This window comes from Lactuca serriola, chromosome 8 (genome assembly GCF_051521515.1).
Source record: "Lactuca serriola cultivar US96UC23 chromosome 8, Lser_US96UC23_V15, whole genome shotgun sequence".
Classification (NCBI taxonomy): Eukaryota; Viridiplantae; Streptophyta; class Magnoliopsida; order Asterales; family Asteraceae; genus Lactuca; species Lactuca serriola.
Window position 1 is genome coordinate 233,104,645 of NC_136415.1, and position 72,089 is coordinate 233,176,733.

Below are 72,089 nucleotides of genomic sequence, written 5' to 3' on the forward strand. Positions count from 1 at the left end.
CCCATATGAGAGTTTACTCTCCGTAAACCATCACACATGGAGTTTACGGTTGTAAACTCTTGAGTTTACGGCCGTAAACTCCCAAACATGTGTGTTTGGTGTGTTTTGAAGTCCAATATGCTTTCTAGAATTATTCTAACCTAGTGGCTATGTTCTTGGAAGGGTTTAAGGCCTAGAAGTACTCCAAATAGGAGTTTACGGCCTAAAGGACATTTCCCCTTGGAGTTTACGGCCGTAAACTCCCTTGGGGTGATTCCTTGGTTGTTTTCAAGCCTCGTGTACTAGTGGGATGTGTTCTAGACTTTTAATCCTAGCATATGAAGGCATTAGGCACCACTTAGTGCCCTTTATAGGAGTTTATGGCCCAAGAACCATGTCTTGGCCGTAAACTCACTTGTTTAAGTGATTTTGGTGTGGTTTGGTCCTTCCATTTAGTGGGTACAATTTCTTGTAAAGGGCTAGGGCCTTAGGTGTCATGAAAACACCCTTTGTGACCATTTACATGGAGTTTACGGCCTAGGAGAGTTCTGGGCCGTAAACTCACTTTCTTTTGTGTCATTTGAAGTGTTTAAGACCTTAAGCTACTTGGGAAATTAACCTAGATGCAAGCCTTAAAGTCCTTAAGTCCAAAAACCACCATTTAGGCCTTTGAAATGGAGTTTACGGCCTAAGAGAGTTCTGGGCCGTAAACTCCCAATCTTGGGTGGTTTTGTGTGTGATTTCTTGTCCCTAATGTGTTTACCTAATGTCGTAAGGCCTTATCCTAGCACCAATGTCAGTTTTGGCTTTGTTTCGGGAGTTTACCGCCCAAGAACACCTTGGGGAGTAAACTCCTAGATCTCATGTTTTAGCCCACTAAATCATGTTATATGCATCTAATATGTAATCTAACACTACTAGAAAGAGTTACTCACAATCTGGGATAAAAACCCGAAGATCTGTCAGAGAGAAAATGGCTTTTCTCTAGCTGGAATTGTGAATAATGAATTAAATAAATTCAGAAAACTATTTATAGTCCTGAAATATTTTGACAGAAAATATTTTTATTCTTGAACTTGGGCTGTAACTTTATGAAACTTGAAATGTTCAAATTTCACAAACCAAAGAGCATCCACTCTCCTGATATCTCCTAAAGTGTATACCATAATGTACACTAACTTGTTCGGAAAAGTCTGAAAATCACTAAAATTGGACTGACTTCTATTGAATTGATATTGTTCGTACAAATGGAAATTTCGGGTTGTCACATCATCCCCCTGTTAGAAGGAATTTCGTCCCGAAATTAGAATGTAAGCAATTAAGAAATTACAAATAACTAAGCAATAAGGTGAGGGTATTTCAGTTTCATCTGATCCTCACGTTCCCAAGTGAATTCCGGTCCACGCTTTGCGTTCCAGCGCACCTTCACTATCGGGATACGGCTCTGCTTTGTTCGCTTGACCTCTTGGTCCATGATTTCTACTGGTTCCTCCATGAAGTTGAGGCTCTCGTTGATCTCGATCTCGTCGAGTGGAATGACAAGAGGCTCGTCAGATAGACACTTTTTCAAGTTTGACACGTGGAAGGTAGGATGTACGTTACTGAGTTCTTTCGGTAGATTGAGCTTGTAAGCCACAGGGCCGATTCTTGCGAGAATCTCGAAAGGCCCTATGTATCTTGGATTGAGCTTCCCACTCTTTCCAAAGCGTATCAAGCCCTTCCAAGGTGAGACTTTCAGTAGGACTCGGTCGCCCACCTGGAACTCCAATGGTTTCCTACGCTTGTCGGCGTAGCTTTTCTGTCGGTCTCTAGAGGCTTTTAGTCGTTCACGAATTTGAACGATCTTCTCTGTCGTTTCCCGAATGATCTCCAGACCCGTGAGAGTGCTTTCGGGAACTCGTCCCTTAGCTAACTGGGTATCACCCACTTCAGCCCAGCACAGAGGGGATCTGCACTTTCGGCCATAGAGGGCCTCGAATGGGGCTGCCTTGATGCTCGTGTGATAACTGTTGTTGTAGGAAAATTCAACAAGGGGTAAATGAGTATCCCAAGCTTTTCCAAAGTCTATCACACAGGCGCGCAACATATCTTCTAAAGTTTGGATAGTTCTCTCACTTTGCCCGTCGGTCTGTGGATGATAGGTTGTACTCATGTCCAGCCTAGTTCCTAGGGAACTTTGTAATGACTGCCAGAACCTCGAAGTGAATCTACTATCTCGGTCTGAGATGATAGATAAAGGAACACCGTGTAGTCTTACAATCTCCCTAATGTAAGTTCTGGTAAGTTTCTCCATCTTGTCTGTTTCCTTGATCGGTAGGAAGTGTGCAGACTTGGTCAGTCTATCGACGATGACCCATATGAAATCAAGTCCACCCGTCGTCTTGGGCAACTTGGTTATGAAGTCCATAGTGATCCACTCCCACTTCCATTCTGGTATTTCCGGTTGTTGTAGAAGACCGGAGGGCTTCTGGTATTCGACCTTGACCTTTGCGCAAGTAAGGCATTTACTCACGAAGGTAGCAATATCTGCTTTCATGTTAGGCCACCAGTATAGCTTTTTAAGATCCAGATACATCTTATCTGAACCCGGGTGGACGGAATAACGAGTGTTGTGAGCTTCCGTCATGATCAAGTCTCTGAAGCCACCGTGTTTCGGTGTCAAGATCCGATCCATGAGGTATAAGGCTTCGCCACCCTTGACTTCTAAGTTCTTATCCATCCCTCTAAGGGATTCACCCGCCACATTTTCAGGTTTCAAAGCGTCGAGCTGAGCCTCCTTTATTTGTGGACAAGTGCGAATGGATGGTTAGAGTCAAAGATTTGACTCTACGACCAGTATATTCTTTCCGACTTAGGGCGTCGGCTACTACATTGGCTTTACCCGGATGATAACGAATTTCGCATTCGTAATCACTAAGTAGCTCGACCCACCGTCGTTGTCTCATGTTGAGCTCTTTCTGGTCGAAGATGTGCTGTAGACTCTTATGGTCTGTAAAGATCGTGCTTTTGGTATCGTATAGGTAATGTCGCCAGATCTTCAGAGCAAACACAACTGCTCCTAGCTCGATATCGTGGGTTGTGTAGTTAACCTCATGTGTCTTTAGCTGTCTCGAGGCATAGGCTATAACCTTACCTCGCTGCATCAGAACACATCCGAGTCCTTGATTAGATGCATCGCAATAGACAATGAAGTCTTCTATTCCTTCGGGAAGGGATAGTATCGGGGCGGTGCACAAGGCTCGTTTGAGCGTTTGAAACGATCTTTCCTGTTTCTCCTCCCAGTCGAAGGCCACGCCTTTCTGGGTCAGGGTTGTAAGAGGTTTCGCTATGCTGGAGAAGTTCTGAATGAATCTGCGATAGTAGCCATCTATCCCTAGAAATTGAGGAATTTCAGTAGGTGTTTTTGGTGCTGACCAGTTCTCGATGGCCTTAATTTTGGAAGGGTCCATGTGTATACCTTCTTCGCTAACGACATGGCCCAAAAATTCGACTCGCCGAATCCAAAATTCGCACTTCGAGAATTTTGCGTATAGCTTCTCCGCACGCAATGTTTCTAAGATTTTTCGGAGATGTTGACCATGATCCTCCTTACTTCGAGAGTAGATTAGTATGTCATCAATGAAGACGATGACGAACTGATCCAAGTAAGGACGACACACCCTATTCATCAGATCCATGAATACTGCGGGCGCATTAGTTAATCCGAATGGCATCACTACAAATTCGTAGTGCCCATAACGAGTTCGGAAGGCTGTCTTGGGAACATCTGCCTCTAACACTCGTAGTTGGTGGTATCCGGATCGCAGATCTATCTTCGAGAAGTAGTTGGCTCCTTGAACTTGATCAAATAAATCGTCAATGCGGGGCAAGGGATAACGATTTTTAATGGTAAGTTTATTGAGTTCTCTATAGTCGATGCACATGCGAAACGATCCATCTTTCTTCTTGACGAACAAGACCGGTGCTCCCCATGGTGAGACGCTTGGTTGAATGAATCCCTTCTTGAGAAGTTCGTTAAGTTGACTGGAAAGTTCCTGCATTTCAGCTGGTGCAAGACGATAAGGAGATTTGGCTACGGGGGTAGCCCCTGACACTAAGTCGATTCTGAACTCGACTTGGCGTTGTGGTGGTAAACCGGGAAGTTCTTCTGGGAATATGTCGGGAAAGTCGCGTACTTCTGGGATTTTCTGGATGTCTTTCTGTTCTTGGCTGGTATCGACGACGTGTGCGAGAAATGCATGGTACTCCTTCCGCAAACACTTTTGTGCTTGAATGAATGAAATGATGCAAAGGCTAGTACTAGGTTTGTCGCCGTAGATAATTAATGTTTCATTGTTAGGAAGGTTAAGACGGATTGCTTTTTCGAAGCACATAATGTCGGAACGCAGAAGACTCAACCAATCCATACCGATGATAACGTCGAAACATTTAATGGTAACTGGCATAAGATCTATCTTGAAAGTATGGCTATCTAAAGTTAAAGTACAACCTATGTATACGCAGTTTGTACTTTCTGTTTTCCCGTTAGCCATTTCTACCGTGAATGAACTATCTAATGCACATGGTTTTTGTTTAAGCAGGTGTGCAAATTTGTGACTTACAAAACTTTTCTCGGCTCCACTATCGAAAAGTATGCAAGCATAAGAGTTATCGAGGAGGAACGTACCAGTAACTATCGTTGGATCAGCTACTGCTTCCTCGTGGCCTAGAGCCATAACTCTTCCCACTCCTCCAGCCATCCCTGCTTTAGGGCAGTTCCTCTTGTAATGGCCCACTTCGCCACATCCGTAGCAAGCTTGGCCCATACCGGTGTTAGGAACTTGAGCAGCTTGAGCTGTTGGAATTTTGCAGAAGCGTACGCTGTGTCCCTTCTTGTTGCAGTTAGAGCAATGCATCTCCCTGCAAGGTCCGAGGTGATGGAAGTTGCACTTGGTGCACTTCGGGAGGGTTCCAGCATATGCCCTTGCTGGTAAGAGGTTGGCAGGGGCAACAGGAGTAACTGTGGCAGCATTGATTGCCACATATTGTTGTTTCTTGGAGGACCCTTGCGGAGCCCCTCCTTTCCTCTTATTCCACCCCTTCTTGGGGTAGTCGGGGTTGGACTTTTGTGGTACAGGGGTAGGGATTGTTATGTTCTGAGGTTTCCGGTGATCGATAAGAGATTGTGCCAGTTCCTTGGCACTATCAAAAGTAATAGGCCTGGAAGCGATCACACTTGACTGGATCTGGGGTGACAGTCCCCAGATATACCTCTCGATCTTTTTCCTCTGGAGAGCAACCATGTCAGGGCATAAATTTGCCAAATCACAAAACCTATTTGTGTAGGTAGTGATGTCGGATCCAACCATTTGTAGACCCCAAAATTCTTGCTCGAGTTTTTGTACTTCGCCTCGAGGGCAGTATTCTTTCATGAGCATCTCTTTCAACTTCTCCCAGCTGATGGAATACGCCACCACCAGAGTTAGATAGTTAACATGGCTGTTCCACCATGTTAGTGCTCGGTCAGAGAAGGTACAAGCTGCGAACTTGACCTTGCTGCCTTCTTGGCATGCGCAGATCTCGAAGACAGATTCCATCTTCTCGATCCATTGCCTCAACACCATTACACCCCCAGTCCCATTGAAGCTGCGGGGTTTGGCGTTAGTAAAATCCTTGTAGGTGCATTCCCGAGGGTGTCCATGGCTTTCGCCGTGGTTTGAGGGTGGTGCACCTGTTCCTGATCCACTAGGGGCAGGAGCGTTGATTGCTGACACAGCAGCGACAACTGCTGCTGTGAAAGCTGCCTGGAACATAGTGGCATCAAAAGGATTTGGTGGTTGAAGAGGTACAAGTGGTGGTGGAGGTGGTGGTATAGGTGCTTCGTTGTTTGGATTCCTCCTAGGATTCCTGCGTGGCGGCATCTTTAACTATATGTTTAAAAGATGACCACATGGATAAGAATAAATGATAAATGAATGTGTCTCATGGACTAAATCGCCATAGCCCAACAACAGAAAGAATAGCATGACTAAATGAAGAAGATAGCAGTTGGATAATAATTTCCATAGGATTAGATACCTGTCAATAAAACTGGAATTACAGATGTAACAAGTTCGGGAAAAATGGCCTAGAAGTAGGCCTTACATCAACCAAGATGGAAAACTTTGACAGATTTAAAATTAGACAAAGACCTAACAGTTCTAAGATTTATATAGACAGGAAATTAGACCATAGTTTTACATAACTAGGTTATATCCAAAGATGAGATAACGATATTCTATCGGCGACGAGAACTACTAGCATGAGTCCTTGATTCCGACAGTAGACGTTCGATGTCCCTTATACGCCTGTCCGACCTTGCTTGTTGAGCTCGAAGTTCTCTAACTTCAGCTCGGGTTTCAGCAAGTTCCCTTTGCAGATTTGCATTACGGACCAGAGTCCTTTCATGAGCAGACTCTAGCTGGCGAATGTGGACAGTGTTAACACCTGAGTTGGCGTCAACTTCCAAAACTTGATTGATAGTCGCTTGAGCCATTATCGTGTTCCGAGACATCCTACGCACCATGATTGGTAGGACTCTATCAGCAGAACCTCCTTCGGTGAGGTTGTAGAAGCTTCGGTTGCCATTGTAAGGAATGGGCTGACCCTGTTCATGACTCCATGTAATCAAGTTAGTGGCCCACAGAGGTGTGGGTCCTTGAAACACAGGGCGAGGGTTTAGGTTTGGGTTTTGAGCAGTCGGGGGTAGGTTGTTGACTTCTGGCTCCGAGTCGGAACTATCGGAAAATCCCTCAGCATGGTGATCATCCAAAGGAATTGGGTGATCATCTTCTGGCTCTGCCTCTAGCCAACCAGCATTGCCTTGGTTCGGAAAGTATGGATCGCCGTGGTGAAATCCAACCATCTTAATCTACGCGAGAAAAGGGATATAAGAAATAGCTAAAATAGACGAACTAATTAAGATAATTACAGTAAGATCAAATACCCATATGGTATTTCTTTATGGTTGTGTTGGTAAGTTTTTAGACTTGTTGCCACATCACAACCATTCTTGGGCATATGCTAATCACTCCTTGGACCAGCATAGTTGATCAGGCTATCCCATTCCCAAGACTGACTATATATCCCCAGGCTTACCTCCAGAGATGCAGGAGTTGTCCTCGCAGCTTCAGGAGCTGCTGGCGAAGGGATTTATTCGGCCGAGCAGTTCGTCGTGAGCAGCGCCTATCCTTTTCGTCAAGAAAAAAGGATGGTTCACACCGGATGTGCATTGATTATCGAGATTTGAACAAGTTGACGGTCAAGAACCGTTACCCGTTGCCGAGGATTGACGATTTGTTCGATCAGTTGCAGGGAGAATCTTGGTTCTCCACGATCGATTTGAGGTCTGGGTATCATCAGGTAAGGGTGTGAGATGAGGATATTGTTGGGTTTTGAGCAATCTAACACTTCCTAAGTGTGCATGCAACCCTAATAAACCTTGGATCTATGTTTGTCTAAATACATGCAAAATAATAATTTTTCCAAGGTTCATAACCTATCTAACATGGCATGGGGTACTTTTAAACATAAAAGAATTAGATGAGATTACATACCTTTTGATGATGAGTTCAATTCCTAAGGAGTTTGAGGGCCAAGCACCAATAGTGTGAATGCCTCAAATGGAATCACAAATCACCACAAACTCTTGGAAAACTTTGAGAGAGTGTATACACACTTATAAAATCGGTCACACACAAACACACACACACACACTAGTCACTCTAGTCACACTAGTGGCCATTTCATGCAACATAAGCATGCTTATATAGTGTACATGATTAGGGTGAAACCCTAATAACCCATGTCTTTTCCTTTCCAAGGATCCATGGGTTAAAAGCTCCATGGACTTCCATATAAGCCTAGCCCATTAACAAATGAGTATTAGCCCACACTATATAAAACCAATAGCCCACAATCTAATTAGTCTTCCTTTTAATCTCTAAATTAATTCATAATTAATTTAAGACTAAGACTAATTAAATAACATGACTTCATATTAATATATTATAACTTATAATATATTAATAAACATGTCACACCCCAAAACCACGAACGGCAGAAACGTTCAGGGGTGTAGGACGTCATGTACAGTATCACAACAGTGCAATATAATAAACAAGCAACAACATCATCCATTGCATTATAAGTAAAGTTTTATACATGTGTGTTCTTTCATTGTAATAAGACACCAAAAATATACAATCAAAATAAAAGACGAGACTTGACTGCTCCGTCTTCTCAAAACCTGTCCTCCGTACCTGTCTACTGGCGACCTGAGAATACAAGTTATTTTGAAAGCGAGTATCAGCTTTAAAGCTGGTGAGTTCATAAGTATATAAGTGTCATTGCTTTGTTTGTGAGACCTGCTATGAATGCCATGAAAAACCTTTAAGTGAAAATGTTGAGGTAAGTATGAAATCCCTAGAAAAACCCTTATTTTCTATAAGTATGAAGTGTAGTCTTCTACCAAGACTCGAATGTTTTGTATGTATGAAGTGTAGTCTTCTACCAAGACCCGAATGTTTTGTATGTATGAAGTGTAGTCTTCTACCAAGACCCGAATGTTTTGTATGTATGAAGTGCAGTCTTCTACCAAGACTCGAATGTTTTGTATGTATGAAGTGCAGTCTTCTACCAAGACTCAAATGTTTTGTATGTATGAAGTGTTTTTCCTTTGCGTAGACTAGTACTAAAAGTGCTTAGTCTAACTCATCGTTTATGTGAATGTGTCACAGAATAAAGTAAACAGGAAAAATATGATATGGTAAGTGTTGTCACTGGGTACTAGGACCAACACTACATCGCATGAAACGAAAGATAGACCCTAAGGAACATCCGAAGAGTGTCCCCTCATTCTCTGTAGCAGCAGCAGGATGGAAGGAGGGTTAGTCCCTGCATCGATCTCTTGACGTAGATCGTCAACTTAATGATCCTCCGAAGATTCACATCTCGTCCACTGTTGCAACAGCGGGCGGAGGGATAGTTAGTCCCGTCACTAACCACAAATCAAGTGACTACCATAGACATCCGTAGACGTCATCGATCCCTGGTGCTAATCAGTGAGATTCGGAATGGTAAGTCCTGCCGAAAACATCCCTCGAACGGGAATAGGAAAGACAATTTATATAGTAAATACAAATAAATCATCCTCTTAGATCTAGGTTCAAGTATCCAAGGTAAGTAAGTACAGAATAATGTACTTATTAAGAAGTGTCCCTGTCTAGAATTCATGTAAGTGTGTTCATGTAACAGGTAAGTATATGTAAACATATTCATGTATCATAGAATCCTAAGTACGTGTAATCATGTATCATGTAACGCATTAGTATAGACTCATGAATGAACTGACTCTTGTTTGATATTCTCTTACTATCCCTATGATAGTTAACTGGAAAGTATGTTGTTGTTCAGGTAGGTTTCTGCAAGGTATCTAGGAGCTTTGAACAATAATTTAAAGTGACTTGAAGTCATTATACATTTCAAAACTAAAACTTCTGTTGTCCAAGTATTTTAACATAGAAAACCATTTCACGTGACTTCTGTTGAAACATGTGAAATATACTGAGTGAAAACATAGTTATAAAATACATGAAACTAATTTAATAACATGTTTGTTTCTACCTGTATCCCCCCCCCATTAAAGCATTTAAAATCCTTTAAAACATTGATTTCGGGGTATGAACTCACATGTAGTTGGTGATTGGAATGAACTGAACGGTATCGGATTGCTAGGTGTCAAGCGAGAACTTGTGCACACACTACGATCCTAATGAACATATAATCACACATATATGCACTCAATTAGACACAAAAGACTAATTCATAATGTTTAAGACATAGATAACACTTTATGTAAGTGTTTTAAGCCGTAAGGACTTCATCTAAGCTATTGTGGGACAGGGTACTTGAGTTTAGGGTTTCCAAAGGACCCCATATAAGAGTTTACTCTCCGTAAACCATCACACATGGAGTTTACGGTTGTAAAATCTTGAGTTTACGGCCGTAAACTCCCAAACATGTGTGTTTGGTGTGTTTTGAAGTCCAATATGCTTTCTAGAATTATTCTAACCTAGTGGCTATGTTCTTGGAAGGGTTTAAGGCCTAGAAGTACTCCAAATAGGAGTTTACGGCCTAAAGGACATTTCCCCTTGGAGTTTACAGCCGTAAACTCCCTTGGGGTGATTCCTTGGTTGTTTTCAAGCCTCTTGTACTAGTGGGATGTGTTCTAGACTTTTAATCCTAGCATATGAAGGCATTAGGCACCACTTAGTGCCCTTTATAGGAGTTTACGGCCCAAGAACCATGTCTTGGCCGTAAACTCACTTGTTTAAGTGATTTTGGTGTGGTTTGGTCCTTCCATTTAGTGGGTACAATTTCTTGTAAAGGGCTAGGGCCTTAGGTGTCATGAAAACACCCTTTGTGACCATTTACATGGAGTTTACGGCCTAGGAGAGTTCTGGGCCGTAAACTCACTTTCTTTTGTGTCATTTGAAGTGTTTAAGACCTTAAGCTACTTGGGAAATTAACCTAGATGCAAGCCTTAAAGTCCTTAAGTCCAAAAACCACCATTTAGGCCTTTGAAATGGAGTTTACGGCCTAAGAGAGTTCTGGGCCGTAAACTCCCAATCTTGGGTGGTTTTGTGTGTGATTTCTTGTCCCTAATGTGTTTACCTAATGTCCTAAGGCCTTATCCTAGCACCAATGTCGGTTTTGGCTTTGTTTCGGGAGTTTACCGCCCAAGAACACCTTGGGGAGTAAACTCCTAGATCTCATGTTTTAGCACACTAAATCATGTTATATGCATCTAATATGTAATCTAACACTACTAGAAAGAGTTACTCACAATCTGGGATAAAAACCCGAAGATCTGTCAGAGAGAAAATGGCTTTTCTCTAGCTGGAATTGTGAATAATGAATTAAATAAATTCAGAAAACTATTTATAGTCCTGAAATATTTTGACAGAAAATATTTTTATTCTTGAACTTGGGCTGTAACTTTATGAAACTTGAAATGTTTAAATTTCACAAACCCAGGAGCATCCACTCTCCTGATATCTCCTAAAGTGTATACCATAATGTACACTAACTTGTTCGGAAAAGTCTGAAAATCACTGAAATTGGACTGACTTCTATTGAATTGATATTGTTCGTACAAATGGAAATTTCGGGTTGTCACAAAACATATGTGTATAACTCTCATAAAATTATCCATAAATAGTTTGGATGAAATGCAACCCAAATGGACCATGCCGGGTCGGGTCAAGTATATACCAAATAAGTTATGGACTTAGACACCTTATCCAACAGACTCCCACTTGGATAAGTCTAATAACTATATTTGCGTATGTTACTTCAGGAACCAACCAACAATCGTAGCTCTCGAAAACTCTGTTGAACTATGAAGCGCCATTTTAGATAAGTGATCGTATAATCCTCTGTTCTCATGATATCAGCCGGACAAATACATGGAACAACGTCGTACTTATTGTCCAGCAGTTTGTTTCCCGATTTTCGATTTGTTTGACAAAGAACTTAATCGAACACATCAATTTAGTTCTGACCGGCGGGTACATAGGTCACAACAAAATCATCGAGGGGCCAAGATATCGCTTCTATTTCTAGAAGGAATAGATAAACTTCGACTCATATGCTTGTTCTACTACCTGTTGAATTGTACACAAAGGCACGTTTTATAACATCAAGTTACTGATGCGTTTACGTGCAATCAATGCACAACCAAGTCATAGGTAACAACTCATATCTCTAGGTTTGAAGATTTATATGATATTACCGTCTCACGATCACTCGGGATAAATTCCATGAAGTGATACAAGTGAGCGTGGGTTTATTCCAATACTCATAACTTATGAGCACTCATAAATTTTGTACCAACCATTGCTATGACTAAACCCATTTAGCCATCTAGAAACTCGATTCATGACAGTCTTGATTCATACCTACTTCCAACATATGAACGACTGTGGAGTTTTTAAATAACTGAGTCATTCGGAAAGAATAACCTAGCTATTTAGGAAGTCAAAACATGCAAAGTGAAACACAATAATAATTGAATCCAATATGGTCTCAGAACCCTTTTGAATATAAATAGAACCACCTTTTATTTATCACCATATTGATTACACATTATTCATTGTATAATGTTTCAAACAATCAACTTAAGACTTGAATAAAAACAACAGTCGTCCCATGCTCCTAGCATGTACACTTTGTTTTTCTAAACAATAGTTATGCCATACTCCAAGTATGCACACTATGTTTGTCTATGATCCTTACATTGTGATGTAGATCAATTGAACATGATTCCATTGATACTTATTTCACAATCCCAAATCCTTATTGTAAATGTGAGAATCCCCGATTCCTATCATTTACCAAAAAATCTGTTAGATTTCAAACTTTTATGCAATGTTCCTCTTGTAATGATTGTTCACAAATTCACAAAACTTGTCAACAGTCACTACAGAGTATTCCAAAGGAGATCAACTCTATGGAAACGAAGTCTCATATTCAAAGTACATTGCTTTGAACATCCTTCTTGCATTAAGGTTTTCTAATCTTACATAGATTGAATAACTTCCACCTATGGAGACATTTTCATAGTCCCATTTTGACTATCACTTCCGAACAAGAGTTACTTCTTTTCAGAACATGTCAATACGGTCCTTTCCGACAACTTACATCATACTTCCAACTGTCCCTGAGCAACCAATCTTTGGCGAACCTCAGATTTGTCCTCGACAATTGCTTAATCACTTTAGTCATATCCAGTTCTAGACTTTTCCCTTCTCAATGCCTTAAGCATTTGGAAAATTTAGAAAAGATGAATATTATAGCACATGCAATCGATCCTGTATCCGAAGCATATGGGACACGATTCATGATGTTTGACATAAAGACATGATACTAGACCAGTCTTTTGCTACAATATTTTTTTATTTGCCATGTTTTTAAAATTTAACTATGAAGAGGGATGTCGTAATCATAATCGAATTTTGAAAACGCAATATATATAGAATTTCTTCAAGCTGAACCATTCCAACATAAAATTCATACATATATATATTCTTGACTAAAGATGATTAAAATCTCAATCTAAGCTTTAGAATTGAACCGAAGTATAATTTCCTCTCCCTTAATTATAGCAAAACAACTTTTCAACCCCTACAACTTCACGAATTGAAACTTTGTTTTCTATAATTAACATTGCTACCTTGCAACACTAAACGTAATAATCATGCTCCCACTAACATGATGATTATCAGCATAACACTTATGCTCCCACTAGCTCTGACATATTTCCAGATATCTGCTGGACTTCTGAAATTTAGACTCATACACCCTTTCTTAGATAGCTCACATGTGTGTCTAAGCAATTTCAAGAACTATGAAAAGGGATGCTGTAATCATAGTCTCAATTTCTTAGACCTTTGCAATTTCTCACAAGTCCATGTTAGTGTGCCGGTTAACCACACACGCTCCACTAACGACTTTTGAAAATGCAAATAACACAATTGATATCTACGTAAAATCTACTTAGTGAAAGTGTTTCCTCACCATCATTTTCATGAATCGGAGAGAAACCTTATGACACTTAGATTTTATAGTGTATGAGTTCCTATCCATGTGAATTTGTCAAAACCATAATCACAAGATAAGGTTAGTGGCAAATTCAGCCTTACATGGATTAAACTTGTTCAATCTTAGTTTCTTGTCACCTTGGTAGCACGAGGCCCACCAATGCTTCCAAGTTGAACTCTGATAACTCACATACAAATTCAATTTATTTGAAGTAGGTACAGAAATAAGAATTATGTCAACACGATAGGTTGCAAACCTTAAGTTGTGTGCTAGTGATAAGTTATAGGTTTTACTCTTGATTAAATCTTGAAACTCTTTCAGGATCTTTAAGGCTCCCACTGTCCCCTTGACATATAAGTTTCCCCAATCAAGAACCAGTCCTTGACAAAACAAATATTCAAGGGATAGTGCGGATTCTTATCAAGACTAACACTTCACACAATTGGTCTTAGTTGGTCTTTGTCTCATCCAAGACATCACAACTTACCAATCTCAAATGTACAAGGGTAGAAACATTTTACACTACATTTGATAAGTGTTTTAAACCTTACTTTATGTCACTCTAGGTTACAATCTTGGAGTATGACTCTAAGAATTATTTTGGAACGAAGTATGACTCATCTTCTTGATTTTAACCAATCCAACAATTCATGACCTCTCTTCTTAGCCATAACAATGCATTAAGACGTCCTTAGAGTATGAATTTGTGATAGGGTTTCATAATCATTAAGATGATCATGAAATATGATACTAAAGTACTCTCCCATCCTTTCAGATTTGAGAAACTTTTATCTTTCTGCCTAATTTGATTCTTCTCATTTGTTTTGTCATACATTGTAACCTTTCCAATGTTACAGAATTATACTTAACCTCATAAGTATAATCATATTTACTAATCTTTAGTAAATCATGACAAATCAATCTTTGTGGTGGACCTTGACCAACGCACACCCAGTGTACCTAATTCCTTAGTCATTCAATTGGCTCACATATACATGTGATCAAAGAATTAGTCTTAATTTTCAAAGATGAAAATTCTCATTCATCATACAATACAACTTGTATGATTCCAAGTTTCTGTCCAATTGAAACTTGGGTGATGAAAAACTTTCTTCATTCGGTAAATTCAGACACTACCACAAATGAAGGAATCAAATCCACTTTCCAATATCGCTATTACTAGAAACATATAAGCAACAATTTTCCACAGATGCCATTGTAAGGATATTTTTAAAATAAATAAACTTAAAACCCTTTTTTTCTTTTATTTTAAAACTTTGCAGAAAAACTTATCCTTACAATCCACATGAAAACCTTGTTGTTATCTATTCATAAGCAATATATTATAACTCTTAAGCAACAACTCAAAATTCTGTTTACCGAACCATGCGATCGAAACCCACCTTCGCAATCAGAATCAACATATACTTACTTTAAGCTTCCCATATTTTCTCTAATTCTTAAAAACATCAGCATGTGACCCATTCACATTATGTAATAAGAATCTGCAAATAGGAACTTAATAGAGTTAGACAGTGGACTTTTAACCGAAGTAGAGTCAAACCTCTTGACTTGATCAACCTTATGACCTTTCAGGTGAATAGGGCAGCTTCGCAACCAATGCCCCTTCCTTTGGCAACAAAACACATGGACCCTTTGGTAATGGCACATGAGACTATCTCAGAATTTGCCTTTCTCTTTACTATTTGGTCAACCGAGTTGACTATAACCGATCCCTTTCCATTGGGAAGAGAAATCCTTTTCTAGATATCCAATGCTACCATTGTCAATGTCCATGTAGACTTGGGAAGTTGTTCTTTTAATCAAATTTGCTTTACTGGTGTTCCAAATCATTGCTGATTCCACAACACCAAGCAAATAGATAACATCATTAAGGGTCATGTCATAGTCTGTCTCATAGTAGTCCCAAAGAGACTCACTATGTTCCTAAGAAAGTGATTGAACATCCAACTTTCACGAGACTTTGACACCCAACTTACCCGGCTTGTCAATATGTGACTTTATCTCCAAAATGTGAGTACACATAGACTATGCTTGCTAATAGGGATTGAGTGACTTTAAACTTTTCAAGAACTTGTGGGCGAGGGAGAATAATTGGAGGAGGTGGAGGAAGTGAAGCATGATGTTGAGGGACACCATCTTCAAGAAATTTGGGAAGATCATAGTTGTCTAAACCAGACATCTATAATGGGAGAAAATCAAGTTAGCTGATTCAAAGTCCTTAATATAACACCCAATATGAAATATTAAGGCTAGGACCCAACACAATATTTTATAATTTGGAAGAGGGATGCCGTAATCCAAGCTATAAAATATTTGAAGGTAGGCGAATGACGATTCACCAATTTCCACCATGAAAAACGAAATAATTTATTAGGTTTTAATTGGATTTGAAATTCCTAGATCTTTTGAGATTCATTGAACTTTTCAATGGCATGTTTCAATCTCTAGTGTGCCCTCTCAAATTTTGTGACTGGGATGCCGAGGATCACAAAACAAGGTGTGAATAACCATACCAATTCACTTGGTACCCTTAATATTATCACCTAATCAATGTGCCGGTTAACCACACACGCTCCATTGATCTATGACAAACATTAAGTCACCCTTCGTGATCCTTACTAGTCCAAGTTAGTGTGCCGGTTAACCACACACGCTCCACCAACGACTTGGTAAGGTACAAAGTGTGAATTCCATGGGCTAGCACCAAATTCACATTTTTCCTAAAGTAACTAAGATTGGGAATTAAATAAAAAATTTATTTAGTTACTTTATAATAATCATTATACTTTTAATGAGAATTTAAAGTCATTGTCCTACCTGTTCGGCTAACGACCCTCCACCAGTCAAGCAAGCGGTGGGTGAGAGGGGACACCCATTAAGTTGCCATTTTATAGGCAACAACCTTATACCCACCTTATAGACCAGCTTCGTGAATGAGGCCTACTAACGGTAAAACGACTTGTTCTTATACATATATATAATAATTAACCATTAATCTTATAATAGTATAAGGGTAGAATTTTAACTTTTAAAACTTCTAGGGTATGGAATTAAAGTTTGCTAAAGTGTGTGAAACTTTACAAATTCCAAAACTTGAGGGCAAGTTTTGAAACTATTCAAAACTAATTAATTCCATGATTTATGTGCTTAAAGTAGTTTTAATCCAAAAACTCTTCAAGTTCCATAACTTGAGGAGAAGTTATGGAAGACTTTAAACTAATAAAAGAATTACTTTTCTTTATTTTATAACTTATGGAATTAATTAAGGTTACACTTTATTTATATATTTATTAATGAAGTGACTCTTGAACCTCCATAACTTAAGGACAAGACTCTTCATCTTTTGTAACCATCCAAAACTTTTCATTTCATAACTTATGAATTAAAGGTTCATAAAAATGAAGACTCTTCATTTTATGTAACTTATGTGTTTTTAATGTGTGTTAAAGAAAAGTGACCTTTGGATATCCATAACTTGAGGACAAATTATGGACTCCATTAAAACACATAAATGATCAAGAATTAATTCTAAACAATTCAGCAAATAATTCCTATCATGTTCTAAATTCATAAGAACAGGAACATGATCATCAAAATTTCAAGAATTATAAGAACACATAAAAATCATGGAATTTTGATATATGCTATTGTAAATGGATTAGAACAACCATTACACCAACTAAAACAAGTTTTAAAACACCAAAACAGTTTAGGGTAAAGTTTCTAGTCCATTTCCAGCAGCAAAAGTCGAAATTCTGCATTCTAATCATTCTACTCGCCGAGTGCACGAACCTACTCGCCGAGTAGGATGAATTTTGCCTTGAACTCGGCGAGTCCCCCCATGGACTCGGCGAGTCCATCAGCCAGACAACAACAATTTCAACTTTTTTCACTATTTAGCATCAACTATCAAACAAGCAAGCCTAGGCTCTGATACCACTGTTTGGTTTTGAGCAATCTAACACTTCCTAAGTGTGCATGCAACCCTAATAAACCTTGGATCTATGTTTGTCTAAATACATGAAAAATAATAATTTTTCCAAGGTTCATAGCCTATCTAACATGGCATGGGGTACTTTTAAACATAAAAGAATTAGATGAGATTACATACCTTTTGATGATGAGTTCAATTCCTAAGGAGTTTGAGGGCCAAGCACCAATAGTGTGAATGCCTCAAATGGAATCACAAATCACCACAAACTCTTGGAAAACTTTGAGAGAGTGTATACACACTTATAAAATCGGTCACACACAAACACACACACTAGTGACTCTAGTCACACTAGTGGCCATTTCATGCAACATAAGCATGCTTATATAGTGTACATGATTAGGGTGAAACCCTAATAACCCATGTCTTTTCCTCTCCAAGGATCCAAGGGTTAAAAGCTCCATGGATCTTCCATGGACTTCCATATAAGCCTAGCCCATTAACAAATGAGTGTTAGCCCACACTATATAAAACCAATAGCCCACAATCTAATTAGTCTTCCTTTTAATCTCTAAATTAATTCATAATTAATTTAAGACTAAGACTAATTAAATAACATAACTTCATATTAATATATTATAACTTATAATATATTAATAAACATATGTGTATAACTCTCATAAAATTATCCATAAATAGTTTGGATGAAATGCAACCCAAATGGACCATGCCGGGTCGGGTCAAGTATATACCAAATAAGTTATGGACTTAGACACCTTATCCAATAGATATCCAAAAGACAGCGTTCAAGACTCATTACGGGCATTACGAGTTCGTGGTGACGCCTTTTGGGCTCACCAACGCACCATCAGTGTTCATGGATCTCATGAACCGGGTGTGCAGACAGATGTTGGATCGCTCGGTGATCGTATTCATCGATGAATTTTTGGTGTATTCGAGATCTAGAGAGCAGCATGAGGAGCATTTGAGGGAGATCCTCGGGGTTTTGAGATTGGAGAGGCTTTATGCCAAATTTCCAAGTGTGATTTCTGGTTACGAGAAGTCCAGTTCCTGGGGCATCATGTTAAACAGAAAGGGATATTGGTCGACCCGGCCAAGATTGAGGCGGTGATGAGTTGGGAGGTGCCGAGGTCACCAACGGAGATCAGGAGTTTCCTAGGACTGGCAGGCTATTATCGGAGATTCATTAGGGATTTCTCCAAGATCGTCGTGCCACTCACCAAGTTGACCCAGAAGGGTGTAGCTTTCGCTTGGGGTCCAGAGCAGCAGGCCTCCTTCGAGACACTTCGCCAAAGATTATGCAAAGCCCCGGTGTTAGCACTTCCGGAGGGAATGGAAGATTTGGTGGTATATTGTGACGCGTCGATATCAGGGTTGGGAGCAGTGCTTATGCAGAGAGGGCATGTGATAGCATATGCATCGAGGCAGCTGAAGCCTCACGAGGCGAGGTATCCTACCCATGATTTAGAGTTGGGGGCAGTGGTGTTCGCCCTCAAGATCTAGCGTCACTATCTGTATGGGGTCCAGTGTACCATATACACGGATCACAAGAGCCTGAAGTACTTGATGGATCAGCCCAACCTGAATATGCGACAGAGGAGATGGCTGGATGTGGTAAAGGATTATGATTGCGAGATCATGTATCACCTGGGTAAGGCTAACGTGGTGACTCTGGTGTGGACACCATTTGAGGAGCCATTTGAGGAGATGGCGGAGAGTGTTCCGATGCGAGACGTTTGTATGAGATTGACAGTGATGACTCTGGTGTTGGACACCATTTGAGGAGCCCAGGCTGAGGCCGTGAGACCAAAAAATCAGAAGAGAGACCGAGTTATCAGGCAGGTATCGGAGTTCGTTACTGATAGCCGGGGGCTTATGACATTTCAGGGTCGGATTTGGGTGACGTTTGTGGGTGGAACGCATACCATTTTGATGGAAGAGGCACATCGATCGAAGTTCTCAATCCATCTCGGGGCCACTAAGATGTATTTGGATCTAAAAAGGGAGTATTGGTGGCCCTGTATGAAGAGGGACGTCGCATGCTTCGTGGAGAGGTGCCTAACCTTTTGCATGGTTAAGGCCGAGCACCAGAGACCGCACGGCAAGTTGCAGCCGTTAGAGATCCCTGAGTGGAAGTGGGAATAGATTATTATGGACTTTATCACCAAATTGTCGAGGACTGCGAGGGGCGTGGATGCAATTTGGGTGATTGTAGACCGGTTGACGAAGAGCGCTCATTTCCTCGCTATCAGTGAGAGCTCGTCCGCAAGGAAGTTGGCAGAGATATACGTGAAGGAAGTGGTATCACGACATGGAGTGCCGATCTCGATTGTCTCAGATCGAGATGTGCGTTTCACTTCCAGATTCTGGAAGAAATTTCATGAGGAATTAGGTACTAGGCTACATTTTAGTACCACATACCACCCACAGACTGACGGACAGAGTGAGCGGACGATTCAGACGCTCGAGGATATGCTCTGGGAATGTGTGTTGGATTTCGGCGGGAGTTGGGACACGTTTTTGCCCTTGGCAGAGTTTTCCTACAACAACAGCCATCATTCGAGCATTGGTATGCCACCCTTTGAGCTGTTGTATGGGAGGAGGTGTCGGACCCCCATTTGCTGGGGAGAAGTAGGGCAGTGTGTGATGGGTAGTACAGAGATCGTGCTTCAGGCGACTAAGCAGATACAACAGGTCAGGCAGAGGTTGTTGACCGCCCATAGTCGTCAGAAGAGTTATGCGGACAAGCATCGGTCCGAGCTCGAGTTTCAGGTCGGCGACTTCGTACTCCTGAAGGTCTCTCCTTGGAAAGGAGTGATCCGATTCCGGTAGAAGGGCAAGTTGGGGCCCCGATATATTGGCCCTTTCAGGGTGATCGCGAGGGTAGGCAGGGTAGCCTACCGTTTGGAGCTACCTGCAGAGCTAGGTCAGATTCACGACACCTTCCACGTGTCGTAACTGAGAAATTGTATAGCCGACGAGTCGACAGTGGTGCCATTAGAGGATATTCAGGTGGATGTGGGCCTGAACTACGTTGAGAGACCAGTGGCGATTCATGATCGAAAGATCAAGGTTCTGAGGAACAAGGAAGTGCCTGTAGTGCAGGTCCAGTTGCAGCACCGAAAAGGGTATGAGCTTACTTTGGAGCCGGAGCGTGAGATGCGTGAGCAGCATCCGGAGTTGTTTTCATAGTGAGACTTCGAGGGCGAAGTATGATTCTAGTGGGGGAGAATTGTAACATCCGGATTCCCAGGTATATTGTTTATTCATTTATTTTTGGAGTTTATGGAGGAACTCAACGAGTTGGTGCCAAGACTCGCCGAGTAGGGTCGCGGATGTTCATCCGGGTTCACGTCCGGACTCGACGAGTCCATGGGTGGACTTGGCGAGTCCATGCTGTTTAATGAAGCCCTAATTTCCAGGGTCTGAGACCTATTTAATGGCCCTTATGGCCGTCAATGGCGGCTACTACACCCCAGAGAGAGACCAAGATCGTTTGTGAGGTCAAGAGTGGCCATTGTTGATATTTTGTTGGTGTAAATTGAAGGAGAAGGTGATCAAGGCAAGAGAAGGCTGAAGGAAGTGCAAATCTAGTGATTTCAGAGTTCAAGGGCTTCATATTGAGGTATTCCTTCGGACTTTCTCTAGATTTTGGTGGTTATTCATAGAGTTAGGGTTTTCAAACCCTTTGGAAGATGATTATGTAGAGTATTTGATCCCTTATTGAGTTTGTGCCTTGGATCTGGACTCAAAGAGGTCCATAGACCTTAACTGTTGAAGCTTTATGAGTCATTTTGGGGTTAATGGAATTAGGTTGCCATTTTTGGGGCTAAATCACCATTTGATGCCATTTTGTTGATATATAAGCATCAAGATTCGAACATTACGTGACATTCATGCTTGGGAAGGCCAGATCTATGGTTTAGGGGCACATATCTTACCTCAGGAGGTCAATAGAGTTTGTGCATGGCATGAACTCGCCGAGTTGTTCTTGAAACTCGGCAAGTAGGGTTAGGGTTTCACGTAAATCACTCAGTGAGTAGACTTGCCGACTTGGGGTTAAGTTTTCTGATTCCTATTTCCATTTGAATTTCCAGCTCCACTTCGAGTTCCTACCATGTTGTTCCATACACCGAAGTAGGTGAATTTAGATCTTTATTGACGATAGACACTTAAATTCTCCTTATCACTCCGAAACGTTACATGTTTGTTCTAATATCGTGGTTGTATGCTTAGAATCCTGAACACATAAAGTTTCCAGGTCCGAGCGGCAGTAGACCATAGATCCGAACAAATAATAGCATATACGGAAAACATATAGCATTTAGCACATAAAAGCATTTTAGGCATCTTTCCTAAAATGAACTAGTGCTCGTGTCTAAAATATGGTAGAAAATCAACTCATGATCATCACTTAGCATTTTAAGTTTAAGTCTAGAAATCCTACAAATTCCTAGTTCGCTTAAACTAATGCTCTGATACCAACTGTGACATCCCCATTTTCATGACCAGAAAAGACCGATTTTGTTTATGTTTTATAATAAAATCAAAGAAACTTTTTAAAAAAAGTATTACAGAATTCGTTCCAAAAGATATAGATAAGAATTTATCCAAGTATTTCTAAAGAAATGTATTTTCATTACATTACAAAACTCGGAATGTCATTGTCAATACAGATCAAAAGCATAAACCAAAAACAACATAAGCCTTACAACATTTCTATTTATTTCTACTGGCCTAGAATACATAATCTCTCATCAAATCATACAACTATGGTCTTGTGCCACTTCCTGTGAAACAAAAAAACCGAGTGGGTTAGGCTGGGGAGCCTGGTGAGCATATACGGTTTTCATCCCAATAAATAAGTTTAATATTTTCAACAATCATTCAACCCGATTACCCATTCTCGTTATCCTCACTTTACGTCCCTAAATCATTTATTGTAAGGGACCTAACCTAATGAATTTCATCGAGATGGACACTACTGCGAAGGGGATTCCTCATCCATATAGGTCCAAAAGGAAACCATGAGGGGGATGGAGTACACCAGTGAAGACGTCGTTCACAAACACCTACAGGTTACGAGCCTGCTAGCATTCCACTGGACTTCCTAGAATAGTCCGTGTTCGTCGTCCATATTCCTCTAGATGACTGGATCATCGTTAACATCGAGGGCTCTCATCTTTTTATTTCATCACACACCAACTATTTCATCTACACATGTTTTACCCAACCTATTTGTAGATATAAAATACATATAAAGTTCATATCTGAAAAACAATGTTTAAATCTTTCATACAACATATATCTTAAGGTATTATATATATATATATATATATATATATATATATATATATATATATATATATATATATATATATATATAGTTTTAGATTGAAAAGTTTAGATCTGAAAGAAAAAGTTCAGATCTGAAAAGAAAGAGGTTTAGATCTTTCATCCAACATGGATATCAAGTAAACAAAGAATATATACACATAGCACATAATTTATATAAAATACTTCATATCTATGTGTAAGATGAAAGTGATTCCAACTTCGACAACGCTTCGCTTTGACGAAACCGGGAGGTTTACTTAAAAATCGGGCTCTACGCAGGCAGAGTTTCAAACTGAAAAACTCTTTTTCTTGGAGCCTACGGGGACTCCAGGGATATCTTCAAGTGCTAGGGAAGTTTTCTAGGTTTTTGGGGATGTTTTGGGAGGTTTAGAGGGTGAGTAGAGAGGGAAAGAAAGGGTAAAAAGTGTGAAAAATGAAGGAACTCTCAAGTGGTAATTATAGGCTGAAAAGTGATGAAAAGTGTGAAAAATGAAGGAACTCTCAAGTGGTAATCAAGTTTTTGGCCCCCCACTCGTCGAGTTTCTGGTCTAACACATCGAGTTGGTGCCATGTTTTGTCATCTAGTGGAGACAAAGCAATGGCTCATATTGTGCGACGTCATCCACTTCGCTGTAGCACCCTGCCGGCTTCTAAACCCCAAAACATTTGCATACGAGCTCCGTTGTTGACATTCTTTGTATCCACTCGTAGTTGGGAACATACTCTAAAACTTTTGTTTAAACTCAGCTGGATAATTCTTGACCTATTTTAAATTTAATAGTATGAGAAGATTACAGTGTTAAACGACCGTGTAAAATTCATAACTTCTACATACGGACTTTGTTTTCGTCTGTCTTTTTATCGTTGAAATCATATTGATGAGATCTTCGATTCTCATTTAGGTTGTGTTGGCTAAATGTTGCTCGATCTAAATTTCAAACTCTGGCTGTACACTATTATGCCAAATCTTAGAAAATTCATAACATTCTCATACGAAGTCAGATTTGGACATTCTTTTTATGAATGCTCTCGGTTTAACGTATACTACGAGTTTCATTTAGATCGCTAAGGCTAAAAGGAACTTTATCGTAAACTGACTTCTTACATCACACAACGTCATGCCGGTTTTGTCACAAAACTTTGATAGGTCGTAACTTCTTCGGAATCCTTTTCATGATCATTACAACTTTCTTCATAGATATTGGCTTTATCTAACATTTTATTTTTGACGTTTAGTCTCATTCTTAATTTATTATATAATTATAAACAAGTATAAAGCACATAAATTCATGTAATTCACATAATAATCAAATAACTCTTTTTTATTACATCAAAATAAGTTACATTTGTTGACCCTAACTATTACATCATCCCATTAATACTTAGCCTAGAAACACGGGTGTTACACCAGGATACATAACCTAGTGGGACGAAATTAATGCCTTCGACCCACAAGTATAGTAAGAAAGACTCACCTTCTAATATGTATGATAGTTGAACTGATCACTTCTCCAAACATTAGCTCTATAGGTCACATGTACAACAAACATGGGCCAAGCCTCAATATACTACTCAAAATACCTACAATCGACCTAAAGTCAAACTTGGTCGAAATATATGTTCAACGGTCAAAATTCAAAAGTTAACCTACAGCTGGTTGCCACGCCGTGGTAATCCTTGGCCATGTCGTGGCAGTGAAATGACAAAACTGATGGGTTTTGTGCATAACATCAATCCTATGGTGTTCATGCAACCCTAATTGTTTGGATCTAGTTTTTCTACTTTGAACATGAAATTAACTTCCAAGACTTATAAACCCTAGATCTAGCATACAAGTAATCAAATTAACATACTAATAGGGTTTAGATCTTACCTTTGATTGTTATATAGCAATAACAATCAATCCTTAGTTTCAAAAAGCTTAGTGCGTCAAATGTTGCACCTCTAATGGAGTCACAAACACCACTAAGCAACAAGATGAAGAAGAGAAGAGAGTGGAGGCACCAAAAACGCCTGGAAACCCTAATCCAAGTGTTAGCCACGTTTTTGGTGCCTAAGGGCTCCTTATATACTTAGGCAATTAGGGTTATCTAACAAGGAAACCCTAATTGGACTGCTTAAGCCCTAAGCAGCCCATGGACTCCTTCTTTAGAAGCCTTGGATGACTTCTAATGGGTTTCCCCCATGGAATTCGTCCACTCTACCTTTATGGAGTCCATAAACCCATCTATGTAATTATCTTATAATTACACAATAAGTCCCTTAAGTTTAATTAATCTCTTTTAGCCACAAAATTAATTCTTAATTAATTCTTGACTAACATTAATTAAACATATGATTTTATTTTATTCTTATAATATATTAATAAATCATAATTAAACCTTTCTCTCCTTAATTCATTCTACATATTGCTATGGTGAAGGCAACCCAAAAGGACCATGCTCATATTTGGGTCAAGTACATACCAAAATAGTTATGGACTTAGACACTAATCCAACAGTCTCCCACTTGGATAAGTCTAATAACTATTTTGTATAACTTCAGAACCTGATCAGCAATCGTAGCTTTCAAAAGCCGTTGTCAACTCTGATCTTATCAGATACGTGTGTCCTATAGATAAGGGATTATATATTCCTCCATTCTACAAGATATCGTATAGACATAAGACATGATTTTAATCATTCTCTCTATACTGTTTCCCGACTTCCGATTTATGACAACTGATAACAGACTACATTTGAACACATCAACTTAGTCTCGGCTTGGCCATGCGCTTAGGTGTCATCACTAAATCATCGAGGGGCCCACAGATATCGCTTCTATCCCACTTTGGGTAAAAGGAATGGATAAAATTCGACTCAAATGCTCGCTTGCATTTACTAATCGAATCACACACAACAATAAGTTTTATAACACCAAGTTACTGGTGCGTTTAATTATTATCAATGTACAACTGACCAACAAATAACAACTCACATGTCTCGGATTCAAGAATATACAATATTATCGACTCACAATCACTTGCAATATAATCTGTGAAGTGATTCACGTGAGCGTGGGTTTAATCCAATACTATAATCTTATCAAAGCACTCATGAACTCTGCAACAAACTTGTGTTATGTCTAAACTCTTCAGACAATCCACAGACTCTTCATGACAGTCTTCCTTCATACCTACTTCTAACGTATGACCGACTGTGGAGGTTCGAATAACCCAGTTATTCTGGAAGTCAAAATATGCAAACTAAAACATAACAATAATACTTAATCCTATATGGCCCCAAACTTGTCAGAGGAAATAAAACACTTCTATTTATCCACCCTATTGATTACTCATTATTTATCATTTAATGTTTTGGATAATCAACTCATTCCTTGAATTATAACAACAATTGTCCCATGCTCCAAGCATGCACACTTTGTTTCCTACGGTCCATGCTTTATAAAATAGATCAATTGGAAAACTTTTCCAATGGTGCTCATTTCACAATTCCCAATCCTTATCATTAGTGTAAGAACATAACATTCTTTCCACTAATAGAATATGTTAGATTCTAACATCTTATGCAATGATCCTTTTGTAATGTCATAGCATAAAAGTCAACAAGACTCAGCTATTGAAATTACAAGGTATTCTATCAGAAATTGTTACAAGACAATTCTATAGATGTGATATCTCTCACTCAAAGTACATTCCTTTGAACATCCTTCTTGCATAAAAGTTTCTAATCTAGACATAAACTCTTAATATCCAATTCCCAGTACGGAAACATTTCCATATTTACCATATGACAACTCATTCTTAATAGAATCTTATCTATTCATAATAATGTCGATGTGGTCCCTCCAATACCATACTTCCAACTACTCACAAGCGACCAATCCTTAGTGAACTTTGGATTGTCCTTTGATAGTAGTTTAATTATTTTAGTCAACGCCGATTCTAGTCCTTTTTCCCTCTTAATGCACTGGGCATTTGGAAAAATTTATAATGGTAAAATGTTATAGCATTTGCAATCGATCCAATACCCAAAGCGTATGGGACATGATGCATAATGTCTTACATAAAGATATGATACGTTATCAATCTTCTGCCATAATATTTTATGTGTCACGTTCTCACAATTCGAACTATGAAGAGTGATGCCGTAATCATAATCGAAATTTAAGAACACACTAAGTATCCTTTGACTATATTTATTAAATTTCTCAATCTAAAATTTAGATTTTGAAATGAAGTATAATATTCTCTCCCTTACTTATAGCAAAAAAAACTTTTCAACCCTTGCAACTTTGTAAAGTATAACTCTTGTTTTCTATAATTAATATTGCTAACTTGCAACACTTGCCTTAATAATCATACAAGCATAACATTTATGCTCCCACTATCATGATGATTATTATCATATAAGCATAACACTTATGCTCCTACTAGCTTTGACATGTATACAGAGAATAGCTGAACTTCTAGAAAACAATACTTACTGAATTTTTGAAGTTCATATTTCTAATACCAGATGGTTCGATAAGCCTTTATCTAAGCTTCTTAAACTTATACTCTTTTGCCTTAGAAAGCTCACACGTGTGTCTTGACAAAATCAGAACTTATGTTACTAAGTTCCAAATGTTTAGACTAATTTCCAAATGTCACAATTTGAACTATGGAAAGAGATGTCGTAACCATAATCAAATTTGAGAATACAATTTTCACAACTACTATCTTCTTAAAATCTCTCTCAGTGAAAGCATTTCCTCACAGTCATTTTCATGAAGGAATGAATCTTATGATACTTAGATTTTATGGTGTATTTGTTCCTATCCATGTGAATTTGCCAAAACCAAGTTTGTGACAAATCCAAACTCATATGGACCGAACTTTTTTAATCTTTATTTCTTGCCTTATGGTAACATGAGTTCCCACCATGTCTTCCAAGTAGTTCAACAACTTATCCTTACATATCAATGTACTTTCCATCGATCAAGGTGCTTTGCCTTTATATATTCAAATGAGAACTCATAGAACTTACATTCATAATTAACTCAATTGGAATAGCACAGAAACAAAATAATGTCAACATGATAGGTTGTAAACCTTAAGTCGTGTGCTAGTGATGATCAATAAGGTTTATTGTTGATTTGTTCTTGAAACCTTTCAAGACCATTAAGACTCCTACTGACTCCTTGACATATAAGATTCTCTTGTCAAGAAACATTCCTTGACAAAACAAATATTCAAGAGTTTGTGTAGCTCTTATCAAGACAAAACACTTCACATAATTGGTCCTAGTTGGTCTTTGTATTATCCAAGACAGCACAACTTACCAATTTCAAGTGTGCAAGAATAAGAAAACTTTTCCAAATTCCACATTTGTTGAGTGTTATAAACCTTCTTAAGACTTGTCACTCAATTCACAATCTTGGAGTATAACTCTAAGACTTGATATTGGAATGAAGTATGATTGACGTCTTGATTTAACCATTTTCACAATTCTCGATTCCTCTTCATAGACATACAAATCCGCTAAGACTCACTTAGAGGATCAATTGAGATATCACTCTTAATCATTAAGAATTATCATAAAACACAATAAAAGGTACTCTCCCTTCTTCTTAGAATAGAGAAACTTTTATCTTTCTTCCTACTTGATTCTTCTTTATTCGTTCTGCTATTTATCGAAACTCTTTCAACCAACTCAGAATTATACTTAATGTTATAAGTATAATCATATTTACTAAGCGTAGTAAATCATGACGAATATCTTTGTTACTCTTGTGGTGGACTTGATCAACACACAACCTTGTGTACTCGATCTCCTAGTCCTTCACTTGACACTTTGTCAACGAATTAGTCTAATTTCCAAATATGAAATTTCTCATTCATCACCCAACCAAGTTGTATGATACCAAGTTTCTGTCTAATTGAAACTAGGGCGATGAAAAAATCTCCCTATTTGGTAAATTCTCGACATTTCCACAAATAACATAATTAAGAATCAAATCCATTATTGGTAATAATAGAAACATTCAAACATCAATTTTTCATACATGCCATTGCAAGGATAAATAAATAATATAAAATCAAAATTTATTTTATTGTGGAAATTTTTTCCTTATAATGAAATTTAATTGAAAAACTATGTTATTACACATTTCTTAGCAATCTATTCTAACACCAAGTAGTAGCTCAAGAATCCAATCTTCCACTACAAGAAAAAAGGGTATCAAGGACTAAAAAAATCAGTCTCTGTTGATTAATAATCAGTCTTTGATGCACATCTGAGACTGATTTCACTAGTCCCCAGCCAGTCCCCGAGAGCTAGTCTTAGATAATCAATATTTTATGTATCCAGGACTGAAAATCAGTCTCAGCTACGTGTTAGTATTAGAGACAGAAAATCAGCCTCTGGTACTATCTCGGCTAGTCTTTGATATATTTCCTTTGGTTCCTAGGATTTATGTAATATCAGTCCTTGATGTTATTTTTTAAGGATTGAACATCAGTCCCTTATATAATCTTATTCGGTCTCCAATATGTTTCTTTTGGGATTAGATATCAATCCTTAATGATATATCAATTAGTCTCCATTAAAATTCATTTGGATCCCTGTTACATATTTACATGTCATGTGTGATTCTTTGATATGAATTATCAAGGACAGAATGTTAGTCTCAGAAAGAATGTGCTTTAGCCCCAAATTATGATTTTTTTGAGACTGATATGTCATTTATAGCACTAATATTTATTATGTAAGATTGATATTCAGCAGTAACAATAGTTGAAAATGGAGCAGATTTTATTTCCCATATAGATTTTATAACTACTAGTATATACATTGGAATTCATGTAAATACACAAAGCAAAAAAAATTGTATAAATAAATGAACAATATTCGACAATCTCCAAATCTAAAACTTAAAACCATTAACTATAATAGACTAACAAGAAAATCACTAATAAGTAAAGTAGATGTGAAAAATAATACCAAACTTTATAGAAAGATCTTGACTAAGAATCGGGATTTGATAGATGCGTTTTATCCTCGTGTATAGGATCTTCATCTTCACCGGAAGGGCAGGGTACATTTTGAAAGTCTAAGAACTTCAAGATCATAAACTTTGCTATTTTTGCATATTTTCTTCAGTTTTTTTAGCTTCTTGTTAGTAACTTTGAGCTATTCCTTGCTTTACCGATGTCTCCCCTCCATAGAGTAATGTTTTATGCTTCCTACAAACATTTTAACAATCTTTTGCTTTAAACGCATACCATATCAGCAGTGATGATTATTCCAACTAAAATTAGTTTAGTAGGCACCACCTCTTTAATTTGGACAATTTGTACCTAAAAAAAAAAAAAAGCTCAACATATTAATATTAATTATAAATTTAATACAGATAATGAAATTCTACTGTAACATGTCTAAAAAAACAGACAAGAAAAGAGATTTACTATAATTTTCTAATGAGATAGTCTTGTGTCTCTCGTATGACAAATCCATTAACAACTTATTGACTTGAATAAATAAGCCACCATACGGAACCCGCCACTGTTGCAATTCCTACATAAGCTGCATGAAAAAGAAATACGTATATCAGTCCACTTTTATATAATCACATTACATAAATCAAAAGAAATGATCATTTACTGGTAAACAAAATAAACCACCTTATGGAACCTACTACAATTACAATTGGTAAACAAAATATACAATTTTGTTATGTTTTTCCCATTTGCTAATTAAAATCACAAATCTATGTTTTGACTACCTTCAATCAATAATTATTGGAACAAAGTTTGTTTACTCAATTGCACCATTTCTTTTCCGAGGATAGTCATTTAACAACAGATGAGAATTTAAGGATAAGCATATAGAGGTAGTGCAATTTTGGCTTCAAAAAAATAGGGACTTTATATGACATTAGAGCCCAGCCACTTGAGTTTCATGGATCAGGATGAAACTCGGAATTATTTATCAACTAGAGTAGGCCATATGCTGCAAAGTGGCCTGAAAAATGAACGAAACAATTAGAAATGTCATAATTTTATACTTAATTCAATTAGATCAAACATTATCGAAACACTAATATCAAAAACATCATCTTTTCAGTTTTTCCTTTAATGAGATTTTTAGAAATATGAAGCATTGTAACTATGAAGGCTAACATTAGAATTACAATATTTAACTTAATCAAATTTTCACATATTAGTAATAAGAACCATTGCAACTTCAAAAAAGTAAATTTATATATAGAGAAGAACTTCAATTAATCATAATTTTAGAAATCTGATGTCATAACCATTGCAATTTCAGAAATCAGATATTCACTTCATCAGATTTTTAGAGATCAGAAATTAGAATCAATGCAATTACAGAAAATAATATCATAAATATCATATTTTAAGAATATCATAAATTCATAATGGCTATTGTAATAATTTAGAAATTGAAATCCCTAATATCATGAAGAAATACAACAAACCTAATAGATATGATATGATTAGAAGATTACAGTTCAAAATCGGACCTATACAAGGCATAATCGAACCTGTACAACCAACTGAAATGCATACAAATGTAGATAAGAAATTTTAGAAACCTAATTTAATCAAATAAGAATCAGTAGAGTGAGCCTAAAAAAAATATTACAGTTCAAAATTGGACCTGTATAAGGCATAAATCGAAGGTTACATTCAAAAATAAGACCTATACAAGGCAGTAGAATCGAACCTCTTAGTGGAGTCGCCGACACTGGAATCGAAATTGTGAGTGGAGTGGCGTAGAGTAGAGTCGGCGGCTGGAGACGTTGTCGGAGATGGTAGAGGTATGGCCGCTTCGTTTTTTTTTTACCAAGGGTGGAGTTCGGTCGGTAACTCACAGATCGGAAGAGAACCAAAAGCCACCCCTTTATGAAAAGTAACTTCATTATATATTTGAGCATACGTAAGTGAGGAGGGCTTTTTGCCCCTTTTTACAATATGGGACATAAGCGGGATTTTAAAATATTTGACGTGAAGGCGGGGAAGAAAAGAAACCAATTTTTTTAATTAAAATAGATTAAAATTTATAGCAGTATAAAAATATTTAAATCATAGTAAAACATTAAAAATATGATCAACGAAATTAGAAAGTTTTGTGAGGGAATGCGTTGAAACCATCTCTCTGTCAAATTCAAACCCTAATTTCCCCAGACATGAATAATGCAAAGAAGGGAGTAGGGGTGGAAAATGGTTAAGGGGTGAAATATTCGCTTTTAGATGATGGGTATAGTTACAAATTGTACCCTTATGTATTTACCTCCAAAACTAAACTGGCGCAAGCGTATTAGTCTATGATATATGGCATAAACTAGAAGACTTAAATCGGTTCATCAGTCTATGATATATGACATCTATGACTAAATAATTAGTCCGTGATACTAAAATTCAGTCAGTTATAAGTGTTCATTTGAATGTCAAATAATGTATGTTTATTAGGGACTAAAATTTAGTCTTTAATAAATTCTATACACAATAAAAATTGGCACAATTTTATTGGGGTCTGAAATTCAGTCCCGCGTAACTTTCCCTACAAAATCAAAATTAGTACTAGACTATTCAAGACCGAAATTCAATCCCCAATGTGTTTCCCACAACACCTAAATCGGCATAAACATATTAAGGACAAAGTTTTAGTCCCGAATAAGTTTGGCTAGTCTCTAATGATTCAAAAATTAAAATCAGTCCTAGATAGTATCTGAGACTAATTCATCAGTCCCAGATACATGTTATCTATGACTGATTTAATCAGTCTCTGATATTTTAGTCACAGAAGCGCCTTTTCCTTGTAGTGTTCAAGCAATACGATCGAAATCCATTTCTTCACGATTAGATTCAAATCACTTATTCCCTTCAGCTTCCTCTCTTTTCTTCGATCCTACAGAACATCAAAATGCAATCTTATCACATCATGTATTAAGAATCTAGAATAGGAACTTAAAAGAGTTAGTTAAGAGATTTTACCTGAAGTAGAGCCATACGTCTTGACTCTCCCATCAATTGGATCTCTCAGGTAAATAGGGCAGCTTCGTCTCTAATGCCCCTTCTCTTGGCAGTAAAAGCAAATGAACTCTTTTGGAATGGCACAAGGAACTATCTTAGAATTTACCTTTTCTGGATCTCCAATGTCACCATTTTCAATGTCCATTAAAGTTTGGAAGTTTGATTCACTAGATAAATATGCTTGACCAGCTCGCCAAATCATTACTGATTCAGTAACTATAAGAAAATAGGTCAAATCAATGAGGGTCGCGTCATGATCCATTATATAGTACTCTCTAACAAAATCACTATATGATTTAGGAAGCGACTGAAGAACCTAGTCAACAACCAACTTACCTGAAATCTCGACACCTTATCAATGTGTGACTTCATCTCTAAGATGTGTACAGACAGAGGTTTCCCATCTTCATGTTTATTTGCCAAAAGTGCTTGAGTGAGCTTGATCTTTTCAAGCCTTCGAACTTGTGTGTTAGGGAGAACAACTGGAGGAGGTGGAGGAAGTGAAGCATGATCTCTTGTTCCTCAATCATATCGTGGAAACTCATCCTCGTTTGGACAACTTGTTCCAAGGGATTTAGGAAAATCATGATTGTCCGAACTAGACATCTACAAAACGGGAGAAAATTCAAGTTAGGTTGACTAGAGTCTCTGATGTGACACCCAAATGAAACATCAAGGCTAGGATCCAACACAATACTCTACAACCTAGAAGAGGGATGCCGTAATTTAGTTGCAGGATATTTGAAGGTAGATGATTTACCAATTTCTACCATGAAAAACGAAAAGGAAGTTTAAGTTTTAAACGAATTGAAACTCTTACATCTTTTGAGATTCATTGAACTTTTCGATGGCATGTTTAATCTCGATTATGCCCTTCTATTTGTGACTGGGATGCTGAGGATCAAAAATAAGGTGTGAGTACCCATACGAATCACGTGGTGCACCCAATGCAACTATCACCTAATCAATGTGCTAGTTAGCCACACACGCTCCATTGATCTATGATAAACATCCAGCCACCATTCGCCATCAATGTCATCCCCAAATTAGTGTGTCGGTTAACCACACACGCTCCACTAACGTTTGACAAGGGTACGAAGTGTAATTACATGGATTAGCATACAATTTCACATTTTGCCTAAAGTAACTATCATTTGGGAATATGTAAAAGCATTTAGTTACTTTGTACTTTATTATACTTATAATGGAAGGTTTCTGTCCTATCCTACCTATTCGGTTAATGACCCTCCACTAGTAAAGAGTGCGGTGGGTAAGAATGGATACCCATTCAATCGCCATTTTATAGGCAATTTCCTTAAACATCCCATATAGACCAGCTTCGTGAATGAGACGTACTAACTGTAAGACTGACTTTTTACTCATATATATATATATATATATATATATATATATATACATATATATATATATATATATATACATATATATATATATATAATATTAGACTTTTCGTATTACATATATATAGTATAGGGTGTATTTTACACTTTTAAAATACTAGGTGGTCTAATTTAATTAAATGTAAACCAAAACTTTATGGGTTTATTAAATCTCTTTTAATTATACACTTTAATTAATTAATAAAACCATAAGGGTGTGATTTGAACTTTTAAAAAAAATACTAGGGTTTTAGAATTTAACATTTCAAAATTAAACTTTTAATCAACTTTTAAATTCCAAAACTTGAGGGCAAGTTTTGAATGATTTCAAAGCATTAGGGTTTAGAATTTAAATATATATCAAAATTAAACTTTTAATCAAAAAATTTAAATTTCAAAACTTGAGAGCTAGTTTTGAAACTTTTCAAAACATTAGGGTTTAGCTATTTAAATTTCAAAAACAAAACTTTTAAGTTCAAATTTAAACTATAAAACCTAAAGGGTGCAAATTGAAACTTTTCAAACTAACTAGGTCAAATGTTTATCTAATAATAATCCTATATTATCCATATTTAACCAAATCCATTAATTTTGATAAGGATAAACATTCCAAACATAAAAAATTGATTTTAGGCAGCAAAAACGAGTTTTGGTAATTATCCCCATCAAAATCTGGCCAGAAATTCGAAAGTCCCGTCAACAGAACAACCAACTCATCGAGTCCTCTTTGGAACTCGTCGAGTTCATGCAACTCGTCGAGTTCTAAGAAAAACTCGGCGAGTTCATCAGGCAGTGAGCAAAAATTTTCGATTTTCAGATCTTTGGCGGTTCAATTATGCTATGCTTCTATTCAATAGAAAAATGACCTAGGCTCTGATACCACTGATGGGTTTTGTGCATAACATCAATCCTATGGTGTTCATGCAACCCTAATTGCATGGATCTAGTTTTTCTACTTTGAACATGAAATTAACTTCTAAGACTTATAAACCCTAGATCTAGCATACAAGTAATCAAATTAACATACTAATAGGGTTTATATCTTACCTTTGATTGTTATATAGCAATAACAATCAATCCTTAGCTTTAGAAAGCTTAGTGCCTCAAATGTTACACCTCTAATGGAGTCACAAACACCACTAAGCAACAAGATGAAGAAGAGAAGAGAGTGGAGGCACCAAAAAACGGCTGGAAACCCTAATCCAGGTGTTAGCCACGTTTTTGGTGCCTAAGGGCTCCTTATACACTTAGGCAATTAGGGTTATCTAACAAGGAAACCCTAATTGGACTGCTTAAGCCCTAAGCAGCCCATGGACTCCTTCTTTAGAAGCCTTGGATGACTTCTAATGGGTTTCCCCCAAGGAATTTGTCCACTCCAACTTCTATGGAGTCCATAAGCCCATCTATGTAATTATCTTATAATTACACAATAAGTACCTTAAGTTTAATTAATCTCTTTTAGCCACAAAATTAATTCTTAATTAGTTCTTGACTAATATTAATTAAACAATATGATTTATATTATTCTTATAATATATTAATAAATCATAATTAAACCTTTCTCTCCTTAATTCATCCTACATATTGCTATGGTGAAGGCAACCCAAAAGGACCATGCTCATAATCGAGTCAAGTACATACCAAAATATTTATGGACTTCGACACTAATCAAACAAAAACAGACGAGCTTTAGCCCAGTTTCTACGTCGTGTCAACCTAACCTACATCTGGCTGCCACGTCGTGGTAATCCTTGGCCATGTCGTGGCAATGAAATAACAAAACAGACGAGCTACAGCCCAGTTTCTATGTCCTGTCGACCCAAGGCTACATTGTTGGCACTTGTTCTTAACAGGCTAAGGATTTAAGTCGTTTTCTTCGATTCTAAGGCTCCAAAGCTCAGATCTGGTCCATTCTATGGTCTAAATGGATAATGTTTCCAAGTTTATCCCTTAAGACTCTCTAAGAGATAAAGATCACTACTCCTACGTCCAAAAGGGCAAAAACACAACTTGGCTTAATATATAAGTAGTTAATCTTGAAGACCTCTAGTCCAACAATTCTAGAAAGGTTTCTTGCACCACTAATAACATAAAAATCCATGCTTTTGAGACATTCGTATCCACTGCATGTCTTACACACCTATTAGGTCAAAATGAGGGTTAATGGCCAAAAATCCATGCATGAAACCAAAGCACATTACTAATTGAGATCCAGAGCACCAAATAATCAGATGGCCTAGAGATTCATAAAGTCGCAAACTTTATAAGATCTCACCACTCAAACTCATCAAGACATGAAGAAAAGAGACAAAATCTAAAGACATAGCAAATTAGCAAGGAAAAAGGTTGGGTGTTGGACACTCACTAAGGTATAGAAGATGTGCAACATGATGTAGATGACGCTTGCAAGGTAACTACCACACCAAGGGTTTCCTTCGCCTTTAAATATCACTAAAAACACTGCAAATATGTTCACAATTGCAATGTATGCTAAGGTTAGGGTTTTGGAACTTGGGAGGCTGATGGAGGCTAAATGATCACGAAACCCTAGCCTTAATGTTCTTTAAATAGGGCCCAAATCCCAAATATTATGGTTTTTCTCTAAACACACCTACCACACCATGGAGCATATAACCATGTCATGACAGGTCATTTAAACCCACGACCCACAGCAATATCGCCATGTTGTGGTGAAAATCCTCCGTGATGTAGCCAACTCGTTATAAAAGTTTAATATTTATAAAATTAACTCATACAATGAATGGATGTTACACTTACGCTTCATCCGAAGCTCCAACTCAATGTTTTATTCCTAGGCTCTAGCAATCATGTCATCCAAGGTATTAAAGCTTGACAAACTCATAAACCCTCGTATGTCATCCCTAAGCGTGACATGATACATTGTGTTTCTCATCTTCTCATCCACAATGTACTGTGCAACTTGTAGAGCTCTCTCTTGGAAGTTGACTATGATTTACGCTACAGTCTTCATGGTATGGCAAAGGTCCTAAAACATCCTTAATAGTAGGTGCAAACTCGACTTTTAATCTCTTCAAAAAGTTAGTGTAGGTCATGTCCATCACTACCTTTGTCCCCAAAATATGGACATGCTCCTCCCACCAGTCGCAAGCTCAGTCCCTCAAAAGGCAAGATACGAATCCCACCTTCGACCCCTCGGGGCAGATACTTGTCCGCTAAGCATTCTCCATACCAATGATCCACCATCGACTAATAATAGGGTCCTTCTTCCTGAAAAATTTTGGGGCTCCACAAGCCTTGAATTCCTAAAAAGAGAGATTTCATGCCCCCAACTAACCGAACAAAATCTCGAAACGAAAGGGACCTAAACAATCATCCAAAAGCTAAAGGATCCTCTCTATATTGGTACAAAACATCAATGGAGTTGCATCGAAAATGCCATGAGTGATCTCCGACCTGATAAACTAGTGTATCCTCTCATCAATCGGTTCAGCACCAGAGCCAAAAACATAACCTCCTCCTTGAGTGCTCACCACCATGCTGAAATACAAACATAGAAACAATCATACTATATTTGAGGGAACTTCAACACTACAAGCTCCTTAGAATCTCTGTGATTTTTCCATGATTCAAGTACAGAGCCTATGCTTCCAGTTATGTGGGCCCAATACAACCTTCCACACATATCTAATATTTCCAAAAGAATCATCCTAAATCCTCCATGTCACTTTACCTTAGTAATCCACAAAATCCCTATCCTAAACAACATACATATCCCACTATATCACTCCATAGGTTCTCCTAGAAATCCTAATCTCAGTTGCTTTTGCAATACTTGGAACTTCTACCAACACCACCGATTGCCCTACGCATGCAAATTATACACAATTCAGGATCAAATAGATTGTAGAATAAATGACTCTACCATAAGTTCACAAATAGACAAGAAACAAGAAATTAGGCTAAATCAGTCATTTTAGGGCTATATGATCCTAATCGTATATAATTTTTAAATAGACACTTAGAAATTAACTCCAATAATTTAGATTTCAAGTAATACATAACATCAAATTCCTCCTAGGCTACAAGATATCATAAATCATGAAATTCTATCTTGTAGTTCTTGAAGGTATCCTTAGCCATATCTTAGCTTGCAATTCACATAGACGCACAAAACTCATGTGTGGGTATCTTGGGAATTACTTACTTGAGCTTTAGTGATTGCATGCATCACACCCTTTTGTTTGTAAAAGTCTTTTTAGAAAATTTATTTTCTTTAAAAAAGATTATCAATTCCTCACTTTGAGTTCAAATAAACCTTAGAGTGTGCCTGAATTCCTCAAATCATGGCTCTGATACCAACTTGTAACATCACAAAAATACAAATATTATTTTTTCTTTTTGAAATCATCAAATTTACACATGTTTGTTCCAAAATCAGTCATAGTAAAATATATCACAATCATATGAGTATAATAACAATCATCAGTATGAAAAATCATCAGGGGATAATGTGTAGTCAAGCCAGGCCCTTCCTTTTGGGACTGGAAGTGCCTGAAAATGTTTAAACCACAAAACCGTAAGCACAAAGCTTTGTGAGTTCCCCAAAATACCACATTCCATACATATCATCGGGCCCTGCCCACATAACGGGCCCCGTCGAACATATAAACAATCCCATACCAACGTACAAATGGGCCCAACCCAGCATAAAAAGCAGTCCCAGCCGAGCACATCATGCAAGAATTACAAAAACAGTTGGCATCCTACATAGTATATAGTGAGCTAACTCACCTTGCAGACGCAGTAAAAAACTAACATTGATCGATGCCAATGGACCGGGTGCTACACACCTCCCACTAAACCATTTAGCATAAACCCTTAGTCCACCTTCTAAAAATGGTCAATTAGCCTAAAAGTCAATAAGGTCAATATGTCAATAGTCAAAGTCAACATTAGCTGACTCTCATGTCGTGACCAACCCTTGTTCACATCGTGGGAAAACAAACTCGACACAATCATAAACTTGTTCATGATCTAATTCAGTCACAATTCAATCTCAGACCATCACGTTGTGATAAAATCTATCCAAACTAATGGGGAAATCCCCATTCTTCACGTCGTGACGAGGAGGCTATCGCGTTGTAAAACTAGGCATTCCACAGCTTAATAGATTCAGTTCTCCATCCATTAAGCCATATACTCATTCCTTCCAGAAGGTATCCTAACGTCCAGTACAACCTAAAGATCAATGCTTTTTTCCATGCGTGACCATTGTAATTCTAAAGCTCCAACTAGGTTAAAAATGTAAAAACAAAACCAAGAATCTCATGCGTGGGTTCAATACACGAGCAAACTTCATATCCAAAACATACAAAGCTCAAACGACCTCAAGGATCCATAAAGTTTCTAAAATTATCGAATCCCACCATTCCAACTGTTGGATAAGGTGTCTAAGTCCATAACTTATTTGGTATATACTTGACCCGACCCGACATTGTCCATTTGGGTTGCACTTCACCCGAACAATTTATGGATAATTTTATGAGAGTTATACACATATGTTTATTAATATATTATAAGTTATAATATATTAATATGAAGTTATGTTATTTAATTAGTCTTAGTCTTAAATTAATTATAAATTAATTTAGAGATTAAAAGGAAGACTAATTAGATTATGGGCTATTGGATTTTATATGGTGTGGGCTAACACTCATTTGTTAATGGGCTAGGCTTGGATGGAAGTCCATGGATGATCCATGGAGCTTTTAACCCATGGATCCTTGGAAAAGGAAAGGTCATGGGTTATTAGGGTTTCACCCTAACCATGTACACTATATAAGCATGCTTATGTTGCATGAAATAGCCACTAGTGTGTGTGCTTGTGTGTGGCCAAAAATTACAAGTGTGTGTACACTCTCTAAAGGTTTCCAAGTGTTTGTGGTGATTTGTGATTTCCATTTGAGGCATTCACACTATTGGTGCTTGGCTCTTAAACTCCATAGAATCAATCTCATCAAAAGGTATGTAATCTCATCTAACTCTTTTATGTTTAAAAGTTCCCCATGCCATGTTAGATAAGTTATGAACCTTGGAAAAATTATTATTTAGCATGTATTAGACAAACATAGATCCAAGTTTTATTAGGGTTGCATGCACACTTAGGAAGTGTTAGATTGCTCAAAACCCAACAGTGGTATCAGAGCCTAGGCTTGCTTGTTTGATACTTGATGCAAAATAGTGAAAAAAGTTGAAATTGTTGCTGTCTGGATGATGGACTCGCCGAGTCCATGGGGGGACTCGCCGAGTACAAGGCAAAATTCATCCTACTCGCTGAGTAGGTTCGTGCACTCGGCGAGTAGAATGATCAGAATCCAGAATTTCGATTTTTGCTGCTGGAAATGGACTAGAAACTTTACCCTAAACTATTTTGGTGTTTTAAAACTTGTTTTAGTTGGTGTAATGGTTGTTCTAATCCATTTACAATAGCATATATCAAAATTCCATGATTTTATGTGTTCATATAATTCTTGAAATTTTGATGATCATGTTCATGTTCTTATGAATTTAGAAGATGATAGGAATTATTTGCTGAATTGTTTAGAATTAATTCTTGATCATTTATGTGTTTTAATGGAGTCCATAATTTGTCCTGAAGTTATGGATATCCAAAGGTCACTTTTCTTTAACACACACATTTAAACACATAAGTTACATGAAAATGAAGAGTCTTCATTTTTATGAACCTTTAATTCATAAGTTATGAAATGAAAAGTTTTGGATAATTACAAAACTTGCCCTCAAGTTTTGGAATTTGTAAAGTTTCACACACTTTAATAAACTTTAATTCCAACCCTTAGAGTTTTAATAGTTAAAATTCAACCCTTATACTATTTATAACATTAATGGTTAATTATATAAGAATAAGTCGTTCTACCGTTAGTAGGCCTCATTCACGAAGCCGGTCTATAAGGTGGGTATAAGGTTGTTGCCTATAAAATGGCAACTTAATGGGTGTCCACTCTCACCCACCGCTTGCTTGACTGGTGGAGGCTCGTTAGCCGAACGGGTAGGACAATGACTTTAAATCCTCATTAAAAGTATAATGATTATTATAAAGTAACTAAACCTTTTTAATTCCCAATATTAGTTACTTTAGGAAAATGTGAACATGGTGCTAGTCCATGGAATTCACACTTTGTACCTTACCAAGTCGTTGGTGGAGCGTGTGTGGTTAACCGACACACTAACTTGGACTAGTAAGGATCACGAAGGGTGACATAATGTTTGTCATAGATCAATGGAGCGTGTGTGGTTAACCGACACATTGATTAGGTGATAATATTAAGGGCACCAAGTGAATTAGCATGGTTATTCACACCTTGTTTTCTGATCCTCGGCATCCCAGTCACAAAACTTGAAGGGCACAATCGAGATTGAAACATGCCATTGAAAAGTTCAATGAATCTCAAAAGAATCTAGGAATTTCAAATCCAATTAAAACCTAATAATTCATTTTGTTTTTCATGGTGGAAATTGGTGAATCGTCATTCACCTACCTTTCAAATATATTATTACTTAGATTACGACATCCCTCTTCTAAGTATAATATATTGTGATTGGATCCTAGCCTTAATATTACATTGGGGTGTCTTATTAAGGATTCTATATATCTAATCTAAACTTGCTTTCTTCTTTCAGATGTCTTCCAACACTAATGCTTCAGGCTCTAACCCAACTGGTTCTTTCTCTCTCATGAATCTTTGTGGGAGAGTCATCTTTGATGGTTCCAACTTCATGGATTGGATTAGGAACATCAGGATGGTTACTCGTTATGAGGACAAGGAATATGTCCTCGATAAGGAGTTAAAAGAGCTTGCTGAGTCTACTGCTACTCCTGAGGAGATCGCTGAATTCAGGACACATGAGAGAGATACTACTAAGGTGGCATGCATCATGATGGCCACGATGACTGCCGAGCTCCAAAAGTCCTATGAGGACTTCTACCGTTTTGAGATGCAGCAAGACCTGATGGAAAGGTACCATCAGAGTGCTCGTCAGGAGCAGTATGAAATAATCTCCTCCATAATAACTACCCGCATGAAGGACGGTGAATCCGTCACGACCCACATGCAAAAGATGCAAAGGTATGTGGACCGTTTGCTGAAGCTGAATGTGAACTTCCTTGAGGAGTTGGCAACTGACATCATTTTGCACTCCTTACCTTCTTGTTATGACCATTTTCATATGACATATCATATGAACAAGGAGGAAGTTACCCTCAGCAAGCTTCAAGGACTCTTGAAGACCGCTGAAACCGGTCTTAAGGGCAAGGCGGTTGTTACCTCTACTACTCCTACTCCAACATCTACCCCTGTTTTGGCTATTGGGCAAGGCAAAGGGAAAAAGACCAAGCACCCTTCGAAGGGTACCAAGGGAAAGTCTCTTGAAGGCTCCTCATCGAAGACCAAGAGCGGTTCTGTCACTCCTTCTGCCATTCTCAAGGATGCTAATTGCTACTATTGCCTGGACAGGGGGCACTGGAAGCGAAACTGCCCTAAGTACTTGCAGGATCTAAAGGATGGGAAAGTGAAACCCACCCATGCAGGTATTTACACAATATTGTCTAATTACTCATCATATTCTAACTCTTGGGTGCTTGATACAGGATGTGGTATTCACATATGTTTTGATTTGCAGGGCCTAAGAAGAAGTGAGGATGTGGAGCACGGGAAGATAAACTTGATCATGGGGAATAGGAAGGCTTCACTTGTTTCCAAGATTGGAGTTTATACTTTGTTGCTTAATAATGGGTTAAAATTAGATTTGAATAAATGTGTGTACTCGTCTGAAATGGCGAGGAATATTATTTCTTTTCATGCTTTGTACAAACAAGGTTTTACCTTTTCGTTTGATAATGAATGTGGTGGTATTAATGCTTTCTTTAAAAATGTGTTTTATTTTAAAGGATTACCTTGTGATGGTGTGTATGAAACTGTGTCGATTGTAGACAACTTAGGAAATAATGTGTTGTATATTGATTCTTCTACTAGCCTAGATAAAGCGTCATTGTGGCATTGTCGTCTTGGACATGTAAACAAGAAACGCATAGGCCAACTCCAAAAGAGTGGAGTCTTGGAGTCATTCGACCTTAAATCGGATGATAGTTGTGAATCTTGTCTACTTGGAAAGATGACAAAATCACCCTTCACTGGAACTTGTGAAAGGGGTGAGGGTTTGTTGGACCTAATACATACTGATGTATGTGGGCCATTCAAAACCGCCACAAGGGATGCTAATCGGTATTATGTGACTTTTATTGATGATTTTAGTAGATATGGGTATGTCTACTTAATCAAACATAAGTCAGAAACCTTTGAAAGGTTTAAGGAATTCAAACAGGAAGTAGAAAATCAATTGGGCAGGAACATTAAGATGCTTCGATCCGATCGAGGTGGTGAGTATCTTAGTACCGAGTTCCTTGACTATCTTAACGAGTGTGGGATTGTCTCAGAATTGACTCCTCCCAGGACACCACAGCTCAATGGTGTAGCTGAGAGGCGTAATCAAACCTTGTTAGACATGGTTCGCTCTATGATGAGTCGAGCTTCGCTACCAATCTCTTTTTTGGGGTATGCCTTAGAGACTGTCGCCCATATCCTTAATCTAGTCCCTACAAAGAAGGTTACCAAAACACCTCATGAGATGTGGACTAGGAAGGTTCCCAATTTAGACCACATCAAGATTTTGGGTTGCGAGGCTTTCGTGAGGCGTGAGACTCATGATAAGCTCAAACCCCGAAGTGAAAGGTGTATTTTCATCGACTACCCATAGAAATCTTTCGGTTACCTCTTCTACATACCCAGTGAGAATGTGGTCTTTGTAGCAAGAAAAGGGGTCTTTCGTGATAGGGAGTTTATAAGAAAAGGAGACAGTGGGAGGCAAATTGATCTTGAAGAAATTCAAGAAGCAATTGGTGAAGGAACCTCAGACACTAGCAATTAACCTGAGGAGGAAACTCCTGTTGAGCAAGCTGACAAGTCTGTACCTCCGAGGCGTTCCACACGGGTTAGGAACACACCTTCGTTTTATTATGGCTTCCATATTACTACGGAAGGTGACAAGTCTGTACCTCCGAGGCGTTCCACACGGGTTAGGAACACACCTTCGTTTTATTATGGCTTCCATATTACTACGGAAGGTGATACGTTTATCAGCGATAGTACACTAGTAAATTTGGATGAACCTAGCAGTGTTAAGGAAGCCATGGTAGGCTCGGAGTCTGCTAAATGGAAGGAGGCTATGGACAGCGAGATACAGTCCATGCATGACAATCAAGTTTGGAACTTGGTTGACAATGTACCAGGCCGTAAAACAGTCGGGTGCAAATGGATCTTCAAGAAGAAGACCGACATGGAAGGAAAAGTGCATACTTATAAGGCTCGACTGGTTGCGAAGGGTTTTACTCAGACTCAAGGTATTGATTATGATGAAACTTTCTCGCCGGCAGCAAAGATTAAGTCTATTAGGGTTATGCTAGCCATTGTTGCATTTCATGATTATGAAATATGGCAAATGGATGTCAAAACCGCTTTTCTTAATGGAAAGTTGGCTGAGGATGTGTAAATGAATCAGCCAGAGGGTTTTGTCAGTGCAGAGTACCCAAATAGAGTATGCAAGCTTGAGAAATCCATTTATGGATTAAAACAAGCATCTCGTAGCTGGAATCTTTTTTTTGATGAGAAGGTCAAAGAGTTTGGCTTCTCGAGAAGTGAAGATGAGTCTTGCATGTATGTCAGAGCTAGTGGGAGTATAGTTTGCTTCTTGGTACTGTATGTGGATGACATACTACTTATAGGAAATGACATCCCAACCTTGCAGGAGGTTAAGTCCTAGCTTGGGAAGTGCTTTGCTATGAAGGACCTAGGGGAGGCTACCTATATCCTAGGGATAAGGATATTAAGAGAAAGGAGTAAAAGACTAATTGGACTTAGTGAGAGTACCTACTTGGATGAGGTGTTGAAAAGGTTCAACATGCAGAATTCCAAGAAAGGAGATTTACCGATCCAAAGCAATGCCAAACTGAGCCAATTACCGTATGCTTCCACTGTTGGCTCGATCATGTATGCTATGACTTGTACCCGCCCTAATGTGGCCTTTGCTTTGAGCATGTTCAACAGGTATCAAGGGAACCCTGGCAAGGCTCATTGGACCGCGGTAAAGAGCATTCTCAAGTACCTGCGGAGGACTAAGGATTGGATCCTTACCCTTGGTGGGAGTGATGACTTGAGAGTATTAGGGTATAGTGATGCTAGTTTTCAGACTGATAGGGATAACTTCCGCTCTCAGTCGGGCTGGGTCTTTACCTTAAATGGAGGGGCAATTTCTTGGAAGCGTTCCAAGCAAGAGACAGTGGCTGATTCGACTTGTGAATCAGAGTATATAACAGCGAGTGAAGCAGCAAAGGAGGCGATATGGCTGAAGAACTTTATCGGAGACCTTGGAGTTGTACTAGCTATTAAAGAACCTATGGAGATTTTCTATGACAGCAATAGTGCGGTTGCCTTAGCCAAGGAACCAAGAGATCATGGCAGATCCCGACACATTGACAGAAAATATCACTTCATAAGACACAAGATTGAAGAAGGACTCCTCATGGAAAAGAGGGTATCGTCAGATGAGAATCCTACAGATCCCCTTACGAAGGGACTGACGAGGGTTAAGCATTTTCAGCATGTGAGGCGCATCGGGCTGAGGGCTGATATTAGTTTTACAGATTAGATACTTTTCCTGAAACTTGTAAAATGTAATCGACATTTGATGATGAATAAAATTTGTGATTTATTTATGAGTAAGGTGTTACTTTCATTGTCAATTATTTACTATTGTTTCAGTTTTGCATGTTTTGACTTCCAGAATAATTAATTTATACAAACCTCCACAATCGGTCATACGTCGGAAGTAGGTATGAATCAAGATTGTCATGAATTGGGATTGTAGATGGCTAAAGGTGTTTAGACATGGCAATGGTTGCTGCAACGTTCATGAGTACTCATAAGTTATGAGTATTGGTATAAACCCACACTCACTTGTATCACTTCATGGAATTTATCTCGAGTGATCGTGAGACGATAATATCATATAAGTCTTCAAACCTAGAAATATGAGTTGTTACCTATGAGTTGGTTGTGCATTGATTGCACGTAAACTCATTAGTAACTTGATGTTATAAAACGTGCCTTTGTGTACAATTCAACAAGTAGTAGAACAAGCATATGAGTCGAAGTTTATCTGTTCCTTCTAGAAATAGAAGCGATATCTGGGCCCCTCGATGATTTTGTGTTGACCCATGCACCGGGCCCGGTCTGAACTAAACTAATGTGTTCAGTAAAGTTCTTTGTCAAACAAATCGGAGATCGAGAAACAACTGCCAGACAATAAGCAAGACACAGTTCCATGTGTTTGTCCGGCTGATATCATGAGAACAGAGGATTATATGATCACTTGTCTTAAAATGGCGCTTCATAGTGCAACAGAGTTTTCGAGAGCTACGATTGCTGGTTGGTTCCTGAAGTTATATAGGCAAATACAGTTATTAGACTTATCCAAGTGGGAGTCTGTTGGATAAAGTGTCTAAGTCCATAACTTATTTGGTATATACTTGACCCGACCCGGCATGGTCCATTTGGGTTGCACTTCACCCGAACAATTTATGGATAATTTTATGAGAGTTATACACATATGTTTATTAATATATTATATGTTATAATATATTAATATGAAGTTATGTTATTTAATTAGTCTTAGTCTTAAATTAATTATGAATTAATTTAGAGATTAAAAGGAAGACTAATTAGATAATGGGCTATTGGATTTTATATGGTGTGGGCTAACACTCATTTGTTAATGGGCTAGGCTTGGATGGAAGTCCATGGATGATTCATGGAGCTTTTAACCCATGGATCCTTGGAAAAGGTAAGGTCATGGGTTATTAGGGTTTCACCCTAACCATGTACACTATATAAGCATGCTTATGTTGCATGAAATAGCCACTAGTGTGTGTGCTTGTGTGTGGCCGAAAATTACAAGTGCGTGTATACTCTCTAAAGGTTTCCAAGTGTTTGTGGTGATTTGTGATTTCCATTTGAGGCATTCACACTATTGGTGCTTGGCTCTCAAACTCCAAGGAATCAATCTTATCAAAAGGTATGTAATCTCATCTAACTCTTTTATGTTTAAAAGTTCCCCATGCCATGTTAGATAAGTTATGAACCTTGGAAAAATTATTATTTTGCATGTATTAGACAAACATAGATCCAAGGTTTATTAGGGTTGCATGCACACTCAGGAAGTGTTAGATTGCTCAAAACCCAACAGCTCCAACTAGCTCAAACTTGAAGAAAATGGGACAAAACTTTAGATCTAACAACCTAGAACAATAATGTTTGGATCTGGAACACTAACAAAGTTCCAAATATGCCCAAATGAAGTCCCAGAGTTTGTGAAGATCCTCACAACACTGCCAAAGCCTTCTTCTTCCTTCAAAAGCAACCAAAAGCACTAATGTGAGCTTAAAAATGAAGGAGAGGGGTTAGGGTTTCTTCGAGATGGTTAAGGAGGTAACGGAGGCTGAGGTTGAAGGAAACCCTATCCCCTCACTTACTTTAAATTTGGTCTAATTTTGGAAATTAGGGTTTATCCTTGATCAACTGTAAGGCCGTGGTTGTCATAGTTTCATGCGGTAACACTTAAATGAGAATCACTTCTCTCGTGTCCATGTCATGATGTGAAGATGCTTCCCTCACATCGTGACCCCTCTCAAAACTCATATTTTACTTAAAATTCCACACCTCGAGGGTCCGGATGTTAGAAAAGTTTGTCATTAAAAACTAAGAACTTTAAATATTCAATTAATAGGTAGCTAGTATCAATTACAAAATAATCTATGTTATATTAGGATAGCATTTAGATTTATACAACTAAAATCATTTTGAATCTTAGGGATTTTACCTTCTAACTGGGTCCAAAGTTGAACCTGGTCCTTATTCATCAAGCTACATTTTTGTTTTTCCTTTTAAAATGTTAGACTCGGTCCAAGTGTAGGACTCAGTCCGATAAAATCAATTGATTTAATCCATTGGAAAACTATGAAGGAGTAGGAAAAATGTCCATGTTCTCCATTTTGCCCATGCTCAAAAGAACAAAACAAAGAAATACAGGAAACCGATAATCTCAAATGCGATTGTTTTCATCCTCCGAGGCCACCCACCCCATAGCATGTTGTCTTCCTCAAGTATGATTGTTTTCCCTCTCATGTTCCAAATTCGGTCCATGTGAGTGTTCAATTTTGTTTCAAAATTAGTTTCATAAACTAGTAAAATTGCTAACGGAAGACTTCAAGATTTCGAAAATAATATAACTAATTATACCCACCAAGGATCATATTGCAAGTTGAAGAAAGATTAAATCACCAACCAAAGAGGGGATGAAGAAATAACAACCTTTGTATTTCTTCAGGTCCTCTTGGGAGGCTTAGAAGTTGAAGGAGAATGTTGAACCTTTGAGACACCAACAAGTTATCAACTTGATGTAGATGCTAGTCCATAAACTTTTACAATATTACGCTTGAAGTTCATAACCAAGGTATGAACTTCAAGAGAGTTAAAATCAAGTAATCTTCAAGTCTTTAAGGAAAAAACTAGATAGAGAGCATGTAAAATAGAATAGGGGATATAGTTTTGCTCTCTCAAAACAACTAGTGAGCATCAAAGTGTCTAAATTAGTCTTAAACTTGAATCAATATACAAGAGTCCTTATATCATCAAGCACTTTATGACACAAGACCATCTTTTTCCCCATGCATGCTGTAGTGAAATAAGCGCATGGTTTGGCATGTGGAATTCAAGATTGCACAATGAAAATGGTGATTTGGGTGTTCAAGAGATGTATTGAATACGTATGGTGTTACAAAAGGGGACATAGATCTACATCTACATAAATAACACACACTTACACACTCACTTTTACACCTCTCAAGCACACCTCTAAAAGTGGACTAAACCCACCTTATATAGAGGTGTTTACATGTCTCTCTCTCACTCTCTCTAACTCATGGGTCAAAAGGCTAATGCACCACATGCAACTGGGTTTTACAAAAGTCAAACCATTACAAAGTCAAACATGAATAACTTGGCACCCCAACATTCTCCCCCTTAAAGTTAGGAACAGATGACCCACTTCAAATCTTCCAAAATTGAGCAATTACACGATCTGAGCCTCAAAGGTGACACATGTCGAAAAAAACTTCAATCTTCAATTCTTCTATGATTCTTCAATTTGGGCTCTAGGATGTGAGACCATACAAATCGAGCATCAACGAATGATCAAGAGCTTCTCAAACTCTAAAATGATCACCAAAAGTTGAGCATAAAAAACACACCCTGAAAATCTTCAATAAAACCAAACTCATTTCTAAAATAAATCATTTCCGAACTTCAAATTGCATCATTTTGTAAGCTTCAAAAATTCAAGGTCACTTCGGTCTTCAAATCCACGTAATATGAAAAATTCAAGTTCGAATTTCCATATAAATTTCTCCCCCTTTTATAATTGAAATTTGATTATAAAACGTTCAAGGAAAGAGAACGTGCTCTATTCAGAATTTTTTTGTGTCAAAACTCCCCCTTAACATGTGGCATAATCTTTGTGCTTCAGTCCGGAAAATCCAAACAATATTCAATTTTTATCTTCGTTCACGGATCGCATTTGACAAAATTTCTCAAAAATGGGTAGAAATTGTCAATTTCAAAATTCTGCAGTGACCCGGCGCGCCCAAAACAACAAAATATGCAAAACTCTCCCCCTTTTCCGAAGTTGGGTAGAAAGCGTCAATTTGCATAAACTACAGTGCCTAATTTCGACAATTCTGCCCTTTGTTCTCCAAACATATGAAGAATACCCCAAACCTAAGAAACTTCAGTCAATTTTTCGAAGTGGGGTGAAAACTGTCAAATTGTCGAAAGTTGATCCATTTGTCGAAGTCACCAAAAATTCGAAAGTTCAAGGACTGATTTTCAAAATTGTCCATTTTTCTTTAAAACATACGAAACTTTTATCAATCATACCAAGTTTTTAAACTTTGTTAAACAGTCGAAACTATAAGGGCTATATTCGAAAGTTTTGCTTTTCTACTTCAATTAATACGAAACTTCAACTTCGTATGAAAACATTTGCCCTTATTCTTTTCCCTTCGTATGAAATCTTTAACACCTCATCGATTTACAGAGATCCTTCGTGCATCGTATGAAATCTTCAGCCTCATTCGTGAGATTCAATTAAACCTTCGACACCAAGAATCATTGATCCGAATCAATGTCACAACCCTTCTTTTAAAAGAACAACACACTTCGTATGTTTTATACCCAGTTAAGCTTCGGACATAGCATTGACCTTCGATTTCCAACCCAGTCGGTGCCAATGAACAAACAAAAATCAACCTTTCGAAATCGATGTCAATCTACACTTCGTTATCACAAAAACGAAGTCTTCAAAAGTACTCAACATCAAAACTTTGTATTATCGAACCATCGATATCGAAATCAATACGTCCAATTGTAAAATCCATTTCCATTGCTAAGATAACGAACTCGAAACAAATACCTGCTCATTCATCGATTCTTAAGCCAACAATTGATTATCGATCCCAAATCAACATTCAATGCTTCATTTTTTTTTTAAATCAAAATCAAAATCAATTGATTTCAACTCTACAATCGATTTCAACCACAATCGAGTTTTCTAATCGATTTTTGGTTTCTCAGTCAACAATCAATATCAATAATCCTTTCCCCTTCGAAATCAAAATCCATTCTTCAATTCGTGATACCGACATCATTGATTTTAAACCATGTCAGTTGATTTAAACAACAGTTGACACCAAGAGATTAGCATCGATTTCTCACATCAAACTCAAAAACCTTGATTTTCGAAATCTTAGTCTTAACTTGATCACAATCGATCGCTGAGATTTAACTCAATGTAATGAATAAATTCATAAGTATATCTTCCACAATCAAAGTAATTAAACGATACAAGTGTTGATAGAAGAACGATACTTCAGAACGAGAACAAAGGATAAGATGAATGCAGATTCAGAACAAATTATAAAGCGATTGACTTAATTTCGATAAATCAATGGGCTCTTACATTAAGACCAGATTAAACATCATATTGGGCTTCTCAATTTGGACATATCACGGACATAGACCAAATATGAACAGTAACCGACTCAAAGTAATTTTGGGCTAAATCGTGCTTGATGAACAGTAACAAATCAAGAATTGGACTCAAAGTTGAATACAAATATTAATAAACTCAAAATTTTGATTTGTTTTTGGTTAAAATTTTTATTCAAACGTATGATTTCAATTTGAAAATCGAATCGAACAAACGAATATAAGATTGAATCGGGCATTGATCAACGAAAAATCATTGGATCACAACAAATGGGTTTTTCTAGAAAAAATTTGATCCAACGAGTCAAATGATCACAAATCAACAAACACAACACACAAATTCAATGAAATTAGTGAGATCATAGAGAGAGACTCACCAAAAATGCTTCAGTTGTGACAAAAGTTGCCAAACCGAGAATCGTTCTTCAAAAATTACTTTCATCACTGAAGACCCGCTCTAATACCAATTGTAATGACATAAGAACATGGGTTGGCATGCAGAATTAAAGATTACACAATGAACATGGTGATTTGGGTGTTCAAGAGATGTATTGAATATGTATGGAGTTACAAAACGGGATATAGATCTACATCTACATAAATAACACACACTTACACACTCACTTTTACACCTCTACAAGTGGACTAAACTCACCTTATATAGAGGTGTTTACATGTCTCTCTCTCACTCTCTCTAACTCATGGGTCAAAAGGCTAATGCACCACATCCAAGTGAGTTTTACAAAAGTTAAACAATTACAAAGTCAAACATGAATAACTTTGCGCCCCAACACATGTAAGCCATGCTTTACTTTTCCTTTAATATAATCAAAACATCATCCCTTGTCTAACAAGATATAGTTATGGTTTTGACTATAAAGACAAGTTAACAATTTGTAAACTTTATAAACACCCTTTATAAAGTATAAACCTTAACATTTTGATAAAAGACAAAAATTTTCTTAATGTCCAAAATGTTGTATATGACTTATTAATTTATACCATCTGAAATAATATGCTACTTGCTAATGAAAATTATTATTTCCATGAAATAAATAATTTCTAGTTTAATTAGAAGAGTTCACTAAATATTTGTTAAAATCAATTCCTAATAGATAATCAATTGTAACAAGTTGTTATTAGTGTGATCCATTACTATTATATGTTAATTAGCATTATCAGTTTGATATGACTCCAGAGGATACTAGATCTTTTAATCTCCTACTTGTGCTAAATTCATATTACACTGATATAGACATTGATGAACGTCTAGGAACACTTCACTGCCCCCATTAACATACAACTTTGTGCCATTATATTAATGCCCAATTCCTAGAAAGATCAAAGTTGTAATTGGTGTATAAGGTAAGTTTATCAGTTATCCCATTGTCACAGACAACATGTTAAACATGAGATACGGATCACGATCAATCTCATTAAGTGTTAAAATTTTAGTACGACGACTTAGATGTCTAACTCTCAAAACATAAGAGGAACAAATCTCATCTTGACTACATAAACCTCTTACATTGTTCACAACATGCCAGAAACTAGGGGTGAGCATGGTGCGGTCCGGTGCGGTTTTTGTATAAAATCGAGACCGCAAATTGCGGGTTATCAAAACCAAAAACCGAAAATTGTGGTTTTGATTCGGTTCGGTTTTGCGGTTATTTTTGCGGTTTTTCGGTTATTTTGGTGCGGTTTTGGTATTTAACCACAAAATGAGGTGGTGCGGTTTTTCATGTTCAAAACAAAAAATTTAGTCGACTTTCATTTATTTCTAGATTTCCATTGCAAATAAATCACAATTTTGGTCCATTTTTATTCTTTCAAGTTAGCATTTTATTATGTTATACTGAATTCATTTCATTCAAACAATTAACAATATGTCTAACAATTACTAACAACCATTTAGGCACCAAAAATTGAACAATAAAAATCGTAAGATGATAAAATTGATAAATTTCAACATTGTCCAACTTCGACATACTAATTTATTTTTATCAATTAAATATAATTATTATAAATATTTCAATAATATATTAAATTATGCGGTCTGCGGAAATTTCGGTTAATTTGGTGGGTTATTAAACATAAAACCGAACCGCACCGCAAATTTTCGGTTTTTCAAAATTAAAAACCGCACCATCGGTTTTTGTTTCGGTTTCGATTATTCTGCTTCGGTTTTTGCGGTTATTTCGGTTTTTTTGGGTTTTGGTTCGGTTTCTGCTCACCCCTACCAGAAACTAGCTTTTATAACTGCCCGGTTTAGGACCAACATTCAACAATATCAAAGCATAACATTACCTACACTAAAGTCCTACTATATATATCTAAGGTGTTAAGGATACAAAGATAGTATTTTTTTAATTGAGTATCACTCATGATAGCGATCCATCAGGTGAGCTTGATGGGAACCAGTTCAATTCCAGTTCTCTAACAAGTATCTATGAAACTTGGTTTCAAGTTACAACCCATTGCCTACTTTCGTTTGGTAAAAGTCAACAAATCCAATTTGTATTAATCTTACTTAATAATTTTTGTCACAATTATAACCCACTATGAACTTTTAGAATAATAAAATTATTCATGGATTAAATATGTTAATATAGAACACAACATGCATTAATGTGATGATCATATCCTAGTACATCAAGACATTATCCAATAGTTGTTGTCATAATGTTCCAATATCCAAATACTAAATCCAAATAAAAATCATATTTCTAGAATAATAAAGTCTTTTAGCCAAGGTGTGACCATTCATACTAAGCTCAAAATTAGGACTCTGTTAATAAGTTCGGGTAAACTTAATTATTGTGAATTCTATGAATACTATTTAGGATTTTTACATCACTAATATATATATATATATATATATATATATATATATATATATATATAAGTTGGATCAATATAAGGATTATGTTTGAGAGAATGGTTGAAGGAGTAGACAGAGGAACAACGGCAAAGGAGGTTACCTGGTCAACATAGTGTTGCAGGCAAGAAACAAATCTTTTGAGAGTTCGAGCTAGAGAAAGAACCGATGGATATATCGATTGAATGGGAAAAAGGGGTTTCTACCATTTTGTTGTCTCTATACCCTATGGGGATAACTTGTCATCCCTATACCCTTATAAAAAACGAAGTCGTCTTGTATTTTCAGATAAATACATTATATATATATATATATATATATATATATATATATATATATATATATATATAATTTTATTTGTTTTTGGGACGATATGTCGTCCCTACTGCTTTTCGGATACCCGCACATTTTTTTTTTCTTTCTCTAGCGATGATATTTCATCCTTATGTTTTATAGTAGTTGATTTGTCAACACTATAGCAACAATATGTGGTCGCTACTTTTTTGTTCTATAGCGAAGACATTTGTCGTCCATATAGTTTTCCACTCTATAAATGTTTATTCTTGTTGTGAAAGTATGTAATACATACCATATGAAGACATGGCTTGATTTGCTTGATTTGATCTAGAGAGAATGTGATTGTCGTTATATTGATGGGATTGAACTAGATCCCTTTGTTGCCTGAGTGTATTGAGGTCTACCTATCTTCCAAAAAACTACTCTTTATAACGCTCCAACCGTAATCCATAACAGTATCTATTGCACAACTTAGGGCCTTTGGTACATGACTAATTATGCTTTTAGGATCATTTTCTGGCTATTTTAACAGTAGGGAAAGATTATATACCCTTTGCAGACAAGAGAGAAGAGCACGCATAAGAGAGTATCCATCACCAAGTGAATGATAAAGCTTGAACACAAGGCTTTCAGATGCATTGCTTGTTAGGTACTTGATGATGTGAATTTCCCATTGTGGCTTTGTTTGTGCTAGTCGATCAATCGCCATTTTGATAGGTAATCATTGAAATAATGATCATATGATTCTGGTGAAAATTCTTCAAGAAAACAAGGGATTTTGATATGCTCTTCCACATTCACTTATACTCTATTCCAATGCTTCCCTCCCTTTTTGTCTTCCACCGGCTCATAGAACTAGGCAAATTAATGGCATAGTAATAAAGAATACATGATTGATTTATTATATTTTGGGTACTTTTTTGGACTTGGTTGCTCCCTACGAAATTTGTATTTCTCTAGCTCCTATCTAAATCTTCAACACATATTGCACTTCGTATAAACATAAAACAGCTAGAAATTATGCAGTGCGATATTTTGGTTCATTTTGCAATCTTTAATTAACCATTTCTCATCAGCATGTCTGAAGATATTTGTAAGATCCATAACCATCATTAGCATCGTCAATAGTAAGAGACACAAAGAGAGTAGCCATAGTAGTTGGAAAGTCAATATTACCATAATGGAAGAGACACGAGGGTTAATGGAAAGAAAGATATCGTTAATGAGTTCTAGGATTGAAGAGTCATCAACTGGGTTCTCAAACTCCAAGATACAAATAATGCAAACAGATGTTGGAATCCTAAGTCGAGTACCACTTGGAGACCAAGTAATAGGTTTCTAGTTTCCTAATTGTAATCTAATTACAAGTCAGTAGTTAGGAGTATATATACATTGTTTTAGGTCGAGTTAGGATTATTGGAAAACATTGTAATATCGTGAGTTTTGAGAGAGTTTCTCATATAATCAAAGAGTTATTTTGATGAAAACAATTGTGTTTACATATTCCAATCTTTAATTGGTATCAGAGTGAGGTGAAGACGGTGCCGGTCTAAGAGTCGGTTTTAAGAAAAGTGTAGCTCTTTGCTGCGGGGCAGATACAACGTGAACCGGGTTTGGTTTAAGGGGTGTGGAATGTTTTTGAGTGCAAGTTGAAGCATCTCAACAACAACCCCAATTTTCTTGATCAGTCTTGTTCTAAGGTAGAGAGAGACTAAAGGAGGCGCGGAATAAACGGACGGAAAGACGTCAAAGTGGGTGACTTTGAGTCAGTTCGTTTTGCGGGTGACGGAAGATGGTAAAGGTGGTTATGACCTTGTCTTATTGTTCGGTGGAAAAGTGCTTTCAGAACAAGCTTATTAAAGAGGTCGGGGTGGTGAAAAGAGATAATACGATGTTGATTGGGTTGAAGAATTCTCTAGAAGGACTTAGAGATTCGGGGGTGATTGTTGGAATCCTAAGTCGAGTAGGACTTGGAAACCAAGTAATAGGTTTCTAGTTTCCTAATTGTAATCTAATTACAAGTCGGTAGTTAGAAGTATATATACATTGTTTTAGGTCGAGTTAGAATCATTGGAAAACATTGTAATATCGTGAGTTTTGAGGGAGTTTCTCATATAATCAAAGAGTTATTTTGATTATAACAATCGTGTTTACATATTCCAATCTTTAATAGAAAGCACTGAGTTGTTGAAGTACTTCCTTGTCGGAGTCACTGGCTCCAATAGTACCGCATCTTCCAAACCTCTTACCTTAACCCTCAAATCAATATGTTATATATTGTCGTGTATTTTACTGCAAAATGCTCAAGTACTTTTTGACGTGTTTTCCTCAAAATTTATTCTCTAGAAAGTTGATCTTTCACACATAAGTCTTCATATATTTAAAGCAGTATGTTGCCATGGTTTGTACATCATGCTTAAAGATGATATATTGTCTCTAGATTGAAGGAATGTGTGTTATGTCGAAGGGGTTAATCTTAGTCACGATCGGCACATGGATATATAATAGCTGGTGTACGATTAAATCTGACATTGCATTTACACTTAACCAAAAGTATTTTGATTATGTAACTAAAAGATTCTTTTACTTGGTCCTTTGCCAATGTAAATCGGTATTTTTCTTTTACAACTAAGGGGGTGTTTGGCTTAGCTTTTCACACCCAAAAGTCCTTTTTGGAAAAGAAAAAAAAAGAAAAAGATGTTTGGCAAACTAGTTTTAGAAGCTACTTTTGAAGTTTTTACATAAGGAAAAGGAACTTTTTGGAAAAGTTAGGAAATCCTAACTTTTTGTAACTTTTCCAAAAAGGACTTTTGGGGTTTGAAAAGCTAAGCCAAACACCCCCTTAGAAACTAAGGGTATCATATCCACGAAGAAATTTATAAACTTTAAACTGATCATCACATTAATTATGTCAAGTTGGTAAGTTTAACTCATTAAATGTCACCTAGGTATTCTATTCCATTCGACAATTCCATTTATATCATGTATTATCGAAACTTTGAGAGCAACAAATTATTAATACTATTGACCATGGTGAGTCTAACTACCGTCGTCCAAATCTTAGCCTTATAAACTCCACGTACTTTCAATATGGGCCGCATAAACTCCATTTTTGCGGTTTTTTGAAGTTCATTCCATCGACTCTTGCTTCTTCTCCCCCACGATTTCGTCTCCACCCACGATACCTTTTCTTCCCCACGTTCGCAGTCGGTTTATGTGGCGTATATTATGATCGGAAACTGCCCATGCTACAACCCACAATTCACCTGCAACTCTCCTCCTTCTCCCTCTTCAATCGCTAATTGTTGTCGCTATACAAGAGGTTGAATATAATCGATCATTCCATTAATCAATTGCTTCGAACCTTTGTATCTTCTGATCAATGATGGAACACAAACAAAAGTGTCGTCCAGGATCCAACCTTCGCCTCCTTCATAAAAGGCATCTCCGCCTCCTGCATCAAATCACCCCATTCATCGATCCATGTAATTTTCCCATCTCTTCTCTCATTCTTCCAGTCCCGGTTTAATCTAGTGAGTGATCTGCTGTAGGTTTGTTTGATTAATTTCAGAAATCGATTGATTTTTGAAGGATTTGCTTTTTTATTTCATCAACGCTTCATTGGGTGGAATTTAGGTTTGGGTTTCAGAGTTCTCAGTTACGAAATAACATGATAACTTATTTACGTTTTCTTTTGGTTATAGACTATAAACACACTAATTGCCCATTAAATTCCATATGGTTCATTAGAAAGGGAGGTTATCGGTGTTTAATTTCAATCAAATAATTATATCAATTTCGTATTTGGAAAGCACCAGGTTGTACTAAGATCAAATTGCTTTTATGTTCATGTTTAAGATGTATAGTCAATATTATAAACAGGGATCAAGTACTTACACAACTTTGTTCTTCTGTCAGGGGACATTACCATTCAGATAGATTACTCTCAGGTCAATATGGTGCAAACGATACATACGGAGAGGAGATTATTGATCATAAACTAATCAAATGTGATCCATCGATGCATCAATGGCAGTTTATAATTGTAGTAATAAAAGATTTTCGATCTTTTTAATTACCTTTCTTGATCAAGTTTTCACACAGTTATACTCAACTCAAAGGATTTCTTTTAATTTCTATTAGAATGTTTTTGAGTAAATGGCGGATTTGCAAGCTTGGTAGCATAAGGGTTGACATTTATCAAATTAAGCTTTTCTAAGGTCTTGATGCCATGCTTCTTCTTAGTCACCAATGCTACTTGGCCAACATTAGAATATGATCAACATGCTTACCTTTCCTCGGGTAAAAAAAAAAAAAGAAAGAAAAAGCACTCAAAGTTGTTTGAATTTTAACATTTTCGATGTATGTTTGAAAAATTTTATGCATTGAAAAATTATTTTGGGTAACTTTTGGTATGACATCTAAGATTTGATTTTCATTAGAGCATATCTTCTATATAATCTGCAATTCAATCAAGGAAAACTTGATTAAATCAAGCACAAATATTCGGAAAAACTAAAAACAAAAGTTTAGACTACATTTGTTAAGGCTATAAACTTTTAATCTATATTTTTTTAAATCTATATTGGTGATGTTGATGTTTGCACTGGATGACCAGCATTTGAAGGAAAGATTGAGATTTATTGTCAACCTAGAGGGACTCAAAGTGAATTTGCTAGCGAGAATGGTGGAGTTTCGACTGCTTACCACCATACTTTTAAAAGGGTAATAATGTAATATTTCTTTCTGTAAAAAGTATATGCATTAGTTTTACTCATTTGAGATGTTTTGTGTATCTGTCGTGGTTAAGCATTTTTAGACTATCAATGGATCCTACTTATATCCAACTAAATTGTTATTTCTTGTACTGCCTTTCATGATGAATAGTTTTGAGATAATAGTTGGGAAGAAACCGATCTCACTCACACTGCCATTGATAAAGCTCAATGTGTCCAGACTTTTGTACCAAAGCTGAATCCTGATACAAACACCAACACATATGAGTTGCCAATTTCATTATCTCGACTGTTAGAGGACAACCTCACTACTAGAAAAATAGCCTTTTACGACGTTCAATGCGCATCGTAAAACGCTCAGACGACGCGCAAATGCATGTCAAGGAAGGCCATGTCATAACGAGAGACGACACGCTTTTGTGCGTCGTCTATAGACGACGTGCATTTACGACACGCATTTACGACGCTCATTTACGACACGCAATGCGTGTCAAGTAAGGCCATGTAATAAAGGAAGATGACACGCATTTGTGTGTCATAACCTTATGACGCGCGTTTAGGACACGCATTGCGTATCATTAAAGCCCCTGTCATAAATGAAGATGACACACATTTGCGTGTCATAAACTTCAGCAACCATTTACGATATACATTTACGACGCGTCTTTACGATACTCATTTACACATAATACAAAAATATGGAAACAAATATATACCAAAACAATCAATTTCATCCAATAACAACATGTCAAAAAATTGTCATACATTGGTATTACGGGATCTAATTGTACATTGTTATTAAGAGGTTTTTCCTAACTAGATAACCTAATACTACATTGCTATTAAGGGAAACCTTATTTCTACTTCTTATTGTTATGTTTCTGTTCCCACATGGTACTTGTTTTCATCAACACAAGCAAGTGTGGTTAGTGAAAGTGTATACCACTCCCATGGTGCATCCCTTCATTGCGGGATTGGCCACTCCAATCCACTTCCCTTGAGAACATTCCACCATTAATCAGAATCAAAATAACAAAAAACAATCATAAAAGGTAAGATGAAAAACAAAATCAAAGATATAGTTACATCAAATTCAGAAAACAATTACCCTAGCTGCATTTGTTCTATTTGTTGTCCCACTCCAATCCACTTCCCTAGCTGCATGTGCTGTCAAACTTCATCTAATTGTGCTTGCACAACCGAACAAACAAACATGACTATCAAAGATATAGTTATGTGAATTTCACGAAAAAAAATACCCACCTAAACATTTGTAGAGTCTATATCTATTCGTAGTCATCTGGTATTTCAGCAAAAATGTATTACCTTTGAGGATGAAAACATTAAGGTTGGATCCATGGAAACTAGAAATCAAAATTTCAACTTTTGAGAGAAATTAAAAGGTAGAAATTGAAGCTTACCTACCTATTTTAGCATCCACATAATACTCCCACATCCATTTCATATAACATTTTGTACACAACTTCATTTGACCACCATATGTCCTATATCCAAACAATTACAACTCATTTAGCTACAACCAATAGATATTATCATAGGTACGTAAAGCAAAGGTATTACAACTCGTCCTAGTGGTTTCATTTTATGTGTAGCCTTGGTCCTTGAGTCATTAAATCATTAAATCTAACTACTCAGTTGTTAGTTTTTTAAACATGACCATTTTGCCCTTGGACCAAACTAATAACAAAGCACCATAGGGTCCAAAATGGTGTGTTTTTTATTTGTAAATATAATTAAATATATAGATATGCATATGCATATACATATAGTAAATTACAAATTTGGATCGTATGGTATGTTTTTTATTAGTTTGGCCCAAGGGCAAAATGGCAATATATAATAAAACTAACAGCTGAGTAGTTAGATTTAATGATTCAATGACTCAAGGACCAATGCTGCACATAAAATGAAACCACAAGGACGAGCCATGCAACAAAAATCAAAATTGGATTCCACCAAACTACAAGGTCCATTTATGTAATTTACTAAGGTAGAAAAGTTTTTATAGTATTTATGGATTTCAAATTTTTTTTCCAGGCAACATATTTTTTTACCATAAGAAAATTTACCTGAGCTGAAAAGAATATAGATTTGATCGACGAATATTTATCAGCTTCAAAGGACTTCTCGTGGACAAGTATTATCTGGATGAGAATAGAAAAACAAGATTAGAAATTTGGGAACTCCTGTTAACAATTTGAGAACTTAGCCAAAGATTACAAGAAGCCACTCCAAGTTAACAATTTGAGAACTTAGCCAAAGATTACGAGATCTTAGCCAAAGATTATATAAGTTTTTGAATCTCTTCTGCAACACATCAGATGTGCTTTTTCCTTGAAACTATGCTGCTACTTGAGATACTATAGAAAGGAAATGTGATTTGGACATAAGAGAGAGAGAGAGAGGGAGAGAGAGGGAGAGAGAGAGAAACAAGATATGAATAAAATAGTACTTACACAGAACTGCAATGGATTCCTCCCCTGATGGATTGTTATCCGAACATCAACCAGATCAGTTTGTAATTACAAAAAAATAGAAACTGTATAAGGATGAATATGCTAAAAGGTAATTTGATTTTGAAAAAGCTAAAGAGAGAGAGAGAGGAATTTCAGTTGGAATGTCACTTGAATCCATTAAAGTACTAGGCGAAGCATCAAAGCATAAGACTAAGCATCAAGGCATAAGACTGGAATTTCAGTTGACAATCAATTTCACGTCAATCTCCAATTCAACATTCCAAAATCCAAATTGACGATCCCAATTGCAAATTGAAGCAATTCCGTTTGGTAAAAACACGTTCCAGTAATGAATTTGGCCATGGGATGGGATCGTCAAAATTAGACTAAGTCAAAACAAGTCAAAATTAGACTAAAAATTTGAAGGCGTGTGCTTTTGAAAATCGTTCCGCCTCAACCGATTCCTATACGCTTCACTATTACGAGGCGTACATATCAAATCCTACCACAGAGGCGGTGCCTCTAGTTCGATCAGCAGCCGCTTCGTCTCAAGGCACGCCTTAAGGCGTGCGTTTCTCACGTTTTTTAAAACGATGTCTCTGTCCAAGATACAACAGTTGAGAAAATGACAAACCACCGGTTGAAGCACTTGACTGCAACCTTCAATAACGGAAACACCAATTGAAGCACCTGACTCCCATGTGATCACCAAGAAGTAGCACATTGGTTCTCTTTTACACAGAGGCACCATCGATCACATGCTAATCAATTTCACCCAAGTTATCATGTAAAGAAGCAACAATATCAAGAGCATGCTCATTCTTATTCAAACTATGAATCAACTTCCCTGAAACAACCATAAAGTTTCATACTTTTAATGAAACAAAACCAATTCAATCTTATTATATAAACCATGAATCAAGAATTTACCTGTAAAAGCTACTAGGTTACCATTCTGGTCAAATTTCATCCGGTTTGATACAATCTTAACAATAACGAATGTGTTATTCATTCAAATTTTTTAATAAATCACAAAAATACAGTGTCCTTTAAATCCATCAACCCAAAACTTTCTCAATGTCTTGTCAAAATCTGTAATAACCTACAGTTTAAACAATGAAATAATTGAAAAAAGTTAGATTGATAATCATTAAATCTAGGAAGCGAAAAACGGCTTGCATGCATCAGCATTTCAGTATTAGAATAAAGATCAAGAAAACTGGTGACAACTCATGATTGACGCAACATGTATACACCCGCGCCATCTTATTTGAAGTCGGCAAGGCCTGCATGCATCCTGAAAGTAAGTTAATAATCATCCAATTATAGTAAAAAAATATACAAACGATGAATGAAAGTAGGTTGTTATTACCTGTTACTTTTCCTTTATTCTCTGCTTGATGTGCAGCTGCTGATGGCCATGACTCAAAATTAGTCTTAAATGCCACCGTCTCATAACCTTGAATTAATCGGGTTACAAGGGTGGATTTTGCTCGACCATGAGTAGTGATATACTCCAAGGTTTTTTGGCATATATAACTAAAACTTCAATTGAAGATTAGAAAAATTCAATTGCATTTCTGAAAACATGAAGATTTAGTCTTGACTTGTTAATACACTTCAAAGCTCATCCAAATTATTAGGGCAAGATTTCCTTCATACTCAACAGAAAGTCCATAGAACTTTTGAACCTACACAAAAAGTAACAAATTTCAATAGAAATAGTATGATAGTTGAGTGGGGAATTTCATCGAACAGTTGGTGGTCATTAAACATGGGATGTATTCCCATGCCCCTTTTTTATGAGGTTGGAGTCTCCATGCATACTCGAGAATTATGTCATTTTTTTAACCATGTGAAATGTGGATATAAAGTTATAATTATAAACACCATTAACATACCCAGTAGCTATTGGCATCATTATGTTAGGAAAACCTGTAACAGGTTGTTACCCACTGCCTGACCCGTATGGCACATCATGTGAATGAAGTCGGAATATTGTCTTTTCATGCATCAAATTCAGTACTGATCCATTTGTAATCTACCATATATACAGTTTCAACAAATCAACATTGAAGAAAAGAAAAATCAACAAAAGTGTATACCTAAGAATTCAGATCAGTCTTTTGTGCAATATCAGGTGATATAAGTATCAGTTAACATTATCATCCTCTTGAGATTGCTTCTTAACTAGATCATATATTTGCTTCTTGTATCTGCACAAGTATATGATTTTCAAACGTAAGGTACAAAAAAAATGTAAAGATTTTAATGTAAATTTTTTCAAGGAGATTGATTACGTTAGCTCACGTTGTTCAGCTTCAGTTAGCTTGACACCCTCTAATAAATATTGTTCATCTTTTATATCATCTCTGAAATTGCAAAATATATGATGTTGATAAAATACCAAGTTTGAGTCCCAAATACTCTTTGGAATCATTGGCGAGGGAATATATGGCACTGATCAACGTCTCCAATAAAAAACCCTAGCTAAGACTTAGAGAAATTAGGAAAAGTAAGAGGCTAGGTCGACGAACATAAAATTAATTAAGCAAGATTCGTGAAATCGGTAAAGAGAGGACAAGAGTCTGTTTGTAATGAAATCTAACAGATAGGGAAGATGATAGAAGAATGAAAACATTGAGAAGAGAGAAAAACAAAAACATACCTTAATCAGACCTACGAACTTGTAAACTTGAGTAGTCGTTGCAGTCACTGGCAAGGTCAGGTAAGCCTAAGGTCGCCGACGAGGAGAGGTGAGTCGGAGGTTGCCGGCGAGGTGAGGTGAGGCGAGGTCGCCAATCGATGTTGCCGAGAACTCTCGTCTATGTTTTAAACTAACCCATGCATTCTTTTCTAATACTGAAAATCAAACTCAAGATAACATATAAGATAAGAATCGAACCTGCTTCTACGTCAATCGGATGCAAGGCTTGTAAGGAGAAGGGATTTTCGACTGGTGAAAACAAGGGTGAGAATAACACAAGGCGGGGTTTTTAATTTTTCGGATTTCGTTTCCCCCTTATTTTATTTACAGAGAACGCGTGTTTCCTAAAAAATTTATAAAACGACGTGCTTATACGACGCACTATTTTTAATAAGCGCCTTCCGTTTTTTTCTGTCTGACACAAATTTTAGGGCACGCAAAAATAAGCTCCCTAAATTATTGAAAATTCTAAAGATCTGACATTATTCTAAGGGCACACACTTTTGCGTATCATTAATCAGCATGTGTCGTAAATTGCGCGTTGTAAAAGGCTATTTTTCTAGTAGTGCCTGGATTTAGAATTCAGATTCAAGCTAGAGTAAAGTTGATTTATCTCTTATCAAGTGTTGTGTGTTTATTTATCTATTTCCAACCATTTATTTTTCATTATTTATGTTTGTTTTTTAATAAGTTCTTATGAATTTATACCTATTTTTATTTTTTTTGTCTTCCTAAAAAGGTTTTGTATATTTTAATTACGTTCTTGATTCAAATTACAGGTGATAGTGCTGAATTTAGGATTATTTGATAACCCAATTCGATTGTGCAGGGAAGGAATTTCAGAAATTCTCAAGTGGAGTTAATAAGACGCTGAAATATACAAGCGTTATACACCTCATATTGCTCGACCCTTTATCTCGAGGTAAATTTTTAATCGTAATTCTAATTTCAAGAAAGAAAGAACCAGGGTTGTATTGGCTTTTTTCAGTCCCAAAAATGGAGAAATAAGAGACCCCCAAAAAAAAATTGTCCTTTCCCTTCTCCACATACACATGTGTAATTTGTCCCCACTTTTTAGTTCAAGATTTGGTGGCGAAACTGATGGGTTTTAGCTATAAGAACATAACAAACTCTAATGCTTGGATCTAGGTTTCTCTATTGTACATGCAAGTTATCCAAGACTATAAACCCTAGATCTAGCATATGATAATCAATGTAACATATAAATTAGGGTTTAGATCATACCTTGATTGTTATGTAGCAATAACAATCTCAAATCCTCCTTTGAAATGAGTTTAGAAAGCTTAGAGTCACAAATGTCACTCCTCTAATGGTTCACAAACACCAAGAGCAAGAGCATGAAGAAGAGAAGAGAAGGAGGCTGACCAAAACGTGTGGAAACCCTAATCAACAAGTTCTCCACGTTTTTGAGGCTCTAGGGATCTTTAAATAGTGAGGCTATTAGAGTTATCAAACAAGTAAACCCTAATTTGGATGCTTAAGCCCTAAGCAACCCATGGGCTCCTTCCTTAAAGTCCTAGGACGATTTCTAATGGGTTTCCCGATAGAATTCGTCCACTCCTTTAATATGGAGTCCATTAGCTCAATATTCAACTATCATACAATTGACAGTACTAGTCCCTTAGTTTAATTAATGTCTTTTAGTCACAAACTTAATTCTTATTAATTCTTGACTAATATTAATTAAACAATAATATTTATACTTATTATTCTCATAATATATTAATAAATCATATTTAATCATTTCTCTCCATCATTCATCCTATCAAGTTGCTTTGGTGAAGGCAACCCAAAAGGACCATACACCATCGGGTCAAGTACATATGAAAATAGTTATAGACTTAGACACTAATCCAACAGTCTCCCACTTGGATAAGTCTAATAACTATTCTGCATATGACTTCAGATCCTGATCGGCAATCGAAGCTTTCCAAAGCCGCTGTCAACTCTGATCTTATCAGATACGCGTGTCCTTAAGATAAGGGATCATATATTCCTCCATTCTAGATATCGTATAGACTGAGACATGGATCTAAATCATTCTCTCTGTCTATGTGCTGTTTCCCGAATTCAGATTTATGATGACTGACAACAGAATACAATTGAAGACATCAATTTAGTCTCGGCTTGGCCAAGCACTTAAGTGCCATCACTAAATCATCGAGGGGCCCACAGAAATCGCTTTTATCCTACTTTGGATAAAAGGAACGGATAAACTTTAACTCAATGCTCGCTTGCACTCACTTACCAAATTACACACAACAATATGTTTTATAACACCAAGTTACCGGTGCGTTTTCATATTATCAATGTGCAACCGATTCGCAAGATACAACTCAAACATCTCGGTTTCAAGAATATAAGATATTATCATCTCCCTAATCACTCGTGATAAAATCCATGAAGTGATCCAAGTGAGCGTGGGTTTAATCCAAAGCTCAAATCATAATCATAAGCACTCATGAACGTTGCAGCAAACATTTGCTTATGTCTAATGCTCTTTAGACAATCCACACACCAATTCACGATAGTCTTCATTCATACCTACTTCCAACATATGAACGACTGTGGCCCGTTCGAATAATTTGACTGTTCTCAACCAATTAAATTATTCAGGAAGTCAAAAAATGCAAAGTGAAACACAAGAATAATACTAATCCCATATGGCCTCAAACCTTTGAGTATAAATAAAATACCTTTTATTTATCACCATATAGACTACTCATTATTTGTTGTTTCGGGTAATCAACTTTTTACTTGAATTAGTACTGCACTTGTCGCATGCTCTTAGCATGTACACAATGCTTACCTATGGTTCTCACTTTGTGAAATAGATCAAATGATCACATTTCCAATCATACTCATTTCACAACTCCCAATTCTTTTGACAAGTGAAAGAATATCAAATTCTTGCTACTTATGTAATATGTTAGATTCTAACATTTTATGCAATGATCTTTTCATAATATCACTGCACTAAAGTCACAATGACTATTTCCAATGAAATTACAAGGTTCTCTATTTGATATTGTTACAATACAATTCCATAGATGTGATGTCTCTCACTCAAAGTACATTCCTTTGAACATCCTTTCTTGCATAAATGTTTCTAATCCAGATATAGACTCTCAATATCCAACTCCCAATATAGAAACATTTCCATATTTGCCATATGACAACTCATTTTTAATAGAATCTTATCTATTCATAATAATGTCGATATGGTCCATCCAATACTATACGTCCAACTACTCACAAGCGACCAATCCTCAGCGAAATTTGGATTGTCCTTTGATAGTTGTTTAATTATCTTAGTCAAAACTGATTTTTTTGTCCTTTTCCCTCTTAATGTGCTAGACATTTGGAAAATTTTAAAATGGTCAAATATTATAGCATTTGCAATCGATCCTGTACCCGAAGCATATGGGACACGATGAACAATGTCTTACATAAAGATTTGATTCTTTATCAATCTTCTGCCATAATATTTTACGTGCTACATTCTCACACTTCGAACTATGAAGAGGAATGTCGTAATCATAATCGAAATTTAAGAACGCACTATGTATCATTTATTAACATTCCACAACCTAAGCCTTTAGATTTGAAATGAAGCATAATATTCTCTCCCTTAATTATAGCAAAACAACTATTCAACTCTTACAACTTTGCAAAGTATGACTCTTGTTTTTCTATAATTAATATTGCTAACTTGCAATACTTGCCTTAATAATCATACAAGCACAACTTTTATGCTCCCACTATCACGATGATTATTATAAACATAACACTTATGCTCCCACTAACTTCGACATGTATTCAGAAACAGCTTAACTTTCAGAAAAACAATGTCTATTGAATTTCTTTAAGTTCATATTTCTAATACCCAAGGCTTTGATAATCTTTTATCAAGGCTTCTTGAACTTATACACCTTTGCCTTAGATAGCTCATATGTGTGTCTTAAAAAATTCATACTAATTGCCAAATCTCACAATTCGAATCATGGAAAGGGATACCGTAACCATAATCGAATTCAAGATTCCAATTTTCACAATCACTATCTTCTTAAAATCTCTCTTAGTGAAAGCATTTACTCACAGTCATTTCCATGAAGGAGGGAATCTTATGACACTTAGATTTTAATGGTGTATGTGTTCCTATCCATGTGAATTTGTTAAAACCAAAATTTATGACAAATTCAAACTCATATGGACCGAACTCTTAATCTTGATTTCTTGCCTTGTGGTAACACGGCTGCCCACCATGTCTTCCAAGCAGTTAAGCAGCTCACCCTTTCCTATCAATGTACTTTTCATTGATCAAGGTTCTTGCCTTTTATGTGTTCAAATGAGAACTCATAGAACTCATACGCATAATTAACCCAATTGGAACGGCACGGAAACAAGATAATGTCAACACGATAGGTTGTAAACCTTAACTCGTGTGCTAGTGATGATCGATAAGGTTTATTCTTGATTAGTTCTTAAACTTTTTCAAGACCATTAAGACTCCCACTGACTCCTTGACATATAAGATTCTCTTGTTAATAAACATTTCTCGACAACCAAATATTCAAGAGTTAGTGTAGCTTTTATCAAGACTAAACACTTCATAAAATTGGTTGTAGTTGGTCTTTGTCTTATCCAAGACAGCACAACTTTTCTAAATTCTACATTTCTTGAATGTTATAAACCTTATTTAGACTTGTCACTCAAGTTCATAATCTTTACTTTAAGATTTGTTTTGGAACGAAGTGTGATTGACTTTCTGATTTAACCATTTCTTCAATTCTTGATTCCTCTTCTTAGACATACAATTGTACTAAGACTCACTTAGAGGATCAATCGAGATATGGTTCTTAATCATTAAGACATATCATTAAGCATAAAAGTACTCTCCCTTCTTCTTAGCATAGAGAAACTTTTATCTTTCTGCCTACTTGATTCTTCTTATTCGTTCTGCTATTGATTTAAACTTTTTCAATCAAGTCAGAATTACACTGAATCTTGTAAGTATAATCATTTTTACTAAACTTTTAGTAAATCATGATGAATATCTTTGTTACTCTTGTGGTGGACTTAATTAACACATAACTTTTTGTACTCGATCTCTTAGTCCTTCACTTGACACTTTGTCAACGAATTAGTCTAATTTCCAAATATGGAATTTTTCATTCATCGTGCAACCAATGCATGATTCCAAGTTTCTATCTAATTGAACCTTGGGTGATGAGAAACTCTCCCTATTTGGTAAATTCTTGACATTTCCACAAACAACATAATTAAGAATCACATCCATTCGTTGTAGAAATATGCAAACATCAATTTTTCATAACGATTTCATTGCAAGGAAATAAATAAATAAATGAGTCAAACCAAAATTTATTTTATTCATAAAAACAGCGGAAAACATTTGTCCTTACAATGCAAAATCAACTGAAAAACTATGTAGTCAAATATTCCTAACAATTCTATCATAACTTTCTAAGCTCAAAATCTAATCTTCGAGTCCATGCTATCGAGATCCATTTCTTTGAGATTAGACTCATCAAGCTTCCTCTCTTTTCACTGATCCTGCAAAACATTCAAATGTAATCTCATCACATTATGTATTAAGAATCAACGAATAGGAACTTAATGGAATTAGATAGTGGATTTTACATGAAGCGCAGCCATACTCTTTGACTCTCCCATCTTCTGGACTCTTTAGGTTCTTACGGCATACTTGTATCCAACGCCCTTTCTCTTGGCAGCAAACGTAGGTCAGTTCTCCTACAACGCCCTCGGAAGCATGGTTGATTGACTTTCCCAACAAATACGCTCCATTGCTTTGCCAAATCATTTCTGATTCAGCAGCAATGAGCATGTAAGTTACGTCAATGAGGTTATCGTCATGATCCATCATATAATACTTTCTCTTGAACTCATTATATGATTCAGGGAGTGACTACAGAACCCAATTCACAGCCAACTTATCGGGGAATGACGCACCCAACATTATCAACCTATCGATGTTTGATTTCATTCCTAGAACATGAGCACACACGAGTTTACCATCTTCATGTTTCAGTTCCAATATGGATTTAGTGACATTGAACCTTTCAATTCTTCGATCTTGTGGGTTAGGGAGAATAATTGGAGGAGGTGGAGGAAGTGAAGCATGATTTCTTGTTCCTCGATCGAATCGTGGAATATCATGTTCATGTGGAATGCTTGTTCCACGGGATTTGGGAAGACCATAGTTGTCGTATTTTGACATCTACAAAACGGGAGAAAACAAATTCAATTTAGTTGATTGATTGAGTCCTTAATAAATCACCCAAATGAGATATTAAGGCTAGGACACAACACAATACGCTACAACCTAGAAAAGGGATGCCGTAATCTAGTTGTAGAATATTTGAAGGTAAGTGAATGACGATTCACTAATTTCCACCATGAGAAACGAAAAACAAATTTAAGTTTTAATTTTATGAAAACTCCTAGATCCTATGAGATTCATTGAACATTTCAATAACATGTTTAAATCTCGATATGCCCCTCTAGTTGGTGACTGGGATGCCGAGGATCACAAAGCGGGTGTGAATAACCATGCAAACTTACATGGTGCCCTCACATGTTACAGTCACCTATTCGATGTGCCGGTAAACCACACACGCTCCACCGAACTATGACAAACATCGAGTCACCCTTTGCTACCTTTGCTTAGAACCATTTAGTGTGCCGGTAAACCACACACGCTCCACTAACGTCTTCGCAAGGGCACAAAGTGTAATTTCATGGAATTGCATCAATTCACTTTTGCCTAAAGTAACTAAGATTGGGAATTTGTATAACATTTAGTTACTATTTTACTTTATTATACATATAATGGAAGGTTTCTATCCCATCCTACCCGTTCGGCTAACGACCCTCCACTAGTCAAGAGTGCGGTGGGTAAGAGTGGATACCCATTCAATTGCCATTTTATAGGAAATTTTGTTAAACACCCCTTATAGACCAGCTTCGTGAATGAGGACTACTAACGGTAAGACTGACTTTTACTCATACATATATATAATGTTAGACTTTTAATGTTATATATAGTATAGGGTGTATTTTATACTTTCAAAATACTAGGTGGTCAAATTTAACAATCATACTTTTAATTTCAATTAAATTGTAAACCAAAACTTTATGGATTTATTAAACCTCTTTTAATTATACACCTTAATTAATTAATAAAACCATAAGGGTGTGATATGAACTTTTCAAAACATCACTAGGGTTTTAGAATTTAACATTCCTAAATTAAACCTTTAATCAACTTTTAAATTCCAAAACTTGAGGGCAAGTTTTGAAACATTTCAAAACATTAGGGTTTAGAATTTAAATATACATCAAAATTAAACTTTTAATCAAAATTTAAA

At 36.8% G+C, this 72,089-nt stretch overlaps 1 long non-coding RNA gene across 1 annotated transcript; it reads right to left on the reverse strand.

Annotated features, from left to right (window-relative positions):
- Nucleotides 1-29,757: 29,757 nt before the first annotated feature.
- On the reverse strand, nt 29,758-31,857 carry LOC145069075 (uncharacterized). Its single transcript, XR_013689264.1, has 4 exons — nt 31,639-31,857; nt 30,677-30,915; nt 30,360-30,477; nt 29,758-30,251 (listed from the first exon to the last, which is right to left on the reverse strand). It is a non-coding gene; the product is annotated as an uncharacterized LOC145069075 (long non-coding RNA).
- Nucleotides 31,858-72,089: the final 40,232 nt, after the last annotated feature.